We start from the raw sequence: 72,089 nt of genomic DNA, 5'->3' as shown, positions 1-72,089 counted from the left end.
TCATATAGCAATTTTACTCTCAATTTTTTAAGGAAACCTCATTCTGTTTTCCATAATGGCTGCACCAAATTATGTTCCTACCAACAGTGCGCAAGGGTTCCTTTTTTTCTACATCCTTGTCAATACTTGTTATCTCTTATCTTTTTGATAAAAGCTATTCTAGTAGGTGTGAGATGATGTCTCATTGTGTTTTTGATTTGCATTTTCCTGATGATTAGTGATGCCAGTGTATCAGCTATCTGTTGGACATTTGTATGTCTTCTTTGGGAAAATGACTATTCAGTTGCATTTTTTAATCTAAAGAAAGTTTGGCTATGAAATTGTATGAGTTCTTCATATATTTTGGATATTAAGCCCTTATCAAAATATGGTTTGCAAATACTTTCTCCCATTTAGTAGACTACAATTTGGTTTGTTGACTTTTTCATTTGTTGTGCAACTTTTTAGTTTGATGTAGCTCCTCTCATTAATTTTACCTTTTATTGCTTGTATTTTTCATGTCATGACCAAAAAATTGTTGCCAAAACAATAACAATGTCAAGGAAATTTTTCCCTTTGCTTTTTTCTAGAGCTTTTTTCTAGTTTTATGATTTCAGTTTTTATGTTTAAGTCTTTAATCCACTTCAAGTTAATTTTGATGTGTGGTATAAGACAGGGATCCCACTTCATTCATGTGACTAACCAGTTTTCCCAGAACTGTTTATGGAACACTTTTTTCCTCCACTGAGTATTCTTGGCTCCTTGTCAAATAGTAATTGACCGTGTATGTGAGGGTTTATTTCTGTCAATTTGTTTCCATTGGTCTTTGTGTCTGATTTTATTCACTATAGCTTTGTGTGATGCCTCCAGGTTTGTTCTTTCTCAGAATTACTTTGGCTATTCAGGGTCTTTTTTTTTTTTTTTTTTAAATTTTTTTTTAAAGTTTTTATTTATTTATGATAGTCACACAGAGAGAAAGAGAGGCAGAGACACAGGCAGAGGGAGAAGCAGGCTCCATGCACCAGGAGCCCGATGTGGGATTCGATCCCCGGTCTCCAGGATCGCGCCCTGGGCCAAAGGCAGGCGCCAAACCGCTGCGCCACCCAGGGATCCCAGGCTATTCAGGGTCTTTGGTGATTCTATACAAATTTTAAGGTTTTTTTTCTTTTCTGAGAAAAATATTGTTGGAATTTTGATAGAGATTGTGTTGATACCATAGATGGTTATAAGTAGTATTCAACTTTTTCCCTTTGTTTTTTTTCTAGGAGTTTTATGATTTCAGTTTTTATGTTTAAGTCTTTAATCTTAAACTTGGGATATTTTTCCATTTGTTTGTGTCTTCTTCAGTTGTTTTTCTGTTTTTCATCCAAGTCATAGTTTCCATTGTTGAGATCTTTGATATTTTTGGTTAAATTTATTCCTATTTGATGCTATTGTAAATGGGTTTATTTTCTTTATTTCATTTTCAACTGTAATGTTGTTGGTCTACAGAAATGCAACTGATTTCTGTATGTTGATCTTGTATCCTACAACTTTACTGAGTTCATTGATTAGTTTTTTGGTGTAGTATGTATATTTTGTATATATAAAACTACATCATTTGTAAACAAGACAATTTCACTTTTTCCTTTTTAGTTTGGATGGCTTTTATTTTTTCTTCTTGCCTGATTGCTCTGGCTAGGGCTTCCAGTGCTTTGTTGAATAAGTGAGAATGGGCACCTTTGTCTTGTTCCTGGGTTTAGAGGAAAAGCTTTCCATTTTTCTCCATTGAGTATAATTTTGGCTATGGGTTTGTCATATACCACCTTCATTATGTTGAAGTAATGTCCTTTAATACCCAGTATGTTGAGCATTTTTATCATGAAAGGCTTTTTTGTCAAATGCCATTTCTGCATCTATTGAAATGATCATGTGATTTTTATATTTCATTCAATTAATGTGGTGTGCCATATTAATCCCAGGGACAAATGCCACTTGATCATAGTATATGATCCTTTTAATGTGCTATTGAATTTGGTTTGCTAATATTTTGTTGAGAATTTGTATATCTATATTCATCAGGAATATTGGTCAGTAGTTTTTTCTTTTATAGCATCCTTATCTGACTTTGGTATTAGAGTATGCTGGCCTTGTGAAATGAGTTTGGGAATATTCCTTCCTCTTCTATTTTTTGGAAGAGTTTGAAAGACCTGACATTGATTTTTCTTTAAATGTTTGGTAGAACGAACCATTGAAATTGTCAAGTCTTATCCTCTCTGTGTTGGTTGGCTTTTGATTACTGATTCAATCTTTTATTCATTATTGGTCTGCTCAGATATTCCATTTCTTCATGATTCAGTTTGGTAGGTTTTATGTCCTAGGAATATATCCATTTCTTCTAAGTTATATAATTTGTTATCATATAATTTTTAAAGCAGTCTTTTATAAGTTTATATATTTTTGTAATATAAGTTGTCATGTCTTTTTTATTTCTAATTTTATTTATTTGAGTCTTCTATTTTTTTTCTTGGTCTAGCTAAAGGTTTGTATATTTTGTTTGTCTTTTTAAAAAACCAACTTTTAGGGGTGCCTGGATGGCTCAGCCAGTTAAGCATCTTGCCTTTGGCGCAGGTCATGATCCCAAGGTTTTAAGATTGGGCCCCATGTGTCTGGCTCCCTGCTCAATGGAAAGCCTGCTTCTCCCTCTTGCCTGCCTGCAGATCTCCCACTTGTGCTCTCTCTCAAATAAAAATAAAATATTTTTTTAAAAAGCCAACTTTTAGTTTCATTGACCCTTTGTATTGTTTTTCTGATTTTTATTTCATTTATTTCCACTCTGATCTTTATTATTTCCTTCCTCTGCTAACTGTAGGCTTAATTTGTTCTTCTTTTTCTAGTTCCCTGAACTATAAATATAGATTGTTTATTTGAGATCATTCTAATTTCTTAATATATACATTTATCACTATAAAATTTCCTCTCAATTGCTTTTGCTCCATCACATAATTTTTGATACATTACATTTCCATTTTCATTTGTTTTGAGATATTTGTAAAATGTCTCTTTTGATTTCTTCTTTGATCCATTGGTGGTTCAGAAGTGTAGTTTCCATGTATCTATAGATTTTCCAGCTTTCTTCTTCTTCATTCTAACTTCATTCCATTGTGGTCAGAAAAGATAGTTGATATGATTTCAATGTTCTTCAAACTTCTAAGATTTGCTTTGTGCCATATTGTGCAAGAATGTTCCCTATGATTCCCAAAGAATATTCTGCTGATGTTTGATAGAATGGTCTATACATATATTAAGTTCATTTGTTCTGGATTATGCTTCAATTCCAATGTTTTCTTTTGATTTTGTCTGGATGTCCTACCCATTGTTGTCAGTGGAGTAGTGAAGTCTCCTAATATTATTATATTTTTGTCTATTTCTCTCTTCATATCCATTAGTATTTAATATATTCCAGTACTGCAATGTTGGGTGTGTATATGTTTACTATTGTTATATCTTCTTGATGTGTTGACTTTTTAATCATTTATATAATGACCTTCTGTTATCTCTTGTTATCTTTTTTTTAGTGTAAAGTCTACTTTGTCTGATGTAAGTATGGATACCTTCACTTTTCTTTTGTTTTCTACTTCCATGAAATATCTTTTTCCATCTCTTTACTTTGAGACTAGCTGTGTCTTTAGAGCTAAAACAAGTTTCCGGTAAGCAGCATGTAATTGGATCCCACTTTTCTTTTAATCCATCCAGACATTCTTTGCCTTTTTATTGGTGAATTCATTTCATTTAGATTTAGAGTGACTATTGACATGTAAACACATACTACTGCCATCATATCATTTACCTTCAGGCTGTTTTGCATCGCCATTGTTTCTTTTTCCCTCTGTTTCTACCTTTGTAAAGTGGTTTTCCATGGTGATTTGTTCAGTCTCTCCTTTTATATTTTGTGGCTCTACTTTAGGTTTTTAGTTTGTGGTTACCATGTGACTTATATAAAACATCTCATATATAAAATACTTATTTTTATGCTGATAACATTTGCCTATAAAATTCCACTTTACTCCACTTTTATATTTTTCATGTCACACTTTACCTTTTTTATGCTATGAATTCACTGAGAAATTATAGTAGCTATAGTTATTTTTAATGCTCTTTTCCTTTAGCTTTATAATATAATTGATTAACAGCATTCTAATATAGAGTTCCAATTTCCTAATTCTGTTTATTTTTCACCTTTGCTAGAGTATTGTGTACTTACACTTGCTTTTATGTCACTGATTACCTTTTTTTTTTTTTTTTTTCATTTCAGCCTGAAGAACTCCTTTCAGCATTTCTTGCAAGGCAGATCTATTGGTGGTAAACTCTGTTTTTATTGTTTGAGAAAAGCTTTATTTCTCTTTCATATCTGAAAGATACCTTACTGGATAAAGTATTCTTGACTGGTAAATTTTATCTTTCAACACTTTGAACATGCCATTCTACTGTCTTCTGGCCTGTAGATTTTCTGCTGAGAAATCTGAAGATAGCCAAATGAGGGTTCCTTTGTAGACTACTTCCTTTAAAAAAAAATTTAATCTTGAACTCTTTTATTGTACATAAAATTTAAAACCAAATTGCATATCTAAATGTAAAAGATGAAAAATAAAACTAGAAAATAACATAGGAAAATATCTTTATCTAACTGGGATGAGGAAAATGTTAATTTAAGATGCAAAATAATTCAAATTCTGGAATAATGACAGGTAACAAATTCTCAGCATTTGCATTTCAGCATCTGGCACTGTTCTCAGAACTTTATGTATATTTAATCTTCACAAAAACCCTAATATTGCCATTTTACAGATAAGAAAACAAATACAGAGATGTTTTGTAACTTATTCTGAGACCACACAGCAAGTGTGTGAAGGAAATGTGATAAATTGCAGTCAGTCTAACTTCAGAGTTCATATGCTACAGGTCTGATTGTGTTTATAATCTGGGATGAAAAGGTCCTTCTAGCACATCAAATAAAAATATTGATGAAATTTTTACATAAATTTAAAATTTTTACATTTGGCCCAAAATAGAGTTTTAAGAGTGTTAAAGAATCAGGAGAAAAGATTTTGCAGCACACACATGAGACAAAGAATTCATGTCATGAAAATTTTAAAAAGTCCTGCAAACCAGTTTATAACACCCACTCAAATACGAAAAATGAACCATAGGAACAGGTAATTCTCAAAAGGATAAATGGAAAATGTTACAACCAAGGAAAATGTTATAGGTAAGGAGGTAAATGATGGTCTTGTGACCAGATACATTTCAGAAATACCAGATTAAATAAAATTAAACTATTTTCTTTACAGTGAGATTTCTCAAAACCTTTAATATGTGTATATTCACTGTGACTCTACAGAAAAAATATTAAATAGAGCACTTCTAAATCTTATGTAACCATGAAGCCTTTTTTTCTGTGCAGCTTCTAATAGGACAGGGATTTTACAGAACATACTTGAAAGCGCTGCATTAACTCATTTACTCCTATAATAGCCCTAAAACTTCTCCTACTTTATAAGACTATATAATTTAATACAGGTGATCTAAATTAATAAGGCCCTTATTCCACCACAACTCTGCTATTTGTCACAGAGTGTTGGGCCCAGAAAGATCCTTAATACATTTATAAAGAAGGGAATGAAAAAAAAAAAAAAAAAAAAGAAGGGAATGGAGACTGGAGAAGCAGAGGCAATTGCTAAATTGTTTCTCTAAGTTTCCTGCATTTCCAGAACTCTGGGTCCAGACCCTGGGAGATCATTTTAAATAGCATGTCCACTAAACCCAAAACATCTGCTTTGATTAATCAATTGTAATCTCATTTCCTGAGCCATTTGCTCTAACTCAGCACCCCCTCAGGACTCTAAATCAACTCTACAGGAACCAGGTGAGAGGTTGGAGGCCTCTCTCCATCCTCTGCTCTGGGTTAGCCTGGCACAGACCTGGCTCTTCCAGGACATGTCCCTTGAACATCATAAGCAGTGGAATTAGAAGCTGGAGCATCTTCTTTTCATTCCAGTCAGGAATTGCCCAACCTATGCCTTTAGCCAAAGCTGATAATATGCCACCTGCAGCTGCTTCAGTTGGGGCCATCACAAATGCATGGCAGAGCTGGTCTTGGGTGACATCACAGTAAACCCAGGGTTAGGGAGGGAACAGGGGATGTAGGGCAGCGTGGCTTAATGAGTCTGTGTGCCTAATCCTTCCCTGTATTCCCTCCAGAGTGGCAAATAAAGTAATACCATGTTAGACAAAATTCTATCATATGCTTTGGTATCAAAAACTATGAGTCTTTAAGTGAGTTTTCATATTTTTTATCTCAAAGCTTGCTATGACTTTCTAGAAGAACTCTATTGTGATGTTAATGGGGAGAATGGTGGAATGATGGTGGGTCATATAGTCACATATGCATGAAAAGATTACTCTGAGTATTACATAGATATTATTTTAGAGAATAAAATTAGAAAAGAGAATATAGCTTATTAGGAAGTGGCTCCAGAAATGCAGATGAAATGCAGATGACGGTGGCCTAAAGTAGTAAAGAGACTAGGCTTATTAGTTTGCCAAGGCTACCATAACAATGTACTTCCATACTGGGTGGCTTAAACAACAGAAATTTCTCAGCTCTGGAGGCTGGGAAGTCCAAGATCAAGGTGTCAACCAGGTTGGTTTCCTTCGGAGGGTCATAATGGAAGGATCTGTTCCAGGCTTCTCCCTTTGGTGTGCCGGTGGCCAGCACCTGCTGCCTCTTCACATGGACTTTTTTCAGTGCACGTGCACTCCTGGTGTGTCTTCCTCTGTGTTTTTTTTTTTATTTATTTAATTTGATTTTACTTCCAGTATAGGTAACATACAGTGTTATATTAGTTTCAGGTGTAAAACATAGTGATTCAACAATTCCATACATCATTCAGTGCTCATCAGAACAAGTGCACTCCTTAATCCCCATCACTTATTTCACGCATCCCCACACCCACCTCCACTCTGGTAACCATCTTCTTATTTTTATAAGAACATCAGTTATATTGGATTAGAGCCTCATTTTAACTTAGTCATCTCTTTAAAGACCTCACCTCCAAATATGACTATATGCTGAGGTACTGGAGGCTGGGACATCAACATAAGAATTTTTAAAGTACACAATTCAGCCCATAACAGTGAAGTTACCAAGAAACAGATATAAATGAAAGATAACCAAAGAACCAACAAGGTTGAATATAAAAGTAATGTGATTCATAGCAGGCAGATACAAGTACAGATCTGAAAGTCTGGGGTGGAAGTGTAAGTTGGAAAGTCATTAGGCTGTTGAAGTCATGGGAATGAATGAGATTATCCACCAAGAAGGTTTAGAGTGAGAAACAAAGAGGGCCTAAGGCTGAGCCTAGAAGAACTGCCAACATTTATAGCCCTATAGAGGAAGCAGAGTTGGAAAAGGAAGCTGGCAATTGCCTGAAGTAATGTAGCAAAATAAGAGGAAGGTGTTGATGTGCAAAATAGGACTAGAATGTTCCAAAAGAGGAGCAATGTTTCCTGATTAAAGATAATCCCCCCTCGCCCCCCCCCACCCCCCATCCTCTGAACCCCTCAGTCCTCCCACAGCCTCGGGAATCTGACACTATCAATTACATGCTCCCTCCTAGTCTCATGCTCTTTTTCTCTTCCACATCTTTCTCATCAGCATTTAAATGTGTTTAAATCATCTCCACCTTAAATTCTTCTAAATAAACAAGTCTCAAAAGGCTCTCCCTTTACTCTGACTTACTCTATAGCCACTACCCTATCTCCACCCATTTATAACAGTCTTTGTAAAGAATTTAAAGAATGATTGTACAGATGATTGATTGAAGGAAGTACCAACTGCCTAAAATAGCTGCTGTCTACAAGTAAAGCAATGACTCCTATTTTCTGCTGTTCTCACAACAGTTCTGACATCAGACGTGTGAGTTTTTCTACACCAAGCACTTCTCCAATTATTAGTGGACGTTGAATGGGAATCCTACAGTTTAACTCAATTCTGACACTAACTGCATGGAGTTAGTATAGACCCCACAGGTTAAGGGTTCAGTCCCACAAGACTGCACCCACTTCAGATGCCAATCACAAATCTAGGTTGTCACCTACATTTCTTACTGATCTGCTATAAATCAGGAGTTCCCACAACCCTTCCTCAGTTTTCCTAATTTGCTAGAACAGCTCATAGAACTCGGGAAAGTGCTTTACTCACTAATATAAAGAATACAACTGAGGAACAACCAAATGGAAAAGAGACATAGAAAAAGATATGGAGAAGGGACATGGAATTTTCATGCCCTCTCTAGATGTGCCACCCTCCCAGCAGCTCCATGTGTTCACCTACCCAGATGCTCTCTGAACCCCTTCAGTTAGGGTCTTTATGTTGGCTTCATAATGTAGGCATGGTTGACTAAACCACTGGCCACTGGTGATTAATTCAACTTCCAGTCCTTCCCTCCTTAGAAATCAAGGCTGGGAGGACGCCTGGGTGGGCTCAGCGCTTAAGCACCTGCCTTCAGCACAGGACGTGATCCTGGGGACAGGGAATCAAGTTCCACATCGGAAACCTGCTTCTCTCTCTGCCTGAGTCTCTGCTTCTCTCTCTCTCTCTGTGTCTCTGTCTCTCTCTCTCTCTCTGTCTCTCTCTGTCTCTCTCTGTGTCTCTCATAAATAAATCTTAAGAAAGAAAGAAATCAGGGCTGGGGCTGGAAATTCTAACCCTCTAGTCACGAGATTGGTCCCCCGGGCAACCAGCCCCCTAGGGCTCATTTAATTAACATAAACTCAAGTGTGGTTGGGAAAGGCTGGTTAAGGATAACAAGAGACACTCCTTTCATCTCTATCACCTCAGAGCTATTTTAGGGGCCAGGACAAGAACCACATATTAAAATAAAGATGTTCCTATTGTTCTTAGCACTTAAGAAATTTCAAAGATTTTAAGGGTTCTGGCAAGGAACCCAGATGAAGACCACAATATATATTTCTTATTATATCACAAGATTACAATAATATTCCCCAGTTAACCACAAGAATCCCCAGTTACCTACAAGTCTCACTAGCTACCTATAAGATTTCCCAATTACCAGCAAGGCTTGCTCCCTCCTCCCTTCAGGTTTCTTCTTGTCACCTTGTCAGTTAGATCTCCCCAAACACTCTTAAAAACAGTACCTGCTACTTTCCCTAACCTGCACTCCCTATACTCTTTCCCTGCTTTATTTTTCCATAGCACCAATGATCATCTGTTAGAATCCCTATCTTCAGGATTTATTTAATCTTTGTTCTCTTCTCCTATAATAAACTTGGTGAGGGAAAGGGCTTTTTAGTTTTTATTTACTCCTATATCCCTAGTTCTTAGAAGATCACCTGGTACATTTTAGGGCCATCTGCTTTATTCCATCTACAAATTCAAATGTTAATCTCATCTGGAAACACCCTCAAAAAACACACTCAGAGATAATGTTTAACTAAATATCTGGGTACTCCATGATCCAGTCAACTTGACTCATTAACCCCCACACTCAGTAACCTGTAATACTGGTCTGGTTCCTTAATTTGTCCGAGGCTTCTTTCTTCACTGTGAAAGGAGGAAAGGAGATAACTTGGTCTAGTTTATAGGGTTGTTCTGCAAATTAAATGTGATGCTAAATATAAAACTTTAGCATGCAGGAAGCCATCAGAACAAGCCAGTTCCCTGTCCTTCCAGCGCTCCAGACACCTCATTCCAAGAGGGTTAGATGTGAAGATGACCTCAAGATCCGGTGTATACCTGAGACAATGATCATGATCTGCCAGTGACTGAAAATGCAAACTTAGGCTTCAGAATATCACATCGTCACAGCAAGCATGTTTTGGATGCATTACTATGTAGTAGTCACTGTGTTGTGACATGCATGTTTGTATCCCTCTCAAAATTCATTTGTTGAAACCCAACTCCAGCATGATAGGATTTGGAGGTGAGCCTTTGAAAAGTAATTAGGTCATGAGGGCGGAGTCCTCACAAATAGGATTAGTGCCTTTATAAGAGATATGCAGAGATCTCTCATCCATATGAGGACCCACTAATAAGGCAGCTCCTTGAAAACCAGGAAGACAGCCTTGTCCAAGAATCAATCATCCTGGCATCCTGAGTTTGGATTTTCAGCTTCCAGAACTATGAGAAATAAATGTCTGTTTTTTAAGTCATCTAGTCTAGGCCACAGTTGGCCCTTGAACAACACAGGTTTTGACTGCACAAGTCCACTTACACACAGATTTTTTTTCAATAAATACATTGGAAAATTTTTTGGAGATTTCCCACAATTTGGAAAAATAGACAAATTGCATAGCCTAGAGATATTGAAAAAAATTAAGAAAAAAATTGGTAGGGCGCCTAGGTGGCTTAGTCGGTTGAGCATCCCACTCCTTGGTTTTGGCTCAGGTAGTGATCTCATCATCATGGGATTGAGCCCCGCATTGGGTTTGACTCTTGGTGTGGAGTCTTCTTGAAGATTCTCTCCCTCTACAGCTCTCTCTCTCTCCCCCCCTCTCTCTCTACACACACACATACATTCTCTTCTCTCTCTCAAGTAAATAAATCTTTAGAAGACAAAAGACTTGATGTGTCACAAACACATAAAATATATGTATATACTAGACCATTATATCATTTATTGCCATAAAATACACACAAATCTATTACCAAAGGTTAAAATTTCTCAAAACTTATGCACATACAAAATTTACAGACTGCACATAGAGCCATTCACAGTCAGGAGAAATACAAGTAAATGTAAAGATGCAATATTAAATCAAAACTGCAAAAATTAACTCTAGTGCATACAGTATTACCATAATAGTTTTACGGCCATCTTCTGCTACTATTTCAGTGAACTCTATTTCACTAGGAGTATCCATCTAAAATGCTATGATGCTGGGACGCCTGAGTGGCTCAGTGGTTGAGCATCTGCCTTTGGCTCAGGGAGTGATCCCAGGTTTCTGGCATTGAGTCCCACATTAAGCTCCCTGTGAGGAGCCTGCTTCTGCCTCTGCCTACTTCTCCCTCTGCCTGTATCTCTCTCTCTCTCTCTCTTTGTGTGTCTCATGAATAAATAAATAAAAAGTCTTTTTAAAAAAATGCTGTAATGCCAATCATTTCCATATAAGGAGCTGATCTTTCCAGTAAATTGTGTATTGCAGTTAAAAACTAATCTCTCATGGTTTTTGTGTATTTTTCATTGTGTTTAGTGCAATACTATAAACCTTGAAGAACACTATGGACCCATAGAAAGTGTTACTAGTGATGCTGAAAGTGCTCCCAAGAAGCAGAAAAAAAAGTCATGATATTACAAGAAAAAGTTTAATTCCTTCATCAGTACTATAGACTGAGGTCTGCAGCTGTGGTTGCTCACCATTTCAAGATAAATGAATCCAGCATAGAACCACTGTAAAAAAAAAAAAAAAAGAAAAAGAAAAAGAAAAAAGAAAAAAAGAAAGAATAGAAAAGAAAGAAAAGGAAAGGAAATCCGTGAAGCTCTCACTGCAGCTTTGCTAGCAGGTGCAAAAGACTTGCACTTTTTGCAAAATGCTTTTTTATCTCATATTGAAAATGCATCTTTTATATAGATCTTTTTTTAATTTGCTATAAGAAAAGCATACCTGTAGGCTCTCATATGATTTGAGAAAAAGCAAAGTCATTATATAACAACTGTAAGCAAACAGAAGGTGAAGGATCTAAAGCTAGAGAATTTAACGCCAACAAGGATGGTTTGATGATTTTAGAAAAAGGTTTGTCTTAAAAAATATCAAGATAACAGAATCAGCTTTTGCTGATCAAGAGGCAACAAACAAGTTCCCAGATGCCATTAAGAAAATCACTGATGAGAAAGGATACCTTGATCAGATTTTTTCATGCAAATGAAAGTGCTCTATTTTGGAAAAAAAGAAGAAAAAGCCACAGAGGACTTTAATTAATAAGGAAGAAGAACCAGCATCAGTATTTAAGGCAGGGAGGGATAGGCTAGCTCTACTGTTTTAAGCTAATGTTGGGTTTATAATGAGGACTACCCTTATCTATAAAGCTACTAACCCCTCAGTCTTGAAAGGAAAATATAAACACCAGCTGTCAGTCTTTTTGTTGTACAACAAGAAGGCCTAGACAACAAGAATCCTTTTTCTGGACTGGTTTCATTGATGGTCCCTGAAGTACCAATTGGTAAGAGGGTGATGGACTGCCTTTTAAAACTCTCTTGATATAGGAAATGTTCCTGGCCACATAGAGCTCCATGAGTTCAACACCAAAGGTATTAAAGTTGTCTACTTGCCCCCCAAACATAATGTCTCTAATTCAGCCTCTAGATCAGGGGATCAGAAGGACTTTTATTGTTCATTACACACAACAATCTGTGTAAAGCTTTGCCAAAGCAGTAGAAGAGAACCCCAATAGAGAGAACACCATGAAAGTCTGGCAGGATTACACCATTGAAGATGCCGTCATTGTTACAGGAGAAGTCATGAAAATCATTAAGCCTGAAACAATAAATAAACTCCTCATAATCGGAGAAACAGCATATCAACCTATTATTGCAGGTAAGTGGTTTTTTAAAAGCTGTAACAATTTTACTAATATTGTATTATTAATATGATTGTAATACTACATGCCATAAAAATTTTATAACAGTTTACTCATTTAGTGTATAAGCAAGGCTACCATGAAGCAATCATATCAATTACACTAGGCTACCACAAAGCAATCATACTGCTGCTTCAATGCATGGATCATTATACCTGTAAAAAAATATGAATTTCTTTTTCACCTTCTCTTTTCATTTTTTACTTTGAGTGTTAGTAATACATATAATATCTACAGTGTTTTGTATCACATAAGACTGTTGATGTTGGTACTAACAAATAATTCACCTTGTAAACAGATAATGTAAACTTATGGTATTAATAAATACAGTACTCTAAATATATTTTCTCTTCCTTATGATTTTCTTCATAGTATTTTCTTTTCTCTAGCTTACTTTATTATAAGAATACAATGTATAATATTTAAACATACAAAATATGCGTTAACTATGTTATTGATAAGGCTTTCCATGAATAATAGGTTATTGGTAGTTAAGTTTTTGGAGTGTTAAAATTATACGTGGATTTTGGCTGTAAGGCAAGGTCGGTGTCTTTAACCCCTACGTTGTTCAAGGGTCAACTCAATTTGTTACAGCAGCCAGGAGAGACTAAGACACATTCTGACCATAGCTTGATCCTCATGTCAACCCTAACAGGTAGGTCCTATTATACCCTGTGCAGAAATAAGCAAAACTCTCAGAGGTGGGTTAACATGCCCAAGACTCTTTATAGAAGCATTGGAAGCAGGATTTGAAGCTAAGTAAGTCTGACTTCAGAAATCATCTCTAGTACAACATGCAGGCTACCTACTAAATAACACAGTACAATATAAATAGATGCACAACTTTTAGGGGCAGCAAGTCTCTGCATGAAAGTCAGAGAGGAGACCAGATGCATCTTCCAAAGTGTCTGACTATGTCGTTACTGGATATTGGTGAGGCTCTTGCAACCCTGGTTGTATGTAGTCCAACGATAACAACGGTTTTTGTCTGATCCCCTAGTAACAGCTGCCTAAATGGCCACATTGTGGCCAATTCTTGGCTCAGCAGAAAGAAGTTATGATCAATTGGCTGCATCGGTCATGAGAGCTGGGGGCTGGGGGTGGGGTGAGGGGCTGTGGGTGGAGCATGGCAGTCCTACCAGTCATTTGCCTGCCTGAACTAGGTGACTTGCCTATGCTTGTACGGATAAGTACATTCCCCACAGTTCAGCAAACTGCTGTAAATGGAGAAATCATGAGGCTCCAGCCAGAATTTTCCCACCAACTGCAAAGGCACTGGAAAAATGCAACGGGTAGTATAACTGCTATGCTTGAACAAGTGCAATGCATGGATTTCGACCAACGCACAGCTTCATTTGTGTCTCCCACCATCTTTTTAAACTCCTTTCAGCGGGGATGATTTGTCCTACCCAGATAGAAAAGCTCCAGGTACACCTTCTAGTTGTTCAGAGATAACAGTTCTATAGGCACTTCAGTCCCAAACCCAGTTTCAATGTAGGCACTAGAATATCTAAACTCTTGTCACACTACAGAGGCTGAAATCTGACTCTGTTAAATCTCCCTCTTCCAGTCTGGGTCCAATTAGGAACAAGGGCCTTTTCTCACCTCTGGTTCTGCTCACCTTCCCCCACCTTGAGCAGCTCTTTCACTCCTGGCAGGAATCAAAGTTGAGGAGAGGGTACAGATAAAGGTGAGCTAGTCCAAACATCAGCTTCCTGACCTCTGGGCCTAGGAGGCATTTCCTGCTGACTTTTAGGGTAGTGTCTCTTGGGTTCTTCTGTGGTTTCCTGCTAGCCTCCTTTGTCCTGCAGCTCCCAGGCCTGGTTGCACAACCCCACCTCTTTGGGCTCCTCTTGCCCCCTCCAGGAAGCCTTATGTGTGGATCCTCAGACACCCCCGACTGGCTCTCTCCCCTGTGCGGCTCACACTGCACAAACTAGAGGGTCAGTCCATCCCTCCCCAGAACCTAAGTGGTTGGCCAGACACTCTCGCTCTCCAGAGTTCCTGGATGGAGTCAGACTCTAGTCCCACCTTCCCAGGGACCCCAGGAAGCTCTGTACCCTAGGCCTGACTGACAATTCTCAGCATGGTTCAGGATGATCTGCACTGGGATCATCTGGGAGCAGCTGTTAAAATGCTTAAATCTGTTGTCCTCCTTCCCCTCTCCTATTCACTGGATCAGCATCTGAAGGAAAAAACTTGGAAATCAACATTGGGGTTGCCAGGTAAAATATATAATTCCAGATTCACTAGAATTTCATATACAATGTGAATTTCTTTCTTTCTTTCTTTCTTTCTTTCTTTCTTTCTTTCTTTCTTTCTTTCTTTCTTTCTTTCTTTCTTTTTTCTGTGTGTATGTATCTCTCAGACATTGCATGGGGTCCACACAGATTAGAAACATATTTGTTCTTTACCTGAAATTCAAAATTAAGTGGGCAGCCTGTGTTTTTATTTGATAAATCTGTCAAACCTTAATCTGCACTGAACAAGCTCCCCGGGCTGCACACCAAAGTTAGAGATCTATTAGCCAGGACTGTGGTAAATAAAGTCACCAGGATTAGGTCACCCTGGGGGCATCTGAGGTACCAACCAGCCAGCAGTCCCTGGGTAACCTATGTCATCATGTGACATCATGTCATCATTCTTTCATTTTTGGATTTCTATAGATTCCTTATAGAGCACCGAAGTTTCCCTTCACACCTAAGCTCTCATGTCTGCCCAGTTCCAGGGGGGTGGTATTCCCATTGTAGCCTCTAGGAATGGTGCCCTCTGGAGATGTGGCTGTGCACAGGAGCTCTGTCCACACCCATCTTTCCCCTCCATCAGTTCAAGCATTTTGCAATCTGTTGTTATTGTAAAAGAGCTTTTTGCACACACACACACACACACACACACTAAATAATAATGCTGGGCAGTGAATGAGTATTTCACAAGAAATAGGGCTCAGTCATGTTAATAGGAGGGCTATAGACCCAGAAGGAAATGGATCTTCCTAGAGGTGAGCTGGGCTTTTGTCCAGATACTTTAGTAGAAAATGAGCAACAATTTAGTATGAGTTTGCCATTATCCCTGCCTTCCCACAAGTGAGATTAGCAGTCATCCTCCTTTCTCCCAATCAGACCTAGGGCCCAGGCTCCTCCTCCCCTCCACACCCCACTAAAACCTGAGCAAAGGGGAAAGCCACCAGCATTTAGCAGGGGTGGGTGTAGCATGTCCAGGAGAGGAGAGAGCTGAGTCTAAAGGAAGAGCAAAGGGAAAGCCTGGAATTTCTTGGTGGCAAGACTAGGGCCCAGTGACCCGGCATGCTTTGGTACTTTTACCCATGTGCCAATAGAGAAAAAAAGTTATCCCTTCACCAGGCCTCTTCTGTTTGAGACAGATTACATATTATTCAGAACAGATGAGAATTGTACCTTCCCATGGCCACACAACAGGCCCTGGGGCAACACTCAGAGTGGACACCTGGGTGCTGAGGAGCAGTTGCCTGCAGGGTCTGTTGGACAAGCAAAGGAGTAAGTCATCTGTCCTGGAACTTCCCCTCTCAGGAAGTAGATGGAGCCATACCCTTGGTATGGTAATGAGGGTCCATCACCCAAGTCACATGATCTTGTTTTGAGCTTCACAATGACTTTCTTCATGGACCCTATTATTCCTTTCCTGCAGGTGATGAAAACCAAGGGAGCTAGGCTGGGCAGAGTAGACAATGTGGTCTGGAAAATGAACTGTAGTCACTTTGGGAACTGAAATTAGTACAATTCATTTCCAAGCATTGGGCCTGGCCACTGGCCAGGAAAGCAGTACTGAAGATGCTTGAGTAGTGTCTACCCAAACCCATAGCCCTTTGTGACATCATCAGCCAGGGACTGACTATAAGAAGAAAGGCTCTGCCAACATCATTTCCCTCAATCCTGGCCTCCATCACCTCCTAGGCAAACATCAAAGCCAAGGGCCATGCTTCTGTTATCAATTCTGCTGCTCATGTCTCAAGCCAAGGGCGTACATGTTGGTATGTGGACTCCTCTTCCAGTGGCCAGAGCAGCTCTCCCAGGTAGGGCTGGGCATGATGGTGACCTTGCTCACGTCACTTCCATCCAGTCAGTGGTGAGCATTAAGGGCTAAGGGAAAGATTCAGTTGTTGAGCTCATCAATTAGCTAATTGGTCACTAAGAGGCTGGCTGAAAAGAGCACAAGAGCAGTAGCTTCAGGTTTTCCCATATACCCCCCCCCCCCAAAGATTTCCTTTATTTCCCTTTCTTCCCCTCTCTTCCTGAGCCCAAAAGTTCAACTCATCTGACCTGAAGTTTCAGTTCTGAAATACTAAACTTTATTCTTGAATGAGTGATGGAGTGCCTAGAAGCAAGGGCCCAGAATGAGCTGAGCATTAGAACTCCAAATCAGGGGAAGAAGAGCATGGGGCTCAGGAAAATGACAGAGGTCTGGTGAACTGCAGATACAGAGCAAAAGTCTAGCTGGGCACATTACATGTATGCACACAGGAAGAAGGCCAGGGCCTTCTGTTCTCAATAGGCAGCCCCTCATGGTTCTCTGAGGAACCTCAGGTTCTCTAAGGTTCTCTGAACCTGATGGGTTCTCTCTCCAAGGTGTGGCTGAGGTTGGAAGGAAACTGGGTTATTTCGCTGCTCTTATGAGTCAGGTAATTCCCCTATGTTTAACTTCCATACCATCACAGTGGGTTCTCCACACTCAGCCTCATGCATGTGAAAGTTGAAGATTTGTCCCAAGTCACACAGCAGGGAAGTAGAAGAGCGAGGATATTGTACCTGTTTGACTCTAGGGCTCACATTTCCCTCTCTGCACACTACCCCATGAAAAGAACACAGCCTATTCACCTGGCCTCCCTCATTCTGGCCTTGGGCATTGGCTGAAATGTGAGTGGGTGGTAGTGCATGTTGTCAGGAAAGAATCAACAGAATGTGCCTCTCTCTGATGTGGGCAATTGCAGTAGATTCTCACCCATTTTAGCATTGCCTCCATCACTGCTCAGGGGTTTTGTGCTCTACTATTAACAAGTTTACAGGAGTTTATACCCGTGATATCAGTTGTTCTTAAGACAAAGATGGAGAATGGGGCTCAGCTGCCAGCCCCATGGAGCCTTTGGTGCAAGATGATATGAGAAATTCTGACAGCTAATGTGGCTTGAGGATTTACTCTGTGCCAAGCACTGTGTTGGACACTTCAATACCCACACTCTCATTTAATCCGTAAAACATCAGTTCTATACAAGGGAGGATAAGTAGCTTTCCCCAATGCTTACTGAAATCATTTAGTCAGTAAACAACAGAGCCAGGATTGGACTCAGGCTGTGGGGCCCCAGAGCCTGCCCTCTTAGAAAAATGCCATACTCTGTGTCTCAGAGATGTCACACAATTGGTTCCCAAAGCTGTCATCCATCATTCAACCAAGCTTCAGGCTCATAATCACTCTTAGTATTGTGGCACATTGCCTCCCACATGCACAAGGCCAGCTTGTTAACATGTCTGAAACCATAAGTTCATATATGATTGTTTTATCCTGACTTTCCCCCTCAACACTGTATTTGGCTCACATCATTAAAGGCCCTCCATAAGCATAATTTTTATGGCTGAATAGATGTGCCCTACTTTAGTCATAACATTGAGGATGCCTTCAATTTATTGCTGTTGTAGAGATAACTATATTGAACATCTTTAAACTGCTGCATTCTAGATTCTTCCCTTGATAATTTCCCAGCAGTAGAACCACTGAGTCAGAGGATTGTTCATCACTATTGAGTGTCCCTTCCACGCCATCTATGATGCTGTCATTCTATTAACAACAAGACAGGCATGTATCTTTTCCCAGATGTGGCTTACATTCTGGTATCATAGGCAAAAAGGGATGAATACGGTCTGAATTAATACATTGTTAAAGTGATGAAGAAACATAATGCAGCGTAGGAGATAAAAAGGGGCCAGGACAGGAGGAGCTAGGAAGACCTTTCCAAAGAAGTGATTCTTGAACCAAGGCCTGAACAAAGTGAGTCATGCAACTACCAGAGAGAAGAATATTCCAGACAGAGAGGGGCACTGAGTAGTGCTAAGAGCACACACCCTGAAGTCAGATTGCCTAGGTTCAAACCTTGGTCTGGCCATAATTGTCTGTATGACCTTGGGCAAATTACTTAACCTCACTGTCCCTCAGCTGTCTCAACTGTAAAATGGGAGTGATAATAATAGTACCTATCTCAAAGCATTATTATGAAGGTTAAATAGATTGGTCTTTGTAGAGTGTAACATTGCATGATGCATAGTAAGCATCTGTGTCTAGTGAATAAAAGAGGAAGTGCAGATCCCAAAATTCTGAAAAGAGCTTTTATAGATTACTGACAGCTGAAGGCCTTTAACACAAATTGCTAAATTTTCACTGTAGGTTTTTTTTTTTTTTTTTTTAAGTAAAACATGACCACTACTGGGCCACTCCAATCCATATTATAAAATCCTCAAAACCTTTATTGAATGAAAAGTTGGGAAAGTGGCATCCAGAAAGAGACGAGAGGAGATCTTAGGCTCCTTAGAGGCAAACTCATTCCTTGTTCCAGAGCACAAGGTGACATTCATGTCAACCAATATTAATGGCATGTCTCCTCCTCCTGGGGGCAAGGCGCTGGTCCTGTACTCTGTTCAGAGTAAATTTCTCTTCTCTGCATGAGTAGCCACAGCCTTTGTTTTCAGCGTCCCAGGGCATGCATGGAACTGCTTTGCCTGGAACAGAATGTTCCATCTATAATGGCTCATCCTCAGAGCTTTCAGTAGGTCCAGCCCTTTCTGGGCCACTTTTCTGTTTTCCTGCATGTATATTTCCTATGGCTGCTATAACAAACTGCCACAAACGTAGTGGCTTAAACATCACCCATTTCTTATCTTATAGTCCTGTAGGCTAGAAATCCAGCACTGGTCTCACTGGGCAAAGATCAAGCTATCAGCAGGATATTATTTCTAATCTGAGGCTTTAGGAAAGAATATTTTGCCTTGCTTTTTCTAGCTTCTACAGGTCTTCTGTATTCCTTGGCAGGTAGCCCCTCTATCTTCAAAGCCAACAGTATGCACCTCTGCATGCCTTTCTACCATAGTCATATCTCTTTCCTGCTTTCTTCCACCATGTTAAGGACCCTTGTAACTACATTGAGCCCACTCACGTTATCCAGGATAATCTCCCCATTTTAAGGTTGGCAGATTAGCAACTTTAATTCCATCTCCCAAGTCCCCTTTTCCCTGAAAGGTAAGCCCCCTGATAAGCTCTAGAGAATGGCCCATTAGGACATTGACATCTACTGGGGTTGGGAGCATTATTTTGCCCAGCACTCCAAGGGTGGCTCTGGACAAGTGTTTTCCTGTGATTTATTTTAGACTATTGCAGAAACAAGCTCAGTGAAGTGATTTGCCTGAGATCATAATGCTGGAGAGGGGACAGAGCCAACACTTCTGACCCATGTCCCAGACTCTGTGCAAAAAAATAAAGCATCTGTTGGCTTACTTGTGTTCCTATGGGTGCTTCAAGGGAAAGCTTCAGCTCTAGAATGGATATAATGATAGCTACTTATAAGCCTCCATGGATATTGACTAAGTGTTGCTACTTTTCCCTTTTTTTTTCTCTTTCATTCTACCAGAGTGTGGTAAAAGACCCATTTTTGAGGGAGGATCTCAGTATTCCAGAATCATAGGGGGGATGGAGGCTGAGGTGGGTGAGTTTCCATGGCAGGTGAGTATTCAGGCAAGAAATGAACATTTCTGTGGTGGCGCAATCATCAACAAGTGGTGGATTGTCACTGCTGCTCACTGTTTAATTTCTGAAGAGCTACTGTAAGTATCAAGAGCCTATCCCTGTTGCCTCTGACAGCGTTCACTCCCAAGACATCCCCCACACTCAGCAAGACCTGATTGCTAAGGGAAACCCTAGCCCTAGTCAGTCCTGAGTCAGACAGAAATGATTACCACCCAACCCTTCAGCCCTTTGTCCAATGCTTTATTTCAGTTTTCCTCTTCACAATGTATAAATTTGTTCATTTGTTCTTTTTTTTTCTTAGTTGAGTTTCTCCATCAGCTCTGACTGTATGTTATAAAATATTTATATAGTTCCAAAAGCCTTTTGCCTCTCCTGCCAAATCTGACATTCTTCCCAGGGAAGAGGAGGCAGTGAGCCTGATGGTGGCATCTACTGTGCCCTACACATTGCCTCCAAGGACCAATAACTATGGTTTCCCCAAGGTCACATACTATCCTCTTCAGGAACATTTGTGGTTTGGTAGAGTCAAAGTCTTGGTCCATCCACACCTTCTAGGACATGTAAGTCCTTCTAGGAGGAAATCCTGTTAATTCTGGAAGTCTGGGATCCTAGGCTATCTGACACTCTATTTACTTGCTACTTGCAGAGTTGTCTCTGCACTCCAGGAGACTGGTTGTAAATCTAGCACTTACTGGTTACTAATCATGAGTCAGTTACCTGCTAAGAAATAACCTTCATTAACTTATTCATTTATATATCAACCCTGAAGAAGGTAGATGAATAACCCCCATTTTAATTCATTCAATCTTACAACAATCCTCTGAGGCAGGTAGAATGAACAATCCTATTTTATAGAGAAGGAAATAGGCCCAATGACTCACCCACAGTGCACACATAGTAAACAGAAATAGGATTTAAATCCAGGACCAAATGGAGACAATAAAGCTTTTTGCAGCAAAAAAAATAAAAAAATAAAAATAAAAAATAAAAAATAAAATAAATCCAGGCCCCAGTGCTTATGCTTTCTGTGATACCTGCTATACCACCTTAAGAAAGTTGGAAGATTTAAGGAAAAAAAAAAAAGAAAAGAAAGAAAGAAAATTGGAAGATACACAGAAAGTCTGGCCTTTAAAAGTTAATAATAATAATAATAAAAAGCAGTGGAAAATTTCACCATGACATAACCCAGGAGACTTGTTGCATATGCTTCCATGATATACTTAAGGATTGGCTATTAGGAAGTTTCTGGCCATTCTGCCTGGAGAGAATGCCTAAATTATTATTAAAAATTCTTTCTGCTTAATCAGTGGTAGGTCTAAATTAAATTCTGTGCCTGGGTCTCTAAGTTGCTGGTAGACAAATCAATGTAATAACACCTTACCTATCTGAAGCAAGTTTGATCTATGCCAAGTAGTCTCTTGTGTATTCTTTGGAGTCCCCAAAGCTGAGTACTTCCTCTGTAGCATTAGTCAGGAGTATCTCATTCACATCTCCAAGACTGCTGGAGCAGCAATGTGGCCGTGGTCTGCCCCTCCTGCAGTTTCACTTCCCTCGACTTCTTTAAAATTCTTACATCAATAAATAAATAAATAAATTAATTAATTAATTAATTAATCCTTACATCTTCTGAGCAACAGCTCCAGTAGGACAAGTTCTAAAGGCTCCTAGAACTATATGGGATATAGGTTTTTTGGGCAGAGTAAATTCTGTGTGCTTCATGACTCCTCTTCGCCTTCTACTTCCCTCTCTCTGGTTCTACGCCACAGTCCAACAGACTTGAGTGTTGTGTTGGGAAGCAATGACTTAAGCAGCCCATCCCTGGATATAAAGGAGGTTGCCAGCATAGTTCTTCACAAGGACTTTCAAAAAGTCAACATGGACAATGATATTGCCTTGCTGCTGTTGGCCTCGCCTATCACATTCAATGGACAGATGGAGCCTATCTGCATACCCAGGAAGCCCACCCCCTCCACATGGCACAAATGCTGGGTGGCAGGATGGGGTCAGACTAATAGCGGTACGTGACTGTTCAGCATCTCCTGAGAGCTTCTGAGGGAGGAGCCATATAATTGGCATCTGAGGTTGGGCCCGTAAATCTAAGGATGTGGTCAGGGACATGAAAGGAGAGAGGGCTAAGGGGAAAGGAGAAAAAGACTTGCATTGGAGCAAATCCCTGCATACCTGAGGCTCACAGAGGCCAAATCTCAGCCCCTTCCCAGTGCCAAGGAAGCATCTCCTCGAAGCCCCAGGCTGAGATGCCAGGTCCAAGCCATTCGCCAGGTGTGGTCATATTCAGCCAGCACAGAGCAGTCTTGTTTTGCTTGTTTAACTGAATTTAAACTCCTCATTTTGCCAGGGGCCCCCTTCCTTTTTATTCTCTCACATCTCCCTTGAGTCACACCTTGATGTTTCCCACCTGGTTCCTACAGGCATTCTAGATACCTGTCCTGGCCTAGACTTTTCTGATGGTCCTGGAGTGTTGCCCAGCCATTCTTAGAAATTAATGTGTTGTTACTTGTTGTTACATTGTTACTTGGCCAAAATAGGAGGAACTATGTGAGGGCAAAAAGGGATTATGAAAGCCCCATTGGACTTCCCCCAATGAAAATAGGTAGGGGAAGAGATGGGAACAGCATAGCACTGCCTCAGGACTGAACAAGACTCTAGGTACATAGGGAACTTTGCAACCAGCTGTGGTCTGGAAGATGGTAGGAATTTCAGGGGTTTAGTAACCAGAGAAAAACTAAAGTAACACTGTTTCTAGGCTACTACTGGAGAATTAGAAGTAAAGAGGAGGCAGATGGGTATCTGTAAGATTAAAAGTACTTAAGAAGAAGAAGAATTTGAAAATCTGTGTGGTCTGAGTTAACAAGACAGAGAAAAGTTCAGACAAATTCCTGGAAGCTGGGAGTCCAGAAAGGGCTGTGGCAAATCTCCTATAAAGACTCTTAGTCAACCTGTCCTTGCCTGGAGGACCTGAAAGCCTTTTTCCTGGGAGCACAAACCTACTTTCAGCAGCCCTGTGCTAAGGAAGTATCATACTCACTAAAAAGTAGCAATAGGTATATAGGCTGAAGAGGCAGGATTATAGTGAAAAATGATCAATAGCCAGCTCCAAGAAGTCAAGTCTGTAGGGTCGGTTGGAGTCAAGCAGGAAGCCTGCTTGGAAGCAGGAATATAATTTTGAATAAGAAGAATAATTCAAGTAGGTGAGGAATTATTTAGAAAAGTCTGAGATGACAGAATGAGTGAATAACATAGAATTATTGGAAGGAAGTGGAGAGTGGAGGATGTAGAGAAAGATAGGCAAGTGGCTGGTGGGATGCAGGGATGCACAGGGTGATCTAGTTGCACTGGGACTGCTATCTAGTGACTTTTATAATGTGCTTTCTTTGTGGGCTAGATGACAAATACTCTATGAAAATTGAGCTGATGAAAGTGCCAATGATCATCACGGATTGGGAAAAATGTTTAAAGGCGTTTCCAAAACTTACCAAGAATATGCTGTGTGCTGGATATGAGAATGAGAGCTTTGATGCTTGCCAGGTAACTAAGGAGTATTCCCACCCTCACCTACAGGCTCCTATCATCTCAGGGCTGCCAATGCAAGGGTATCTTCTTTTCACTGAGAATAGACAACAAGAGTCTACTGTTGAGAGCCCTGCGAATCAGAGCTCCACCGTGGGAATGGGGACATGAATTGAGGAGTACTCATTGTCAGATCCTTGGAATGTTAATGCATAGCCATGAGTCATTATATAGCAACCCTGTGTAAATATTTCTATTCTTCTCTTGATATACTACATAAATAGGGCTCCAAGACTTTTCCATTTCTTGAAGTTCTTTTTTTTAAAGATTTTATTTATTTATTAATGAGAGACACAGAGAGAGAGAGAGAGAGAGAGAGAGAGAGGCAGAGACACAGGCAGAGGGAGAAGCAGGCTCCATGCAGGGAGCCTGACATGGGACTCGATCCCGGGTCTCCAGGATCACGCCCTGGGCTGAAGGTGGCACTAAACTGCTGAGCCACCCAGGCTGCTCTCTTGGAGTTCTTAAAAAAACAAAAGCCAAGCAGAATTTGAGATTCATACAAGGAATCATTTTATTTCATTAACTGTGGAGCACATTAAGCCCTGGGGAATCCAACCATGAATGAGATAGTTTCTCACCAAAAAGAGTCCACAATCTCCTGGGCAGGCAGTTGAGTAAAGATCTGTAATATTTTGGAAAATACATGTGGATTTCACTCAACTAAAGACTGGTATCTTTAGTTTTAATATAATGAACACAACCATTTAAAAAGAAAAACAGTTTTGATTGATGCTAGAAAAAATATGAAAAAATCCTCAGAAATTAACTTTCTATGGCTCTAAGGATGAACTATGCATTTTGTCTTTACTTTCTTCTTCTTGGGAGATGCACTGTTCATCATCACTTTGATGAGTTCCACTTAATCCTACTCATTTGCTGAGTAATGAATCTCATCACTGGTGTAAAACTATGAATGCAGATGTTAAACATTGTGTAGAGTGAAAATGGGTAGAGTATTTATCTACAGACTTATCTATTATTGTTTAATGTTAGGAAATGGTAAAAAAAAAAAAAAAAAAAAGGAAATGGTAGTTTTCCCTGCTAGACTGTGAGATAAGGTCTAGGGAGAGAGTTGCTGAGAATAGGGGTTGAGGGAATCAAAGGAGAAGAAAATGAAGAAGAGGCCTGAGGTAAGAAAGAATGGACTCCTGCAGCAATGACACTGTTTAGGAGTCTCTCATGTGGTGAATACTGTGAGGACCAAAAAGAGAAATGATATCAATATCATGTTAACCTTGTGTTTTCTTCACATTCTGGACAATTTAAAACATTACAAGACAAAAAAGAGAATCAGGAGTTCTGGTTCTGGACAAGATGAAGTAAACATATTATGCTAATCCCTCCCACTAAGTACAGCTAAAAGTACTGGACTTTATATTATAAAAACAAAAATAAGGGCTCTGAAAGGTAGAGATGCATATTGCATATCCTAATGCTTAAGGAATGACCCAACAGTGAGTTCCTTGGGTTTTCTTTTTGCCTCTTATATATTCTAGACTGGATGTTAGACAAGACTGCAACCCAGAATGCCAATATGCACAGAGGAAAACTAACAAAATAAGAAAGACTTCCCTCTCTCTGGACTAGGAAAGGAGCAGCCTAGCAAGGCAGAAACTTTTTGACAATAAATATTAAATATTGTATTCCAATAAATACCAAGAAAAAATTGATGGCCCCCCCTACCCCATCAACCAAGGTCAAGTGGACAACCTTGACTTCCTTCTACTGTCCACCATGGTAGTTACGGAAGAAGCTAAGTGGAGAACCAGAAGTTTAGCTACCATCTAGTAGTAACCAGCCATCCTCTGCCCCCCTTGATGTCAGTGGAGGCCACCTGAGGAACTTGGGCTTCCATCTCACTCAGGTATCCCACTCAGGCATAACTGGGCACTCCTGCTTCTCACCTAGGTGTCATCACTGGCCTGAGTGGGGAATCCAGGCTTCCACCTCAGTCCAATGGTAGAGTTGCTATCCCCCACTCCAGTTTCAAAGAAACCTGTTAAAGGTGAAGATTTAAATGAGAATCCAATCTTATAACCTAATACTCAAGGCAAAACTCTAGGCAAGATCTGTCATAGCTAGAATAGAGAGTTGGATTTAATTTATTGATAAACATAGGATAAGGAAAATCAGGAAAACTAAAGCCAAAAGTCAGAGTAAAGAATTTTTTTTAAAAGAAAATTGAGAACCATTAATTCCTAGAATAAATCTAATTAAAACTTGACTCAAGGAGTACCTGGGTGGTTCAGTCAGTTAAGCTCAGGTCATGATCTCAAGGTCCTGGGATGGAGGCCTGCAACGAGCTCCCCCCTCAATAGGGAGCCTGCTTCCCCCTCTCCCTCTGCCCCTTCCCCTGCTCATGCTCTCTCTCAAATAAATAAAATAAAACAAAAACTCAAAATGTACGATGAACTTAAATATAAAAGCATAAAAACTTTCAGAAAAAAAAAAAACACAGGAAATCCGTGAGACATAGAGTGACATCAAAGATACAACTCATAAAAGTAAATATTGATAAACTGAACTTCTTCAAAGTTGAAAACTTTTGCCCTCTGAAAGACCCTATTAAGAGTGTTACCAAATCCAAGTTCAGCTGCCCAGTCACTTGAAAGGCCATTACTCAAGAGATGAGTTGTTTGGTTTTTTTTAAGATTTTATTTATTTATTCATGAGAGACAGAGAGAGAGAGAGGCAGAGACATGGGCAGAGGGAGACGTAGGCTCCCTGCAAGGATCTTGATGCAGCACTCTATCCCAGGACCTCAGGATCACACCCCTGAGCCAAAGGCTGACGCTCAATCACTGAGCCACCAAGGTGCCAAAGAGATGAGTTTTTGATTGGAAAGAAATTTGTGCTTTATTCAGAAGGCCAGCAACCCAAGATGATGTCTTGACCAAAAGCCAACTCTGGAGTTTCTGTGTGGCCCAAGGGTTTTAAAGGGGTTTAGGATGGTTAATCAGCAAAGGAAGTTCAGTGGCCGACAATGTTTCTTGATCACATGGGAGCTATAAACATTATCCAAATGCAAGGGGATCTGGTACTGGAAATATTCTGTTCTTTCTGCAAAGGAGGGCCAGGTCGACAGATGCGCAGAGGGAGGTCAGTAAAATCACCTGTGTGACCTAAAAACAAACAAATAAACAAACTAAAAAACTAAAAACAAAAACAAAAACCATTGTGCTAAAAAAAAAAAAAAAAAAAAAAAAAGGGTTAGCTACTCAGAAAGCCAAGGAAGCTTCCCACAGACTTCCTAACTTCAGTGGCCTAGAAAAGTTCTGGTCCTTCAATCCTTAAGGCCCATGATCTGCAAACCTAAGGAAAGTAAATTCATTGTGTTACAGATCAAGGGACTTAGGTTAACAAGCAAGGAGTGTGCTAACTTGAAGCAAGTCAACCTTTAAGACTGATTGGAATGTTGCTGCAAGAGGATGAAAACAAAGCCACAGATTAGGAGATGATATCCAACAAAGAAATTACCTAGAATATATAGAGAACTCTCAGACTCAACAGTAGAAAAAAACTTTCTAATTAGAAAATGGGCAAGAGACATGGACAGACATTTCACTAAACAAGATATACAGATGGCAAATAAGAACATAAAAAGAGGTACAGCCACTTGGGAAAACTGTGTGGTTCCTTGAATAGTTAAAAATAGAGCTACCTGATGACCCAGCAATTGCACTACTTGGGATTTACCCCAAAGATACAGTTGCAGTGAAAAGCCAAGACACCTGAATCCCAATGTTTATAGCAGCAATGTCCACAATAGCAAAACTGGAAGGAGCCTCGGTGTCCATCGAAAGATGAATGGATAAAGATGTGGTGTATATATATATATATAATGGAATATTATTCAACCATTAGAAATGACGAATACCCACCATTTGCTTCTACGTGGATGGAACTGGAGGGTATTATGCTGAGTGAAGTAAGTCAATCAGAGAAAGACAATTCTATAGTTTCACTCATATGGAGAATATAAAGAATAGTGAAAGGGATAGGGGAAAGGAGAGAAAATGAGTGGGAAAAATTAGAGAGGGTGACAAAACATGAGGGACTCTTAACTCTGGGAAACGAACAAGAGGTAGTAGAAGGGGAGGTGGGCGGGGGGATGGGGTGACTGGGTGACTGGGTGACGGACACTGAGGGGGGCACTTGACAGGATGAGCACTGGGTGTTATATTATAATATATGTTGGTAAATAGAACTCCAATAAAATATACATTTATATTTATATATTATATATATTTTAGGGGAAAAAAAGAAATGAAAAGAAGTTCAATGTCATTAGCCATTAAGAAAATGCAAACTAAAGCTACAAATGAGGTATCACTCCATATCTCTCAGGATGGCTAAAAAAAAATAGTGATGTCACCAAATGATGACAAAAATGCAGAGGAACTGGAGCACTCATACATTGATAATGAGAATTTAAAATAGTCCAACCAATTTGGAAAACAGTTTGGCAGTTTCTTAAAAAACTGAACACTCTCCTGCCATACAACCCAGCAAATGCCACTCCTAGGCACTTATTCCAAATAAATGAAGGTTTATGTTTACATTAAAACTTGTGCAGGAATGTTATAGCACTCATAATAGCCAAGAATTTAAAACAAATATCTTTAAAGATGTAGATGTTTAACCATCTATGGTACATCAATGCCATGCAATACCACTCAGCTGTGACAAAAACAAACTATTCATACGTGCAACAATGTGGATGGATCTCCTAAGACTCACACTGTGTGAAACAAGCCAATCCCCAGAGGTCCTACACTGAATGATCCCATTTACATAACGTTCTAGAAATGACAAAATTATAGACATGGAGAACGGATTACTGGCTGCCAGGGATTGAGGAAGTGTTGCAGGTAGGAGGGGATAGGGTAGTAGCACTAAAAGCACAAGGGATCCCTGGATCAATGCCAACATCCTGGTTGTGCTATTGTACTATAGTTTTGCAAGATGCTATTATTATAGGAAACATGGGATCTCTTTATATTCTTTCTTATAATTGTGTATAAATCTACAGTGATATCAAAATTAAATAATGAAGAGAAGACAAAACTTCCCAATAATAGTAGTTCCAGAAAGATCTCAGATCATAGCCATGCCACAGACTCAGAGAGCAACCATTTCATACTGAAACAAGAGGCAAAGGGCTCCAATATCAATAAAAAAGGGAAGGGACGCCTGAATGTTGAGCATCTGCTTTAGGCTCAGGGCGTGATCCCGGGGTCCTGGAATGGAGTCTTACATCAGGCTCCCTGTGAGGAGCCTGCTTCTCCCTCTGCTTGTGTCTCTGCCTCTTTCTGTGTCTCTCATAAATAAATAAATAAAATCTTTAAAAAAATAGAAATGGGGAAAAAACATTTGATAGATAAGATTGGAAAGAGAGGTTGGTCATAGAGAATGTGGGAAAAAATCGCAAAGGCCTGAAACAGCATCATGTGCTCAGGGAATTTCCAATATTTCAGAAGCCAGAAGTAATAAAAGAGGAGTCTGGAGAGGTGGACAGAGCAAAAATCACCTAAGGAGGTGTGTACCAGGCATAGAAGATTTGCTGTTCTCCTAGGTTGTCACTCCAACTACTCACCCAAGAATATAAGAATCAGGGTCCATGGGCATTCCAACCTGACCATTTCAATCTTTTTGATTTAACACCATCCCACGTTCAAATGGGCAAAGTCAATTATGACAAAATTTGAAATAATCAAGTGTCATCCTTGATGACATTTTCTGTACCTTTGCTTCTGTGGCTGGATCCACCATCTGGAGTCTAGGAGTTTTGCTTCAATACCTCTCCAATCAAAATGTACTTTAGTCAAAGCTTCTAAAATTAATTATCTATTATTTAAGAGTATTATAAATGAATGTGTTGTTATCATTTTAGGCCTTGTTTTTAAAACTATGGAGTGAAAAGCTTTGCTCTCTGTTTAGACAGCTTTCTCTTGTTATCAATAAGCTGACAGTGATGCAATCGAGGAAATTTTTCCGAAATTATACGATATTATCATCACTTAAAAACAGATAAACCAGGCAGACTGTCCCCTAGAATTTAAAAATAATTGCCTTTAAAAATAAAATCATACTTTTAAATTTAGCAAATTTTTAAAAATCATGTCATCACATAATTCAGGGAAGTGATAATTTTATAATGAAAACATTAAAATATGTTCAAAATAATAGCAATAAGATGATTCTATACTTAAAATGCAAATCAAAATTAAATGTTAAAATGGAAAACAAAAATAAATAAAATAAAATGGAAAACAACCAGGTTTTTTTTTTTTTTTAGATTTTATTTATTCATAGAGACAGAGGGAGAGAGGGGCAGAGACACAGGCAGAGGGAGAAGCAGGCTCCATACAGGAAGCCTGATGTGGGACTCGATACTGGGTCTCCAGGATCACACCTGGCTGCAGGAGGCGCTAAACCGCTGTGCCACCAGGGCTGCCCACAACCAGGTTTTTTATGTACTTTTCCCAACACTTTTCCTCTTTGTAATACCTTTACTAAGGTTATACTATGAAACAAAAAAAGCTCAATTAAAAGATAATTTTTAAATGGCATAGTAAAATCAAACATATCCCCAGCTAGTAATGCAATACTTTTGGGAAGGACTAGCAATTTTCTGGAGCAAGTCATCACAATGAACTATTTTCTTAGCTGTCTTCTCCGCTCCAGCAGAAATGTTGTCTGATTTGTGTGTAAATTCCCAGTGCTTAGTGCAATGCTGGGCACATGAAAAATGCTCAACAGATCTTTGTCAAGTAGATGAACATTCCAAGGAAGCCAGCAACTATCTGCCCATAAAGTAGCCCTAATGGAGAGGACACCTGAATGAGGTCCTCAAGGAGGTAAGAGTCTGCAGGTGGAGAGGAGGTTAAGAGTGGGCAATTGGTTGGGCTGCCAGGAAGTCTGGTTATGGGACTGCGAAGATGACTTGATTTAGACTTGAGCTGCTTTTTTTTTTTTTCTAAAGACTTTATTTTTTAGAGTTTTAGGTTCACAGCAAAATTGAAAGTAAGATATTGGGATTTCCCATGCACCCCGTTTCCACATACCTAACCTCTTCCTCTATCAACATCCCCCACCAGAGGGGTACATTTGTTACAACTGATGAACCTACACTATCAGTCACTATCACTCAAAGATTACAGTTTACTTTAGGATTCATTTATGGTGTTATATATCCTATAAGTTAAGATAAAAGTATAATTATGCATAGCCATCGTTATAGTATCATACAGAATAGTTTCACTGCCCTGGGTTATCTTGAGCTCATCATCCCTGCTGCTTTCACAGAAGTCTTATTTCACTCCACAGAAACTTTGACTTTTAGGATCACAGACTTTTTATTTTTTTTTTTTTTTTAGATTTTTTTTCAAAGATTTTATTTATTTGTTCATGAGACACAGAGAGAGAGAGAAAGAGAGAGAGGCAGAGACACAGGCAGAGAGAGAAGCAGGCTCCACTCAGGGAGCCCAATGTGGGACTGGATCCCGGGACTCCAGGATCACACCTTGGAGTTTAGCAGGCGCTAAACCACTATCTAAGGCAAGACCCTATTTTGAGGCAATGCTTGCTTTTTCTTTCCAAAAGGAAGAAAAAAATTAAGTTTATGCATAAAAGGACACGTATTTACAGATGTCCTTCTTGGTCCTAGCAGTCTGTGAGGAGAATCCTATTTCCTAAATATATAAGCAATATTTGTAATACATAAAGGCAAAACAACAATATTAATACATTTCTAGGGCATTTACTACATAGCATTTACCCTGTGCCTGGTGATTTATAGATTCTTAAAATTTCATCCTCCAACTCTCTTGGGAGGTACTACCAAAGTATTATTTCCATTTGAACTATATGGAAACTGAAGCTTAGTAGAGTTATTTGCCGAGGGACAGTTCTCTCCTTGTTGTGTAAGAAAATAACAAATAATCAAGGCAACAGATTAATAAGATTTTTAATAACATCCATTCCTTCATAAAGTGAAGAAAGTTGTAAAAACAAAATTTATGGAAGGAGTTATTGGTGTGGAAATCCTGTTGATATAGTTCTTCCCCAATAACGGAAACAAAACTTAGCACAAAGAAAAACACACACAAAAACCAGACAAGTGTTAGAGGCAACATTTTAATACTGAAAATGGCGATTTTTGTTTTGGCCCATATTTACTGGGTGTCCCTGAGCCACAATCTCTTTGCTCTGTATATCCCTCTGCTTGGCGATGTGTCCCTCAGCCAACCCAAACTCCATTTGAACACATTTATTCATTGTTTCTCGCTACACTTTATCCCTGTTATCCACACCCTATGACCTTGGAACTAATCCCCATCATTTATATCCAAAGTCATCCCTGGTTCAGATTTTTATCATTTTCATGTCCTCATCTTAGTCCCTCTATTTCCTGTCTGATTCCCCTCCATCAGCCCCCACACTCTTCCTGTCAAATTCCTATTCATCCTTCAAACTAAATGCTTTGAAGTCTATCCTGACATATCTTCCCTCAACAGAATCAATTTACTCCCTGCTTTGTACTCCACCCATATTGTGTGCATACTCTGTCCCATCAAACACAACTGATCCTTTTTGTTTAACATTTTTATCTCTTCCAGTAGAACATAAGGTCTTGTATCCCAAAGGCCGGATAATTTTTCCCTCAGATTTGTTAAATGGGAATGATCAAACCTCTTCTGACCTTCAGTTTTAGAATTATAAAATGGGAATCAAAATAACTACCTCACAGAGATGTGACGGAGCACAATTGATGAGAAACAGAAGTCCAGGGGCTAGCACTATGCCTCACGTATCATGTCCAGGAAATATTAATCCTCCTCCTCCTATTAGAGCTCAGTATAATATTCCATTAATTCTAGCCACCCGTTTATGATCTTGGAAAAGGAGGCTATCTTTCTGCTGCAGAAAAGCCTCCTAAAGCCACTCAGCAACTTCCATGAAAAGCAAGTAGCAAGGTGAAAAGAACGTGTGCCTTAGTTTAGCATCAGGAAGTCCTGATTCCAACTCAGTCTGGCCTACTGTGTAGCCCTGATCAAGCGATTAAGCCTTCTTATGCCTCGGTTTGCATGTATAGAAATGGGTAAAAGGAAGCCATATATGCATAGTACATGGTAGGGACTTGGTATATATTTTCTATATATGTAATCATGTGAGTCATAGGCACATGTGAGTCCACCCCATAGGAATCATGCATTCAGAAAAGCTTTAGCTCACTTATGCCTTGCAGACACCCACACCAAAGAATAAAAAAGGGACATCATTCTCCTTCATGCCTCTGGAAGAACACCAAAGAAGACTCAATGCATATCTACAACTCTAACAATATTTCTCATATTCTGCTTTCATTCCTTTCTTTTACAGCCCTTTACAGAGCTTCTAATTTGATAAGGTCCACAAAACTAGTTCTCACTCCTCTTGGTCTGTGCAGCATTTACTCTCTCCTCCAGCTCACCTTTCACTGTGCTGCATGCAGTGATTTTCTTACCAATTCTCTCTCTCTCTCCTCTCTCTTCAGTTTTGCCCTCTCCACTGTCTATAACTCCTGGAACAAGCCTGACAGCATCATGCTGCTCCTGTGGACAAAGGAGAGGGGTGGGCATTGGTCAGCAATGACAACATCTCCTTTGGCAGCCTGGAGCAGGGGAGATCAGTGCATTCCCTAATTCATGAGCTATTCTTTGCCTCAAATGAACAGTCTAGAATGGGACTCACTATTGAAATGTGTTCTCTGCCCACAGGGTGACAGCGGGGGGCCTCTGGCCTGCACCACAGAGTCTGACAAGACCTGGTACCTGGTAGGCATTATCAGCTGGGGCAAGAGCTGTGGACGGAAGAACACACCAGGGATATACACTTTGTTAGAAAATTACACCCTTTGGATCAAGAAGGTGACTGAGATGGAGGGAAGACCTTTTAATGCTGAGGAAATGAGAGGTTCTCCCAATAGGAAACAAATGAGGTCCCATGCAGCAGAATTTCCAGAGCCAGGAAGCCGCAGATTCTGGCTTCTGATTTCACTTCTGCCCTACATGTTACTCTGGGCCATTTTCTACTGATAATAAAGCAGATGCTATTCCTTAACCAATGAAAGTGTGTGAAAATGTGCTACCAGCAGACAGACTGGCTACAGATTAGATCTAAGGACCAGGAACTGAGGGTGATAATAGAAAGTGGGACCAGAAATGCAGGCTGGAGCCCTGGCTGGGGGACTAGGCTTTGGGTCCCTGCATTAGTCAGGACTCTTTCCACTGCAAGTCAGTTCTCTATCTCAAACCATCTAAAACCAAAAACAGTTATTTGTAGATGTAGACCTACAAAACACAAAAACACCAGGAGTGGTATTTGGTTTCAGGCATGGCTGAATTTAGAGGCTCAACAGATATTGACAGAAACTATTTTTTATTTATAGCTATCACCCTTAAAAAGGGCTTCCAAGTGGTGGCCATAATGACTAGCCATACCTCCAGTTTGCATCCTACCACCTTAGTAGCCCCAATAAAAAGAGAGAGCCTTGTTACTAATAATTCCAGCAAATGTCTGTGGTCTAATTCTTGTGACTCATAAGCCCACAGCCCATTGCTGCTCCAATCACTGTGGCTAACAGTGGCATTCTTCTAGGTGAGGCTCAAATCACAAGTCCACTCCAGGAGCCAGCAAAGGGCCAGCTATTCAGAACTATGTACACTGATAATGGGTGCAGGTGGTGCCCCACACAGAAATAAGAGTGCTGTGAACAGGAAAACGGGACTATGTACTGAAGATGTCCTTTGATGGTAGACATTCTGGCTGGTTGACCTCCAAGGTAGCCAAATCCCAGGTTCCCAGGAGCTTCTGAAGAAATTATGTCCAGAAATTGCTGCTTCAGGACCACTGGGGGAAGCAAGGCTATAGTGGGGAAAAAGAGAAGTAGGAAGTGTTTTGTCTCACAATCTCTTTCTGAAGAAGTATCAGCCATGCTGTAGGTCATGGGAAAAGTCCAAGTTTCCATTTAAAACTTTGCATTTCCTAAATTGTCATTGCATCTTTAGTGTGGCCCAGGAAATCCAACAGAGACTGTGGCCAGAGGAAAGAGGAACATGGAAACACCCAGTAATTTGGTCTTATATTGACAGCTCACAGTGTCAGATGCTGGAGGATTTAGCAGAAGGCAGGATCCCATCCTCAAGCAGTTTCTTGGCAAGCAGTGATATGTCCCACATCCAACCCTTCCAATTGAGTGCTAGAAGGTGTGAGACCCAGGATTCCCGCAGAGAACAGAAGGGGCCATCTTCATGGGCTGGCAGGAGCCAGAAGTCTCCTCAGAGAGACTGAACATGGAGGAGAATCTGCTGAAGGGAGAAGTGAGGTTTGTTCAAGTGTGGCAAATAGAGCAAATGAAGGACAGGTTGGAGATGAGCACTGTCAATTTGACTCAAGAATAAACTTAAATGAAAATTGATAATAAGCTGAAAACAAGGAGGAAAGACAGCAGACCCTTCTGTCCCCAAAAAGAAGAGTTCCAAGGTAGAGAATGAAAATATGATTTTTAAGAAGGGGGTCCTGAGAAAAAATTACAGTTGCTCAAGAAAAGGGTAAAAATGAATTTTCCTCAAAGTAAGGATAAGTATGGGCACATTATTAGTTCTAACATATGGGAGAAACAAAATACCATGGAAAAGATACCTGGGAGAGTATGATGGTTAATTTTATATGTCAACTCAGAGAGTGTTTTTGAATGAGATTAGCATTTAAATAAGTGAACTTTGAGTAAGCAGATTGCTCTCCATAAGGTGGGTGGGCCTCATCCAATTGGTTGAAGGTCTAAATAGAACAAAAAGACCAGCCTCCACAAGAAAGAGGGAATTTGTCCAGCACACAGCCTTTGGATTTCACCTGCACTGCCACCTTCCCTGAGTGGCCTTCAGAGTTTATCACCAATCAGCTTTCTTGGATCTTGAGCCTGATAGACAACACTGCAGATTAGGATTTACCAGTCTCCATGATCATGTGAGGTAATTTCTTATAGCACAAACTCACATGTGCACACACACACACACACACACACACACACATTTTTCTCTGGAGAATTCTGATTAGTACAGATTTTGGTACTGAGAGTTCTTCTAGAAGTACAAAATCTTAAGGATGAATTTCCTGAATTCATTCTGGGGTTTCTGGAACTGGCTCTCTGATCTGATTAGATTTAAAGATACTAATAACTCTATTACCAGCTAGTAAAGAAAGCAATAATAGTCCATGGTGTGGTGAGCAATAGATATAAGCAAACTATCAACATTGTTTATTCCTGTCCAACACTTGAAAGAAACTAGGATCTAGGTGACCAATATATTTGATATGTTGAAACATTTCATCAAACTAATAAGTATAATGAGATTGGCTGGTTGCTCCTAATGTTGCTAGACAAAGCAGGGAAAGAAAAAATGAATTCACGATTAAAATTCCCAGCTCTAGTGCCCCAGAAATGACTTGAAATCTTCATTTTGTGGTAGGAACAAACAGGGCTAGGCAGGGCTAGGTAGGGGGCCACACAATCAGGCTCACAGAAATCCCAAAAGTGCTGAGGTGTAAGGAAACCAGATATAAGGGAACAAGCCAGACCACCCTGTCCTAAATGTGAGGGGGTGTCTTTTTTATGACAGTCATCTGTGACCAACTAAGAATAACCAGACCCCAAAGAAGTAAGCCATTAAAGATGTTATCACAAGTCCTAATTCAAACTAAGATAGCACAAGAATCTCAAGGCCACAAGTTTCCCAGTCAATTCTCAATAAAAGACCACTACTACAAGCCCTCAGTGGCAACCCTGTCGGGACCCTCTCACTTCTCAGAATTTTCTCTGTATCTTTGTTTAATAAACTTCTATTGCTTTGCTCACTCTCTATTGCCCATGAGATTCATTCTTCGAAGCCGTGAAAAAAGAACCTTAGCCCTCCCGTATCAATTTGTCCTGAAAGAGACCCTTTGTCCTACAGCCACAAGGCAGAGATTGCTAATAATCAAATTCACAGTCTCATCCTGTGACTGGCTAAAATATGATGTGAGTTGAACTCCTAGCCTCACAGGGTATCTACTGTTAAACACATTGACTGAGAAGGAATGGGATCCTGAAAGTTGGAATGAGGATATATGGGAAGACCTTGATGGAGCTGGGGACACTGGATAAGTCATCTTTGACAGTGGAAGCAGTTTCTCCATCTCCAGTAAAAGTGACCTCTCAACCTCTATCTGAAGCCTTCACTGACTGAGGAGAGGGCAGTGGCCTTCCCAAGGCACTGCCAAGCAAGACAATGCTGATTTCCCCTGAGGACCCAGCCCCACCATCCTCTTTGCTTCTAGACATATAACTAGACTCAGTTCTCAGCAGGACCCTAAAGGTGAGGTACAAAGTATGACTCACGAGGAGGCGTGCTATGCTTCAAAAGAACTACCTGAGTTTTCTGATTCATACAGACAGCAATCTGGGGAGTATTCGTGGTAATGGATACAAAAGGTGTGGGATAATGGTGGAAGAAACATTAAAATTGCATTAGAGAATTTATTTCTATGGGCTAACTAAGCAGATTTTTCTATTTAATGTTACATCTTGGGAGAGTTAGAAAAGTCTAACAGTTTGTTTGGTGGATTGACTAAAACATAGTTTTAACTGTTAACTGGCCCAAGTTTGACCTACAGGGAATGAATATGAAATTCTGGCTCTCCTTGATTTCATGTAAAGAACGGGATTCAAAAACAGGGAAGGTGGGATGTTGTAGTGGGTTTGTCATCTGAGACCCACTCACCCACCTTGGGAAGGTCCAGAAGACATGCCTCTCACCATGACTATGAGAAATAAATTTGTGAATAGAGTCTTAGAATCCTTGAAGAGTTCTGTGATCATTCTTTGTAGGCCAGACCTCACAGGGGGAACCACAGTCACTGAACTGAGAAACCCAACCACAGTGAGAGTAATTGGATCCTGGGGTGGTGGATACCCAAAGGTGGCATTCAACTGCCTAAGGCAAGGACAGCATGGATACCATAATGGACAGCAGGGTCAATGCAGTGATCAGAATAGGCTGACATGCACAGACCCATGGTGTTAGCTATGTGGTCGTGATGTGCCTGGAAGTGAAATAGGTAGGAAGTCTAACACATTCTTACTTGTTCTGTATAAGCAGAGAAGTTCTAGGCCAAGTGAACAAAGGTCTAATCTGAATTACAAAAACGGTCATGGCTCCTCCTCAGACTTGGCCCGGTTAACAAACCCAGAACCACTTAAATGAAAGGGAAGCTGGGTACCCTTGAGGAAGGGCCCGACCATAGAACAAATATTTATGCTGTTAATTTTCTCAGCCTTCCTCAAAACGACCTGCGGCTTTTTACCAGGATAACTATGCACTGGGAAAAAGGAAATAATCAGCCCTTTGGGGGACTACTAGACACTGGCTTTGAATGGACACTGATTCTGGAGACCCAAATATCACTGTGGTCCCTCCAGTCAGAGTAGGGGCTTATGGAGGTCAGGTGATCAATGGGGTTTTAAGGTCCATCTCACAGGAGGCCCAGGGGGTCCCTGAATCCACCCTGTGGTTATTTCCCCAGTTCTGGAATGTGTAATTGGAATAGACCTACTGAGAATCTGGCAAAACCTCACATTGGTTCCCTGATCTATGGAGTAAGGGACATAATAGTGGAGAAGGCCAAGAGACAACTGCCTCTACCCAGGAAAATAGGAAACCAAAAGTAATCCCACATTCCTGGAGGGACTGCAGAGATTACTGGCCCATCAAAGACTTAAAGGATGCAGGGATGGTGATTCCCATCACATCCCCCTTCAACTCTTCTATCCGGCCTAGATAGAACACTGATAGATCTTTGAGAATGGCAGAGGATTATTGTAAACTTAACAAGATGGTGAATCCAATTGCAATGACTCTACCAGATGTGCTTTAATTGCTTGAGTTAATTAACACATGGCCTGGTATCTGCTATACAGCTATTGATCTGGAAAATGTCTTTTTCTCCATTCCTATTCATAAGGTTCTCCAGAAGCAGTTTGCTCTCTAGTGGCAAGGCCAGCATTACACTTTACTGCCCTACCTCAGGGGTATAGCAACCCTCCAGGCCTATGTCATAATTCAGTTCATAAGGATCTTGATCATAAGAGCCCTTTCCTTTCCACAAAATGTCACACTAGTCCATTACATTGATGACATTGTGCTGATCTGACCTAGTGAGCAAGAAGTAGCAATTACTCTAGACTTATTGGTAAGATATTTATATGCCAGGGGGTAAGAAAAAAATCTAGCCGATTTCAAGGGCCTCCTACCTTGGTGAAATTTCTAGGGATTCAGTGAGTTGGACATGTTGAGATATCCCTTCTAAGGTAAAGTATACATTGTTGTATCTCTCCCCTCCTACAACCAAAAAAACGTAATCTAGTAGGCCTCATTGGATTTTGAAGGGGGTATATTCTTCATTTGAATGTGCTACTTGGTCCCATTTACTAAGTGACCCAAAAAGCTGCTAAACAAAGCCCAGAACAGAAGGCTCTGCAGTAGGTCCAGCCTTCCCTACAAGCTGCTCTGCCACTTGGGCCATATGATCCAGCAGGCCCAATGGTACTTGAAGTATTAGTGGCAGATAGGGATACTGTTGGAAGACAGTGTCAGGCCCTTAAAGGTAAATTATGGCATAGGCACTGAGGATTTTGGAACAAAGTGCTGCCATCCTTTGCAGGTAACTACTTTCCTTTTGAGAAGCAGCCTTTGGCCTGATACTGGAACTTGTAGATACTTAACACTTAACCATGGGCCATGAAGTTACCATATGACCTGAGCTGCCCATCAAGAACTGAGTGTTATCTGAGACATCATGCAATAAAATTGGGCATGTACATACAGCAGAACCCCATCATCTAATGTACAATAGTAAATATGAGATTGGGCTCAAGTGGGCCCTGAAGAAACAAGTTACATAAAGAAGTGTCCTAACGCCCATGGTTCACCCCAACACACCCACACTACATTCTTTCTCCAGTTTGCATGTATGGCCTCATGAAGAGTTCTTTACCATCAGTTTACCAAGAAGAAGGAATCTTGGCACTGATTTATAGGTGGTTCTGCATGATATGTAGGCACTATCTGAAAGTTGACAGCAGTAGCTCTATAGCTCTTTCTTGGGATATCCTTGAAGGAGAGAAATTCTCCAAGAACTTTGAGCAGTGCACCTGTTTGCTCAATTTGCTTAGAAGGAGAAAAGCCACATGTGCAATTATATACTGATTCATGGCTGTGGGCAATGATTTGGCTGGAGGGTCAGGACTTGAACATGATTGGTGACACGGAAGTATGGAGAAGAGATATGTGGCTAGATTTCTCTGAATGAGTGAAAAAATGAAGATTCTTGTGTTCCATGTCAATGTCCACCAAAAGGAGATCTCAGCAGAGAGGATTTTAATAATCCAGTAGATAGGATGACTTATTCTGTGAATACCAGTCAGCTTCTTTCCCCAGTTACCCCTGTCATCCCCCAATCATTTCATGAACAAAGCAGCCATAGTGGCTGAGATAGAGATTATGCATGGGGTCAGCAACATGGCCAACATGGCCATGGCCACTGCTGAGTGCCAAACTGCCAACAGCAGAGACCGACAATAAATTCCTGATATGGCATCATTCCCCAGGGCGATAAGCCAGCTACTTGTGTCAGGTTGATTACATTGGACTACTTCCATCATGGAAAGGACTGAATTTTGTTCTTACTGGAATAGATACTTACTCTGGGTACAGATTTGCTTATGCTGTATGCAGTGCTTCAGCCAAAAATATTACTCATGTACCTACAGAATTTAGTATCCACAGTAATCCACAAAACATTGTTTCTGATCAAGGAACCAACAACAAATGAAGTGTATCAATGGGTCCATGCTTATGGAATTTCTGGTCTTACCTTGTTTCCTACCATCCTGAAGCATCTGGGTTTATAAACTATTGGCATAACCTTTTTAAGATTTAATTTCAATGACAGGCAGGTGGAAATGCTTTGTAGAGCTAAGAAAAGGCTTTGTAGGAGTTGTATCTGCTCTGAACACCAATATATGACGCTGTTTCTTCCAAAGCCAGGATTCACAGGTCTAGGAATCTAGGACTAGAAGTTGGAGTGGCACTACTCTCCTGCTAGTAAAATTTTTGCTTCCTGTCCTCACAACTTATACTTAGAGGTTTTGGTTCTAACTGGAGGAATGTTTCCACCAGGAGACATAACAATGATTTCTTTGCACTGGAAGATAAGACTGCTACCTGGCCATTTTGGACTCCTCATGCCTCTGAATCGACAACAAGCAAATAAGGGAGTTACTGTGCTGGCTGAGGCAATGAGTCCTGATTCCCAAGGGGAAATTGAATTACTACTCCATAATGGAGGGTCAAGAGGAGTTAAGTCTGGAACCCCAGCAATCCTTGAAATTAAGGTTAATAGAAAACTACAACAACCCAATCCAAACAAGGCTGCTAATGGCCCAGAACTTTTAGGAGTGAAAATTTAGGTCACCCTGACATGTAAAGAACTATGACCAACTGAAATGCTTGTTAAGGGCAAAGGAAGTACAAAATGGGTAGTGGAAGAAGGTAGTTATAAATACCAGATATGACCATGTAACCAGTCACAGAAAGAAAAACTGTAACTGTTGTATTTTTCCTTTATTTTGTTATGAATGTCTGTGTATGTGTAAATCAAGCAAATATTTTTGTTTTCTTCCTTCTTGTCTCCTATTATGTAACATAAAATGTGTTGATTTGATATCAGAGAATTTAAGTATTGTTAACTTTATATGGTACTTTACATGAAATAGTATTTAAGTTATGAAATATCAAGAGAAAACTAAACAGTAAAGACATTGCATCCTCTTTTAGAGAAAGGGTGAACTTTCAATTGCATGTAGAATAGTTGTAGCCTTGAAGTATGACTTTGTTGTTACCTTTATTTGGAGATTAAGTATGATTTAAAGAGTGTGTGGGTGACAAAGGGTAGACTTGGGATGATTAATTTTATGTGCCCATTTAGACGGTATTTTGGGAAAAAAATAACATTTAAATCAATGAACCTTGAGGAAGTATACTTTCTTCCATAACCCGTGTGATTCTCATCTAATCAGTTGAAGGACTGAATAGAACAAGAAGACTGGCCTCCTTGATCAAACAAAGATTCACCATCAGCTGTCTTGGGTCTTAAGCCCGCCAACTCCCACTGCAGATTGGACTTCACAGTCTCCATGGTCAGAGGAGCCATTTCCTTATAACAAACCTTTCTTTCTTTCTCTCTTTCTTTCTTTCTCTCTTTCTTTCTTTCTTTCTTTCTTTCTTTCTTTCTTTCTTTCTTTCTTTCTCTTTCTTTCTTTCTTTTCTTTCTTTCTTCTTTTTCTTTCTTTCTTTCTCTCTATATGCACTTCCTTTTGTTTCTGTTTTTCCAGAGGACCTTAAGTAACACAATTCTCAGTATAGTGAAAGGGGCAACATGGCTTCCATGCTGCCACTTAAAATTTAGCTAACAATGTCATAATTATCATGATATGGAAACTATAAGTTTAAATGTTATCCAATCAATTAACTTATTATTAGTTGTGCCACATGATTGTCATGTGTGTCCCATCAGAATTTTAATACCTAGAACTATAATTCCTAAACTGCACTGAGGTGCACCAGGTTACTACTACAAACTTGTAGGGATTCAATGGATGTACAGAGACATCTGTCTGACGTAAATAGAAGTAGCAACATCTGTCGGACATTGAGTGGGCTACTGCTATTAAGTTATTTGGACCTAACTACTTAATAAATGCAGTCATTTGGTAGTTCTTTTGGCCTAGTATGCTGTGAAAAAAATTACTAAGACACCAAAGGCCCATGAACTAAGGAACTTTGGGGACCTCTGAGGTAGTGCTATGTTAATACTTTGTATTAAAGTGTGAGCTGTTTTAGTAATATTGTGGATCTTGGCTATGACAAGGTTCTCAGACTCTCCTTGTTTTTTATGAACTTAATTGTTTTCAGAAGTACTAATTAAGTATATTGTTGAATGACATTCTATTAGAATTTGTCTTTTTCTTATAAAAAGACTAGAGCTATGGGTTTAGGGGAGGAAAATCACAGAGGTTAAGTGTGTTTTTATCACATCATACTAAGAGTACATACTATCCATGTGGTTTTTGACTGTTAATCTTGACTTTGATCACCAGGCTGAGGCAATATGTGTCAAGTCTGTCTACTATAAAGTTACTCTTTTCCCCTCGTTTCCATACTGTACCCTTTGTAAGGAAGTTACAATGAATAGTGCACTCTGAAGGAGTGGGGAGTTATATTCCATCTCCTTTAATGCAGAGTATATTTATTTATAATTCTTCTGCAAAGAAAATTTGTCTTTTGTACCCCATTTATTACTTTATTTAGTCACTTACATGTACCAATATAGATTCACTTTTTACTTTAGGTTTAATCCAAAACTATTTTTTTGTATTTTATTGCTCAAATTTTCCAGCTGTGGTCATTGGGAACTCTGTTGGTTTCTGTGCACCTTTGACATACCTTTATCAATGTGTGTGTGTGTGTGTGTGTGTGTGTGTGTGTGTGTGTGTTTTAAGCACTTCCTTACTTTCTGGTACTGCAAGATGCTAAAAGGAAGCACAGATTTTTAAATTATGAATCCATGAAATTCTTTTTGTTCAAGTTTGATTTCTGTGTCTTGCAACTAGAAGTGTTCTAACTGATACAAACGGGACCAGCCTCACTCTTGCACACTTTATTTTTAAAATATTTTTTTAAAATTTATTTTTGACAAATAAAAATTCTATATATTTAAGATGTACAATGTGATATTTTGATGTATGTACACATTGTGAAATTATTACCAAAATCAAACTAATTAATAGTCATCATTTCCCATAGTTACATGTGTTTGTGTGTGTGTGTGTGTGTGTGTGTGTGTTTGTGTGTGTTGAGAATAATTAAGATCTACTCTTGGAAAAATTCAAGAGTACCATTGTATTGGTACAACATATAATTTTTAGCCATAGTTATGATGCTGTATATTAGATCTCACAATTTATTCATCTTATAACTGAAAATTTGTGTTCTTTGATCAATATCTCTCCTTTCCCCACCCCAGCGCCCAGCCTCTGGTAACCACCATTCTACTCTGTTTCCAAGAGTTTTACTTAAATTTGTTTTTTTTTTAGATCTCACTTATGAGATCATGTGATATTTGTCTGTCTGGCTTATGTCACTTACCATAATGCTCTCCAACTTCACCCATGTTGTTGCAAATAGCAAGTTATCCTTCCTTTTAAAGGTTGAATGATATTCTACTGCATAAATATACCACATTTTCTTAATTCATTTATCTGTCAATAGACAGGTTGTTTCCATATTTTAGCTATTATGAAAAATATTGAAAAGAACATGGAGATGAAAATATCTCTTTGAAATAGTTATTTTATTTCCTTTGGATACATACCCAGAATTGGATTGCTAGGTAATTTTTAATTTTTTAAGGAGCCTCCATACTATTTTCTGCAGTGATTGTACCAATTTACATTACTGCCACAGTGCACAAAGGTTCCCTTTTCTCAATGTTCTTGCCAACACCTCCTATCTTTAGACTTTTTGATAATAGCACTCCTAACAAGTGTGAGGTGATATCTCGTTGTGGTTTTGATTTGCATTTCCCTGATGATTCAATAACTAGTTAAGCATCTTTTCATATATCTATGGGCCATTTGTAGGTTTTCCTTAGAAAGATGTCTATTCTGTCTATTCCACCTATTTTTTTTTTTTTGGTTTCTTGCTATTGAGTTATATTTATTTATTTTGGATATTAGCCTCTTATTGCATATATGCTTTGGAAATATATTCTTCAATTCTGTAGGTTGCTTTTTCATTTTGTCAATTGTTTGCTTTGCAGAAGTTTTTAGTTTGATATAGTCTTACTTGCTTATTTTTGCTTTAGCCTTAAATGTTCTAGAAGTTTTATAATGTCAGCCTTATGATTAAGTCTTTAATACATTTTGAGTTGATTTTTGTATATCGTATAAGGGTCTAATTTTATTTTTACATGTGGATATCTAGTATTCTCGATGCCATTTACTGAAAAGACTATCCTTTCCCCATTGTATATTTTTATCATCTTTGTCAAAATTTTGTTGACCATGTATGCATGGATTTGTTTCTGGACTCTCTATTCTGTTTCATTGGTCTCTGTGTCTGTTTTTATGTCAACACCATACTATTTTGTTTGTTATAGCTTTGTAATATAGCTTGAAGTCAGGAATTGTGATGCATTCAACTATGTTCTTGTTCGGGATTGCTTTAGTTATTTTTTTTCCTGGTTCCATGTGAATTTTATGGTTGGTTTTCCTATTTCTGTTAAAAAGGCCTATGAACTCTTGATACAGATTGCATCAAACCTGTAGATCACATTGAGTAGGATAGACATTTTAACAATATTAATTCTTCCAATGTGTACACTTTAAACTCAAAATTTTCCCATGACACTGAACTTCAGGGGCAGATAAGATAGGAAAGTCCCAGGAGTCATTCAAGTCTGGAAATAGTCACAAACCAGCCTGGCAAGATGTAGGAACCTTTAGCACTTTAAATCTGAGCAGTGGCATCTTCAGCCCCAGGCTCTGCTGGCTTTGAGCCAAGCTATTGTTTGAGTATCTGGGGGAATTGAAGTTCCTTTCCCACTGATTGAAGGTGAGTGGGAAGGCAGGAAAGGGAAAGGGAGGGGAAGAGATGAAATGTCCAGTTTGTATTTTGATATGTTGAATTTAAGCTCTCAGTGGTACCTCCAGTAGAGATGTTTAATAGGTATTTGGATACATGGTTTGGAGTTCAGGTGAGAGGACTGAATAGGAGAAAGTAATTTAACAGTCACTCACATAAAAAGTTAATTGAAACCATAACAAAGGGTAGACTGTCAAATCAGATTCATGAATCAGATCTTTTACCCAGTAACAAGTTACAAGTTTCACTAATAATTTCAAAGATACAAGTAATTGAAGGGTACAGGCAAAGCATGGCAATCTGAGGCTACTTTTTGGCTGCCATGAGATAAGTTTTGGCCTGGATTTAACATATGAAGTCTCTAAATACTGGCTGTAGGAATATGACTTTACACAGCAAAAAACTTTTTCATTAAGCTATTTCTCCATTTTCTATTCAGCTAGGTATATGATTTACATTATATTTTCCAGAGCATCGTGCCTATAGATTCTAGGTATATTTACTATAAGTAATACTAGATAGACCAGTTACATCCTACCAAATGCATTCAGAATATCCCACTAGAAAATATAATTAGTATATTTTCCAAGAGGTCTGGCATTACTGTTTTACAAGGGGCTTTGACAGAAGATTCTTCTTTCCCAGGGTATCCCCACAGTAAAGGGAAGATTGGATTGCAGATTCTGTCTAACAGAGTGAAAGATATTGCCAAGGGAGCATATAAATGAAAAGAAATAAGGGTGAAGACAGAGTTCTAAAGAAAAATGTGGCTGAGAGGTCACAGAAGATAAGGACGAGGAAATATCCCTTGGACTTAATAAGAAGGTCACTCATGATCTTGGGAAGGTCAATTTCCATGGCATGGTGAGGATAGAGCTAGATTGTGGTAGATTGAGGAGTGACTAGAAGGTAAACAACTGGAGATGGTATTGGTGGGCGACCCAAGAACCTTGATTGGAAAGGGTAGGAGAGAAACAGGATAATAATAGAGGGAGATTTTAGAATGAAGAGTATTTTCCCCTTTGGAGAGTATGTTTAAATGCTCATATGAATGTGTCAGTAGAAAAGAGGCTGAAGGTATTAGAATGGTGATAATGGATGAAACAATAGTGCAGGTGGCATTCTAATAAATGATCCCTCTAAACAAAAGAAAAAGCACAATTTATTGCATATGCTTATTTCTGTTATGTAAAGACTACCATGTTGGCTGATTTTCAAGTCACTGTTGGTGAAACAATCAGCTCTCAAAATTCCTGAGTATTTTACAAATGACTTTCACAGGCCAGTAAGAGCTGGCCCCAGCACACCTCTGGGTGTTGAGGTAGGATTCAAGAGCTCCTGGGGAGAGACATTAGTAGCCACTGTGTCCAGAAGTTGAAGGAACTCCCAATACTGATTTCTAATCTTTGGTGAAATAAGAGTCAAAAATCAGCTTTAAGAGTGAAGGGAAAGAGATTGGGGTAGGAAGTTTTAGAAGAATGGGAAGTTTTGAAAAAGCTAACTGCAGAGATTAGAATAGAACACTTACTGGAAAATGAGGGCAGAAATTCTAGGCACCATTGACTACTCAGTAGAAGCGGGTGCTTCCATTCCAATGAGTCTATGTGAGATTGTTCAGAGGGCTCAGGAAGGCCAGGTGCATAAACTTAAGTGCCTAACTAGTATCTCAAATTCCACACTAAAAAGGAACGCTTGATTACTCTCCCACCAAATGTGTTTCTTCTTCCAGTCTCCTCAAGATAAGTAAATGTCATCACCATCATTCACCCAGTTGCTCAAAGCCGAAGCCTGGAAAACATTCTTGAATGTCTCATCCCCCATGTGAAATCCATCTTCGTATTTTTTAGGTATTTCTTCCAAAATACATTCTTGAATGTCTCATCCCCCATGTGAAACCCATCTTCGTATTTTTTAGGTATTTCTTCCAAAATAAATTTTTCCATTTCTCCACCACCAATCTAAGCTAAGCCACTATTTCTTGCCTGGATCACTCTGGGTTTGGGGTGGTTTATGATTTTTAGTTTTTCTCCCCTCTCTTACCTCTCATTTGCTACATACTAGAGAGATTTTTAAGTGCCTTTATTAAGATATATTTACATACCATACAGTTCACATTTTTAAAGTGTACAAATGAATGTCTTTTAGTATATTCACACAGTTGTGCAACCATCACCACAATCCAATTTTAGAACACTTTTGTCATCTTAAAAAGAGTCCACATGCCCATTCGCAGTCATGCCCCCATTTCTCCCAGCTGCCTTCCCTTTTCAGCCCTAGGCAATGACTAAATGGGATCTTTTTGCCTCTATAGTTTTTCCTATTCTGGCATTTCATATAAATGGAATCATACAAAATGTGCTGTTTTGGGACTGGCTTCTATCACTTATCATAATATTTTCAAGGTTTAATGATGTTATATCATGTATCAGAGCTTTATTCCTTTTTATTGTGGAATAATATTCCATTGCATAATATACGACATTTTGTTTATCCATTCATCAGTTGATTAATATTTTATGTTGTTTCTACATTTTGGCTATTGCAAATAATACTAATAATGAACATCCATAGGCATATTTGTGTAAGGATATGTTTTCATTTCTTTTGGGTATATCCTTAAGAGAGTAATTGCTGAGTCATATAGTAAACCTATGTTTAATTTTTGAGGAACTTCCAAGCTGTTTTTCAGAGTAACTGAGCCATTTTACATTGTTACCAGCAATATATTAGATTTCCATTTCTCCCACATCCTCATCAACACAGCTATTGCTTATCTTCTTGATCTTACATCCTAGTGTGTACAAGTGTTATCTCACTGTGTTTTTGATTTTCATTTCCCTGGTGACTGAATAATGTTGACTATTTTTTCCATGTGCTCATTACCCAATTAGATATCTTCTTTGGAAAAATACCTTTTCAGATCCTTGGGCTATGTATTTTTCTATTATTGAGATGAAAGTGTTCCTTATACATTCTACAAGTCTCTTATAAGATGCATTCTTTGAAAATATTTTCTACCATTCTGTAAGTTGTCTTTTCATTTTCTTGATGGCACCACTTTTCACAAAACGTTTTCATTTTAATGAAGCTCAATTTATCTGTTTTTCTTTCTTAGTCACTTTTGTGTCTAAGAAGCCATTGTGTTATATCTCAGAAATCATTGCCTCACCCCAATTCACAAAGATTTACTCTTATTTTCTTTTTAGGAATTTAGTAAATTTAGCTCTTACATGTAGATCTGCAACCTGGTTTGAGTTAATTTTTATGTATAGTATAAGGAAAGAATAATTCCATTCCTTTCTGTTGTCCCAGCACCATCTGTTGAAACACTGTCCTTTTCCTATTGAATTGTCTTGGCACCCTTGTCAAAAATCAATTGAATATAAACATAAGGGTTTATTTCTAGGCTCTCAGCTTTAAAGATTTATTTATTTATTTGAGAGAGAGCTTGTGTGTGTGCTTGAGTGCAAGTTGGGGGAGGGGCAGACGGAGAGGGAGACGATCCTCAAGCTGATTCCCCAGTGAGCACAGAGCCCAATGCAGGGCTCTGTCTCAGGACCCTGAGATCATGACCTGAGCCAAAATCAAGAGTCTGACACTTAATAACTGAGCCACTCAGGCACTACTCTAGGATCTCAGTTTTATTCCATTAATCTATATATCTATCCTTATGCCAGTATGATACTGTCCTGATTACTATAGCTGTGTAGTACTTTTTTGAAATCAGGAAGTATGAGTTTTCAACTTTGTTCTACCTTTTCAAGATGATTTTGGCTATCTGAGCACCTTATATTCCCATATGACTTTAGGATCAGTCTGCTAATTTCTGCAGAAAAGGTCTCTGGGATTTTGGGGGGGATTTATCAAATCTGTGGTAGAGTAATGCCAGATTAACAATATTAAATATTCTGCTCTATGAACATGGTATGTCTCTCTATTCAGATTGTCTTTAATTTCTTTTAATAGTATTTCATAGTTTTCAGTGGACAAGTCTTGCACTTTGTTAAGTTTATACTTTGGTATTTTATTTTTTGGTGTTATTTTAAACAGAATTGTTTTCTAATTTTATTTTCAGATCATTCATTATAGGATATAGAAATACAAATGATTTTTGTATACCAATCACATATCTTGTAAGCTTGCTAAGCTTTAATTTTAACAATGTTTAAATGGACTTGTTAGATTTTCCTATATACAAGATCATGTCATCTACAAATATGCATAGTCATACTTTTTCCTTTCCAATCTGGGTGATTTTTATTTCCTTTTCTCCTTTAATTTCCCCAGCTAGAACCAGGGCATGTAATGGTAAGAATGAGCATCATGTTCTGTTTTTGATCTTAGGGGAAAAGCATCCAGTATTTTACCATCATGTGTGATGTTAGCTGTGGGGTTTTATAAAGGTCTTTTATCAGATTAAGAAAGTTCCCTTCTATTTCTTCTTTTTTGAGTGTTTTCATCATGAAAGGGTGTTGGATTTTGTAAAATACTTTTCCTATATATATGAAATATCTATGAAATAATTTCCTATATCTATGAAAGAATTTTTTCAGAGATATTTGTTTTTGTCTTTTATTCTATTAATATAATGCATTACATTGATTGATGTTAAAGCAGTCATGCATTCCTGGGATAAAACCCACTTGTTATGGTGTATAATTTTCTTTATTCTATGAAAAATGCTATGGGTTATTTTGATAGAGTTGCATTCTATCTGTAGATTGCTTTGGGTAGTATGGACATTTTAACAATATTTGTCCTTCCAATCCATGAGCATGGAAAATCTTTCCATTTCCTTTTTTATTTCTTTCATCAGTGTTCTATAGTTTTTAGAGGACAAGTCTTTCACTTTCTTGGTTAAGTTTATTCCTAGGTATTTTATTATTTTAGTGAAATTGTAAATGGGATTGTTTTCTTAATTTTTTCCCTCTTGCTTCATTAGTAGCATATAGAAATGCCAAGGATTTCTGTACATTTATTTTGTATCCTGTGACTTTACTGAACTCATTTATCAGTTCTAATAGTTTTTTGGTGGCATCTTTAGGGTTTTCTGTATATAATATCATGTCATCTGCAAATAGTGAAAGTTTCACTTCTTCCTTACTAGTGTGTATGTCTTTTTTTTTTTCTTGTCTGATTATTATAGCTAGGACTTCCAGCACTATTTTGAATAAAAGTGGTGAAAGTGGACATCCTTATGTTGTTCCTGACCTTAGGGGAAAGTCTCTCAGTTTTTCCTCATTGAGTATGATGTTAGCTGTGGATTTTTCAAATTTGATCTATGTTATGTTGAATGTTCCCTCCAAACCCACTCTGTTGAGGATTTTTATCATGAATGGATATTGTATTTTGTCAAATGCTTTTTCTGCTTCTGTTGAATTATTATATAGTTTTTATCCATTCTCTTATTGATGTGATGTATCACATTGACTGATTCATAAATATTGAACTACTCTTGCTTCCTGGGATACATCCCACTGATCATGGTGAATGATTGTTTTAAATGAACTGTTGGATTCAGTTTTCTAATATTTTGTTGAGTATTTTTGCATCTATGTTCATCAGAGATATTGGCCTATAGTTTTCCTGTTTTGTTGTGTCTTTATTGGGTTTTGGTATCAGGGTAGTATTGCCTTCATAGAATGAATTTGAAAGCTTTCCTTCCTCTTCTATTTTTTGGAATAGTTTGAGAATAATAGGTATTAAGTCTTCTTTAAATGTTTGGTAGAATTTCCCTGTGAAGCCATCTGGTCCTAGGATTTTGTTTATTAGGAGTTTTTAAATTACAGATTCAATTCCATTGCTGATAATCAGTCTGTTCAAATTTTCCAATTCTTCCTGCTTCAATTTAAGGGGGGGTTATATATTTTCAGGAATTTACCCATTTCTCCTAAGTTGTCCAATTTGTTGGCATATAGTTTTTCATAATATTCTTTTATAATCCTTTGTATTACTGTAGTATTGTCATTATTTCTCTTCTTTCATTTCTTTTTTTTTTTCTCCTCTTCTTTCATTTCTGATTTTGTTTGAGTCTTCTCTCTTTTTGATGAGTCTAACTAAAGATTTATCAATAAAATTTGTTGTATTAACTTTGTTATATTAACCAACAACTTCTGGCTATTTTTTTTTTTATCTCATCCTATGTGTTCAAGTTACCATCAAGTATCATAGCTTTACTCCAATACGGTTTTGTTCTCATCCTCTTATTTGTGCTGTTAAGGCCAAATATGTTACATTTCTAATGATAAAGCTCCAACAATACAATTATGTACATTGTTTTACGTAATTACTTTTTAAATCAGTTATCAGAAGGAGACTATTTTTTACAGTTACACACTTACCTTTACTGACACTTTTTGTTTATTCTTTTGGATTTGAATTATATCTGCTGTTATTTGCTATCAGTCTAAAGGACTTCCTTCAGTATTTCTTGTGAAACAGGTTTGCTAGCAATTAATTCTCTGTTTTATTTATTTGGGAATATTTTTATTTTGTCTTCATTTTTTAAACATTGTTTTGCTGGATAGAAAACCCTTGACTGACAGTTTTTTCTGCTAACATGTCATCTAATGATCTTCTTTTTTTTTTTTTTTTTTCATCCCATGGTCTTCTTACCTGTGTTGTTTTTGATGAAAGTCTGTTATAGATCTTAGTGAGTTTTTCTTGTATGTAATGAGTTATTTCTTCTTGCTGCTTTCAAGTTTTTCTCTTCTTTGACTTTCAGGGTTTTGACTGATTTGTCTGGGTATGGATGTCTCATTCCCTCTTTCTATTTTTCAGATTGCATAATTTCTATCAATCTATCTTCAAGTTATCTAATTATTCCTTCTGCCAAATCTGCTGTTGAGCCCTTCTAGAATTTCCATTTGATTCTTTTATTTTTTAAAAGATTTTATTTATTTATTTATTTATTTATTTATTTATTTATTTATTTGCGATTGAGAGAGAGCACAAGCAGGGGGAGGGACAAAGGGAGTGAAAAGCAGATTCTCCACTGAGCAGGGAGCCCAACATGGGGTTTGATCTCAGGACCCTGGGATCATAACCTGAGCCAAAGGCAGATGCTTGACTGACTGAGCCACCCAGGCACCCCTCCATTTGATTCTTTTAAAACATATTTCTATTTTATTGATATTCTCTATTTGATGTGATATTGTCTTTATGCCTTCCTTAATTATTTAGTTATGATTTCTTTTAGCTTTTTGAATATATTTGTGATAGCTACTTTGAAGTCTTTGTCAGCTAAGCCTGACATGTGGGCCCCCTTCCAGGCAGTTTCTTGTATATGTGTAACACTTGCCTGTTTCTTTGCATGTCTGACAATTTTTTGTTGAAAGTTGGTAATTTTAGATAAAGATTATAATAATTTTGAGTACTAATCCCAGGGCTTACTATTGTTCACTTTTCTGCTTATTTTTTTATTGACTTGATTGGACTATTTCAGTGAAGTTTATTTTTCTCACAGTGTGTAGCCTCTGATGTCTCTTCTCAAATGGTGTAGACTTGAGCATGAGCATAGTCTTCCTGGATGTGTCTTTCGCTATTGGTATCACATTCAGCTGTTAGCCTCTATGAATTGCTAACTGGTTGCTCTATTGCTTTTTGATGACACTCTGGGACATAAAATGTTCCACAATCTCATTCAATTAAAGTAGATCCCCTTTATAGGGGTAGAATGTTGCTTGTGTTTGAGCTGCTCTGACTCCAGGAAGGCTCCTCTTAGCTGTTTCTTTCCCTGATTCTGTTAAACTTCTTATCTGTATACTGGTTCACTTGTTGCTATGAGTACCACATAACTAGAGCCTTCTCTAATTGTTTACAACCAAGATCTCCATTGTTTTCACTAATGTCCTTAGTAAGAACTTCCCTGATGTCTGTCCCAAATAAGTCAGTCCTATCAAGCAGAACTGTTCTTAATATCCACCCCTCTCTCTGGACAAAACCTCTGTGCCACACTGTAAGGGAGTGAGGGGTGGTTACAGTGACCAGCTTCTCCCAGAATGACCCCTTTGCTCTATGAGGAGGATTCTGGGTGGGGATAGTAGCCCCTGGTTCCTTGGCTTCTCCCTCCCTGCATGGAACCTTTGCCTTACAAGTCAGCCAGAGTGGGTTCCAGTGTTCTCAGCCCCTGGAGTAGAGATTCCACTCTGAGTGAAGAGTGGGTGAGGGAAGAGAGACTATTCCTCTCAGCCACATCTACTCAGAATAGTTTCTGCAGTGTGAGGCCAGGAGAATGGGAGATGCCAATGGCCTGCCTTCCCAAGGTAAAACCATAGCCCTAGACTGGGAACTAGATGGAACAGGAGCCTCAACTTCTTGGTTACATATTCTGAAAGTAGAACTCCTGTCACACTAGCTGGTGAAGGGAATATAAGTAGATCATGGTTGGAAGGCCACAGACTCTCATGGTCCTTACTGAGATTTAGTAGATTTCCTTGAGTAACTTTCTCCATTTATGGTATTCTTTGGGGACAATTTCTGCAAATTTTAAATGGTTGGATTTTTAAAAATCATTTTTAGTAATTATATTGTTGCTTTACTCAGGGAGAAAGTTTGCCATACTTTCCATGCTACTATTCTGGAAGTCTCAGAATGATTTTTTTAAAAATGTAAATCAGATCATGTCAGTCCCCAACTCAAAACTTTTTGATGACTTCCAAGTAGACTCAGCATATGGTCCAAACTTCTTTACATCACTGTCTATCCCTGCTCTGCCTGGTCTGCATCAGCTCACACCTCCATCTCCCTCACTCCAACCACACTGCTTTCTTTCCACTCCTTGAACACACTCAGCTTGTCCCCATCTCTTTGTTTTTGATGACATTTTGCCCTTAGAATGTCCTCCAGCCACCTTCCCCCTGCCTTGCATCACTAGATCTTCTCACCCTTCAGTTCTGATATGTCACCTACTATAAGGATGTGTCTCTAACTCTCCTATATAATTTGGTCCTCTTGTTACTCTTCATTTAAATATCCTGCTGTAGTTATCATAGTACTAAGCTTACTTATTGACTCTCATCCTCACTAGACTGTAAACTTTAGTGAGTGCCTAGGAGAGCAAAGACCATGTTTTTTGTTTTTTGTTTTTTTAAATAATCTGAATTTTATTTTTTTTATTTTTTATTTTTTATGATAGTCACACAGAGAGAGAGAGAGGCAGAGACACAGGCAGAGGGAGAAGCAGGCTCCATGCACCGGGAGACTGACGTGGGATTCGATCCCTGGTCTCCAGGATCGCGCCCTGGGCCAAAGGCAGGCGCCAAACCGCTGTGCCACCCAGGGATCCCCCATGGTTTTTTTCACCATTGAACACTCAGAGCCATCCTGGCACTTAATAGAACAGGCATTCACTAGATATTTGTTGACTAAATGACTAAATAAAAGAAAAAGAAAGAGAGATATAAGGAGGGTGGGGAGAGGGAGTGACAGAAAAAGGCAGGCAGGTAGGCAAGAAGGAAGGAAGGAAAAGGAAAGGGGGAAAAGGAGACAGCTGGACTGGTCCAGAGGTGGAGTTGTTGTGTTTTTTTTTGTTGTTGTTGTTGTTGTTGTTTTTGTTTTTTTGGTTTTTTTCAGAGGTGGAGTTTTGCTGGCAGGTAAGATGGAAAGACAGTGGGACAATTGAGTGGTGGATATGAATAATGGTGCAATGGGAAAGATGTGCTGGGTGTGGGAGGGAAACTGACCAAAGGCTCTGAGAAGTAAGAGGACAGAGTGACTTGGGTTTCAAGGATCAAGGAATTCTTTGAACTGAGGAGACAACATTTGAGCAGGATCTTGAACCAGCATCAAAGACTGAGCTGAACTTCTGTGATTGGATTAATTAACAGAATTGTCCAAGAGATATATTAATTTAAAAAGCAGTGGGTAGACACACAGGGTTTATTATTCGATGTAAAGAAAGTCTGGAGATTGGTAGTTTATGGTGGTTATGCCCCAGAAACCCAGATTCCTTCTCTCTTCCTGATCCATTTTCTTGATTTTTGGAAACTAGGTATCTGAATTTGCTTGGCTTGTGTGACACAGGGCTCTAAGAGCTTCTCCTATGCATTCCTCCCTCCCTCAGCACATAATTGAGATCTGCAGCAGAAACCCAAGGCTAGTTCTAACTAGAATTACTTAAGGATTTTCCTTTTCTGTGCCTCAGTTTACCTGAATTAATATCCAGTCTTTATAGTGGAGTTTCTCAATTAGTTCCAAAATATCTGTCAGTGTAAAACAAAACAAAACAAAATAAAGCCTATGCAGCCTAATCCATATGGATTTAACCATATGACATGGTCCCCAGTGGACACTCAGCTGGCCAATCTTCTTTTATAGGTCAGTTGTGTTGCCCAGTGCCAAATCTCTCCATTTTGCTTGTTACCTCCAGAATTAAGGTCAACAAAAATCTCATAATTGTTATTCATAGAATCAGGATTTGAATATCTGTTGATAAAATGCTAAAGGCCTATTGTCCCGGTGGAGGTAACTTCTAAACAGAAGTTGTTTTTTCTGTGATTCTCAACCCAGTGGGGACTTTGCACACATCTCTCCCAACACCACCCCCACTGCTGCCCCTGCCTTCAGGAGACACTTGGCAATGCCTGAAGACCATATTAGTTGTCACAGATGGGAACTGGGGTGTGGTTACTTCTGGCATCTATCTAGGAATGCTGTAATGCACAGGACAACCCCACAACAAAGGCTTATGTCACCCCCAATATCCATAGTGCAAAGGTTGAGAAAACCTAGTGTAGACTCTCATTCTCTTAACTGGATAATAGATTGGCAGTGTGACTCTTCAAAGTCAGGTAGGTGCTATCAGTGCTGGAATTCAGAGTTACAACTCCTGACATCCAGGCTAGCCCTTGTTCTGGGGACCCCTTCTCCCAACACCCACCTTTTCTCTTTCTACCCTCTCTCTTATCTGTTGGACTGTCACCATTAACAGCCTTCACTTTCACATTTCCTTCCTCCAGCCATGTGTCTCCCTACAAAAAGGTAGAGGTGAACCCAGTACTGCCCTTGTCCAGCCTCTGAGGATGCTCACCACGCAGCTATGACCATTTTTCCCCCTGGGAAAACCAGCCTGGCTGCCTGGTCTCACAAATGACCCAGTCTGGGATCTGAACCTGTCTTGTTGCCGATTTCATAACATGCAGGGGAAATAACTCCTCTGAGACACGTGGTATAATTTTGAACCCAGGCAGCATTTGTGGTCAGAGAGTGAGGAAAGAGAGAGCAAGAAGCAGAGTGTGAGTGTGATAGCCTGGGGAGGTAGTGAAGGAGAATGAAGGGAGACAACAAGCAGACAGCCTTCAAGGAAGAGATGGAGATGGGATGGATGGGTAGGTAGGGGAGAGGAAGTGGCCGTGTTTTCCACCATCTCCTGCCATCCATCATCCTTTCTTGGAGGGGAAATCAGTATTCCTCACTCTTGTTCTCTCCGTAAATGTTCTGAATTTAGCAAAGAAAGAGCAAAATCCTGACAAATGCATCCGCTTCCGCCCCCGCACAGATGTCACTGCCTCTTCCTGGCTGCCCAGTGTTGGTGTTGCTGGCCTGGGCACTCTGCCACTTCTGCTGGCAGTGCCCACCCTAGGCACAGATGTAACCAATGAAATGAACTGTTAACTTGCCACTCGAGGTCACCTCATTTCCTAAGAAGCATATTCTCAGCAATTTCTTTCAGGAGGAGCATTTCCGACTCAAAACTCTGTCCCACTGACAACTTACTTGTTTGGAAAATAATTGTGAAAACTTTCATTTTCCCTGTTTAAAAGCACCTTCTCACCCATCTCTGTTGATCTTGTGGGTAGCAGGACAGAGATGACCACTTCCTCCCTTCAAATAAGGAAACAGGCTCAGAGGCTGAATGAATGCATTCATTCAGAATGAAGTGCCAAGAATCAGGATCAGTGAGAGACAGCCATACTGAAGCCCTGAAAGCACCCCAGGAGCCTCAGTGTCCTGAGTTCTAATTCAGCCCCTCACTTGCTGCAGAAATCAGGAATGTCTCAGATTCCATCCTTTCCAATCACTGGATTGAATGGCTCTGAGCAGGCTAAGAAATACCATGAAACCGTTTTTTGTTAATAACAGCTAACATTTTCATAATGCCTCCTGTATGCCAAGCATCAGTCATCAAAGTAACCCAAAGAAGTAGGTAATACTATTATGCCTTGTTCACAGATTGGGGAAACCAGGTTCAAAGAGCTGAAGTGACTTGCTCAATGTCATTCAGTTAAGAGGCGATAGAGCTAATATTCACAACCAGACAGTCTGATCTAATGGAAGTAGACTTAATGACTGGGCCACGCCACTTCTGCACATTGTTAAAGATGAGGATCTGGCCTGAGGATCTGATACCTTGGTTCAGGTATCACTCACTCTCTAAGAGATTTGGTTAAACATGTTTAAACCTTGGGTCCTCCTAGGTAAAAGGAATCTCTAGAGAAACTTTAAGAGAGTAAAAATTCATGACTTTACATTTGAAAAGAATGTTGATGCAGGACCTCAGTTCTTTATTGGGTGGGAAGCCACTTTCTGGATCCCTGGAAGAGCAATGGGAAATGGAGAGGCTCTTCATTCCTCTCTAGCCTGTGGCTCTTCTGCCAGGAATATAGAAAGTATTAGTCAATAAGCTATTCAGTTAACACACATTTATTAAGCATCTACAGTGTGTCTAGGTATAAGCTTATCACCATGATCAAAGTAAGCACTGGTGAATGCCTTCCTGGAGCTTGCATTGTGGTATGGAAAGCCAGCATTGGACAAGCGATGACAGAATGACAAAAGGAAATCTAGTGTTCAATGGCAAATGTAACCAGTTCTAGGGTTAAGGGAGAAAAATGTGGAAGATGAAGAAGTAAGACAAGTCTCCAAAGTAAGAACCTTTCCTCCTCACCTGGCCATAATTCACACATGGTGTTCTTCAGAGCAATGAACTTATTGTATGCTAACATACTTTAATTCCTATAGCATTCCAAGTCTTTGTGTTTTAAGGTGTTTGTTTGCAGTCTGCAGTCCTGTCCCTGAGCATGGTCAACAATGGGAACTGTTTACTGGGTTTATTGGGGTTAGCAAGATAATGGGTATATAAGCAAATGTGTGAAGAATGAGAGGACAAAATGATCTACATAAGGAAAGGCGCGTGATCACATGGGGAAGAAAAGATGAAGATGGGGAGCAGGTGTCTAACCTGGAGACCAACTGTTTAATGCTTTCTTTAGAAATACCTTGTTCCCCTATACTTATCTCCCAAGCAATATACAATATGACTACAGGTTTTCTACAATAGCATTCAACCATAATTTGATGAGAACATAGAAAGTGCCAACACTTCCTAAACAAAGAACAAGACAGACAATATCCCAGCCCTGAGCCAAGAGCTACTCACCATCCACCATTGAAGCTTTTTGTAACCTGAATAAAATGGAACTGCCTTGGTGCCAGTCTCAGCATACTGTTGCATTCAGAATAAATACAAATCTGATTCCAAAAACTTTGAGGTGCATCAGGGGTCTTCACTGGAAATTTTCTTAAAAGGCAGATGTAGAAGATAGAACACTGTATGCACACATTAAAATCTACAATAAATCCTCTAGTTTCAGCCATCTCTTCCACAAATGCACATTTCACAACAGCTGCTCAAATTCATCCCTCTTCCTCTTCAAGTCGTTGCCCTGCTTGGTCTTCCTCCCCATTTCTGCCTCACCCTCTTCTTCTCCTTCCTTAGTATCTACAAGCCCTTTGTTATGCATATGACTTTAAATCTTTCATTTTGTCCAAATCTGTTTATACACACACCTTACTGGCCAACATCACAAAAGCCAAATACAACAATTCAAGCTCCTGTCAGTTCTTCACGTATCCCCTTCTTCCTCTCTTGAGCTGGGGGTATTCACTCCCTCATTCTTTTTTTTTTTTTTTTTCACTCCCTCATTCTTTAGTCCTTGACCTCTTATTATTTTCATGTCCTCTACAGACTCTAGATGAGAGGACTCCTTCAGTGTCCTGCCCTCAACCAGTAATGCCTCCCAGCTCCAGCAACTTGATCTGCATTTCTTGCAACAGAGTCCATCAGGTCTTCTTTGATGATTTCATCAAACCCGTTCCCTTAGCTGTAGTTTACCTGGGCAGTTGGTAGGGACAGTGTGAATCTCATTTGTCCATATTCTGCTGAACTTTTCCATCTACCTTTATTGTCATTCCCTAAAATTCAATTGACCTGAAACTAGGCACACTTCTCCTACCGACAAAAAATATTCTACCTTCATTGGGACTATTTCTGCCACTGGCACCAGCTTCATCATCCTTTGGCCAGGCCTGGAACCTTAATGCCTGTGTTCTTCACTTGGGCCCATGGCTAGGACTCAGGCACATGGTTGACTTTATATAGAATTGTAAAGCTCCTTGAAATATATGCAATCAAAAAACTGAAGACCAAGTGTTGGGACTGGAAGAAAATCTTTACAACATGTACATCAAACAAAGGACTTTTATCCAGAATAGATAAAGAATTTTTGCAATAAAATTAGCTCAGTTTAAAAATGGGGAAAAGATTTAACACACACTTGACAAAAGATGATTTACAAATGACCTATAGGCACATGAAAAGATGTTCAACTTAATTAGTTATCAGGGAAATACAAAATAACTCTGAGATACTACTATGCATTCACTAGAACAGTTAAAATTTAAGACTGGCAGTACTGAGTGTTGACAAGGGTATAGGATAACTAGAATTCTCATACAAATCTGATGAATTGTAAAATGGTACAATCTACCGAGAAAACGGTGTGATAATTTATAAAACAGTTCAACGTATACCTACCTTATATGATCCAGCCATTCAAATCCTACATATTTATCCAAGAGAAATGAAAGTACATGTTCACACAAAAACTTTCCATATGAATATTGATAGTAATATTCATAATACCAAACACTGGAAACAACCCAAATTTTATCAACTACATTTTATCAACTACTGAACAGATAAAAATGTTGCGGTATATCCAATTAATGCAATAAAAAGGATTGATGCATGCAGCAACATGGATAAATCTCAAAGCTGTTATGCTATGTGAAAAAAAATCAGACAGAAAAAGTACATACTGTGTGATACTATTCGAATAAAATTCTAGAAGATGCAATCATCTGTAGTGACAGAAAGCAGATCATTGGTTGCATGTGTGCCAGAGGCTAAGGGGAAAGGAGATTATGAAGGGGAACAAGACCACTTTTGGAAGTGATGGAATTGATCAGTGTGGTTGGCCAAAGAAAAACACAGGTTTGAACTACACAGGCCCACTTATATGAGGACATTGTACAGGGTAGAACTGTCAATATATTTTTTCTTCCTTATGATTTTTTTAATAACATTTTCCTTTCTTTAGCCTACTTTAAGGTAAGAATACAGTACATAATACATATAACACATATTAATCAACTGTTTGTGTTATCAGTAAGGCTTCCAAAAGTAAGCTACTAATAGTTAAGTTTTGGGGGAGCCAAAGTCATACACAGAGTTTCAACTGCTTGGGCGTTGGTGCATCTAACTCCTGTACTGTTCAGGGGTCAACTATATTTTGGTGGAGATAATAGCTTCACAGGTGAATGCATATGTCAAAACTGAACACAATATACTCTTCAGGTACATGCAGCTTATTGCATTAAACTAAACCTTAATAGATGTGTAAGAAAATGTGAGTATTGGATGTCAGTGATTCTTCTGAGTCTAGATTAAGAAATTGTTTTCAGGGATGCCTGGGTGGCTCAGTGGTTTAGTGCCTCCCTTTGGCCCAGGCCATAATCCTGGAGTCCCAGGATCAGGTCCCACATCAGGCTTCCTGCATGGAGCCTGCTTCTCCCTCTGCCTGTGTCTCTGCCTCTCTCTCTCTCTCTCTCTCTCTCTCTATCTATCTCTTATGAATAAATAGAATCTTAAAAAAAAAAAAGAAAGAAATTGTTTTCAGAGTGCTGTAAGAACTTGTTTAGAGATATGGCCTTGATTTTCTTGTTTTAAAGTGGGCATCTTATCACTTAGTTACCTCATACCCCTACACACCTCCCCTCCAGAAACCTTCAGTTTGTTTCCTACAGTTAAGAGTCTTTCATGGTTTTTCTCCCTCTCTAATGACTTTGCATTCAGTCTTCCCCCCCTTCCCCTATGATCTTCTCCACTGTTTCTTATACTCTACATATGGGTGAAACTTTATGATAATTGTCTTTCTCTTATTTTTGCTCAGGCTAATACCCATCAGTTCCATCCACATTGATGCAAATGGTAAGTATTCATCCTTTCTGAAGGCTGAGTAAATACTCGGTTGTATAGATATGCCACATCTTTATCTATTCATCTGTCAATGGACATCTTGGCTCTTTCCATGGCTTTGCTATTGTGGACATTGCTAGTATGATCATTGGGGTTCAGGTGCCCCTTCATTTCACTACATTTGTGTCTTTGGGGGTAAATACCTAGTACTGCAATTGCTGGGTCATATGGTAGTTCTTGTTTTTAACATTTTGAGGAACCTCCATACTATTTTCCAGAGTGGCTGTACCAGCTTGTATTCCCATCAACAGTGTAAGAGGGTTCCTCTTTCTCCACATCCTTGCCAACATTTGTTATTTCCTGTCTTATAAATTTTAAGCCATTCTGACTGGTGTGAGGTGGTATGTCATTGTGGTTTTGATTTATATTTCTCTGATGTCAAGTGATGTGGAACATTTTTTCACATGTCTGTTGGCTGTTTGTGTCTTCTTTGGAGAAATGTCTGTTCATGTCTTCTGCCTGTTTCTTGATTGGATTATTTTGGAGGGGCATTGAAAACTCAATGTAAGTAAGTTCATTAATAGGTTCTTAAGTTCTTAATAGATTTTGGATACTAGCCCTTTTTCTGACATATTTGCAAATATCTTCTCCCATTCCATAGGTTGCCTTTTAGCTTTGACTCTTTCCTTTGCTGTGCATCAACTTTTTATCTTGATGAAGCTCTAATAGTTCATTTTTGCTCTTGTTTCTCTTGCCTTTGGAGATGTGTCTAGCAAGAAGTTGCTGCAGTTGAGGTAAAAAATGTTGTTCCCTATATTCTCCTCTAGGATTTTGATGGATTCCTGTCTTACATTTAGGTCTTTCAACCATTTTGAGTTTATCTTTGGTGTCTGGCGTAAGAAAATGGTCCAGTTTCATTCTTCTACATGTAGCTGTCCAATTATAATTAGGTGATGGGCATTAAGGAGGGCACATGATGTGATGAGCACTGGGTGTTATATGCAACTGATAAATTATTGAACACTACATCTGAAACTAATGATGTTCTATATGATGGTTAATTGAATTTAAATAATAAAAAAATAATAATAAAATGGGTATCTTAGTGGTTCCCAAGAGATGTTGGAGTCATAGAATAAAAGAACTGGAAGAGCCATTGAAATGAAATTTTTTTTCATTTTACTGACAAGAAACCTAAAATCCAAAGAGAGAAGTGACTTGGCCAAGGTCACCGAGCTACTTCCTGGCAGTCAGGGTTTGAACTTCTTTAATGTCTCGAGTCAGTCACTGGTCTCCAGTCAGTCACAAGCCCCAAGAGGGCACTGTGGCTCCAGGAAGATCAGCTGTGGTCTTGAGCTAAGGGGCCACACAGCTGGAGAGAGTCCTGCAGCAAATGCAGGGCATGCTCTTCTTCTCCAAGTACTTGAACCTGGTGCTCTGTAACTGGGCCTAGGTGTCATAAGGCTGACTATGTGCTCTGTAGACTCTGTGATGAGCAAAAAGGCCCATGGCCTGGCCCCTGCATTTTTCAGACCATCTGTGGGAGAAGAACGAGGACTTTTGTTTTTTATTTTAAATTGCTAACTTATTACAAACCAATATTTTCATAAAACATAATAAAATTTAATTACTAGAAAAATGAACTAAAAAATGAACATATAAAATGCAAGCCCACGCTTTTATTATTAGATTCTACCCATACAAAGTCACTCTGTTAAATTGTTATAAAGGCTTCTTAGCATTTACTCTCCATTTCTGTGCTTATCTCTTCATGGACCAGGAACAAGCAGTTTGCAGACCAGCAATAGTTCATGTTTCACCTTTGAAAAGTATTTCCCTAAAAGAGCCCAACTTTAATCACCAAAACCGGGGAGGGGGAGGGGGGCGGCTGCCAAGCCTAGGCCTTCTGAAGTGTAGGAAGATCACATCAGAATATGGATAGGATTGGAACGAAGCCTTCAGTGTGACTGATGAGTCATCATTTGAATTGAGACTGTACAGACTTATGTATTATTCATTGTCTTGAGCAATAAAAACACAAAATTCCTAAGTGCCCCCAGGCCCCAGAATAGCTTAATTAGGCAGTATTGCTCTGCAATGCAAAATGCCTGTTTAATTCTGAGTTCTGCATTTTTACATCAGAACAGGCCCAATAAGAGGCACTTTCTATCTTTGGTTCCTGGCTCATCTCTCTCTGCTTGCGTGTGTGAATGGGCTGCCCCTCCTTTTGGAGCATCCTTCCAAAGTGTTGTCCCCAGATCACCCAGGGGCTCAGATGCTGTGTGAGCAGCTGCTGGCACAGATGTGGAGAGCAGAGCCAGCCTCAGTGTGACCCAACCCAGGGGAGCAGGCAGGCCTGGGCTCCTTTGTCCTGAGTTGGCCTTGAGAATATTGGAGGGCAGTGGACCTGAGGTACAGGGCCATGTCCAGAATCACACTGGTCAAGGCTCAAGTCTTAGCCCCAAGAACATGAGCCTCTAAGCCCCACATTCCTGGCCTGTAAAATGGGGAGAATTGTCACATGAACTATATAAGGCCAAATGTCAGAGTATAATGATGCAAATGAAGTGAAAAGCAAAGGTTGGCACACAGTTAACTCTCAGTAGAACCAATCGCCTGTCATAGGGTAAGCTAAATGACAAGACTTCAGATTGGGATGGGCCCTTTTTGAGTTTTCTTGCCTCCCCATGCCCTTTCCCTGTCCTTGAGTTCCCCTGAAACTCTCTATATCAACCCCACAAGTAGTTATTCAAGATAAATGCCACAAATGACAGGGAACTCACCATCTGTAGACAGCCCTTCTCAGCTTTGCACAGCTTTGAACAAAGAAAGTCCTATGCTGAACTTCATCAGCCTCTCTGTAACTCTTTTGCATGTGTACTTAGTGCAGCTCCTTGGGGGAGCATGTGGATATGCTTGATATACCATGCTTCTGACTCCACAGAATATTGACTTCTCCAAGCTGCACATCCCTTGCTCCCTATCACATCTCCTGTTTATAGGTTTACAATTTGCACCATTCTGGCACTTGCCTGGGAACAAACACCCATGTGAGATAGCCTTCTGAAGTGAGATCCGTTCCCACCCTGCTCTTGGGGAGTTCTCTTTGTGGACCCCAAAAGTATACCTCACATCCAATCTTTCTGAGCTCTGGAATGTGCAAGACCTGTCTCAGTGCCCTCAGGTTCCTTGTTTTTCTGTTCTTAACCCCACTACCGCCTCTTCCTAAATCCTGGGGCCTCCTGGTCCTTCTCTTCCTTCTTATTGACTCCCACATAGCAGGCATCATCCACACTCATAGGACACACTCAGGACTAAAGTCTTTAGCTGCCACCTTTCCTTCCCTTCCCTTTCACACCATGATGTATGGTGGAGTACCAATTGTGTCATTTTAGTCATAATACCATGATGTATGGTGGAGTACCAATTGTGTCCTTAGCTTAGGAACAGGAGAGCTGTAGTCTCAGAACAGTGTGAGAACAGTGAGGAAGGACTCCCAAAAGGAAAGGTGGCTTCATGAGGGGTGGTGGAGCCCAAGCCAGCTGAGGAGGACATCCTCAAGGAAGGGTGGCCCAGAGGGAGAACCAGAGCCTGGATGGGACAACAGGCTATCCATGCAGCAGGATGAATGATGTGGGAAGTAAGAGTCCAAGTGAGGTGTCCCTGTGAAGGGGGCCTGACATTGAAGAACATTTTATAAAATAACTGGACCATAACCTTCCAAAGTAGCAAAGTCATGAAAATCAAGGAAAAATGAAAGAACTGTCCCAGGCTGAAATAGAAGTGACCAGCTAAGGCAGTACATCATTCTGAATAGATCCCTTTGCTTTGAAAGATTTCATTGGACCAACTGGAGAAACACCAGTGGGGTCCAAAGAGTATGATGATAGCAATATGTTAGTGTCAGTCCCCTGATGCTGATGGTTGTATTGTAGGTATAGAGGCAGATGATTATAGAGGCAACAAACAGTTTCTTGTTTGTAGAAACACACAATGATGGGGAATCAGGTCAGCAACTTACTCTCAAATGATCAAGAAGGAAAAGGTTTTGTTATATAACTATAATTCCTTCTTTTCTGTAAGACTATAACTCCTTGAAATTTTTTTTAAAACAGAAAATTTCAGAGATGGCATTGAATTATGGATTACCTGATCCTACTCTTTATTTATAAGATGTGGATACTAAGTTGCAGAGAGGTTAAGAGATTGACCAAGATCACACAGCTAGCTGGTATTGGAGCTGGAACTCAAACCCTCCTATTAAATCTTACTGTTGGATCTAGTACAAGTCCCTTATTTTATAGGTTAAGAAACTGAGTTCCAGGGACACCTGGGTGGCTCAGCGGTTGAGCATCTGCCTTTGGGTCAGGGCATGAACCCAGAGTCCCAGGATCGAGTCCTGCAACGGGCTTCCTGCATGGAGCCTACTTTTCCCTCTGCCTATGTTTCTGCCTCTCTCTCTCTGTTTCTCATGAATAAATAAATAAAATATTTTTTAAAAACTGAGTTCCAGGGTCACAAAAAGGTTTTCTCCAAAATGAACTGAACAAATTTCAGCTGTCAGTTAATTGGAACAAATTGGGAGAACTTCTTAGGTCCCTAGGAAATTAAACTCTGAGTGCTTGCCTCCTCTGTCCATGTACACAGAAAGTTCTCCTAGATGTTGGTCCTAAGGCACTCCTCTTAGAAGGAATCCCCCGTTATTTGGGTTGTTAATTTGTTGCCAGACAAAGTGGTCATAGTTTACAACAGTTGCTTTTCCTGCAGGGGTCTTCTAGGGTTTTCCATCCTTTCACTCACTGATATCTAGGACCTTGTCCTTCCACATGCCAGTAACCAGCCAACCAGCTGGTAATTCTGAATATGCAGGAAGGTATCCCGAGGCTCTCCAAAAAGCTCACAGGCCTGTGGAGAAAGAAGGTGGCATTTGTCTCATGGAGGCAAGTGCAGGAGGCAGAGTGTTAAGGGCTGAATTGTGTCCCCTCAACTTCCTATGTTGAAATTCTAACCCCCAGGGCCTCAGAATGTGACTCTCTTTGGAGACAGGGCCTTTAAAGAAGAAACTAAGGTAAAATGAAGTCTTTAGGGTGGGCCCCAATCTGATATAACTGGTGTCCTTATAAAAAAAGAGGAAATTAGGACATGAACACACACAGAGGAAAGACCAGGTAAGGACACAGGGAGAAGTTGTTCATCTACAAGCTAAGGAGAGAGGCCTCAGAAGAAATCAACTCTGCTGACACTTTGATCTCAGACTTGGAACCTCCAAGACTATGAGAAAATAAATGTCTGTTGTTTAAGCCACCCAGTCTCAGGTACTTTGTTATAGCAGCAGATGAATACAGCAGGAGCAAGGAATGCTAGAGAATCAGCTTTACTACAAATCACAGGCTCTTTGTACAAATCCCCCCTGACAACACTGTGATGTCATATTTTCCCAACAGCCTCATCCAAGGGACCATCTCCCCATTTGGATACTCATCAAGAAAAGCAGAGAACAGAATGTCAGTCTGGAGCCAGAAGTTCTAGCACATGCACTCAGGAATTCTGTGATCTTGGGCAAGACATTTAACCTTACTGGGCCCTAGGTTCTTCATATAAAAACAAGATTCATAATTCCTATTTTTATTTATTTATTTTAAAGATTTTACTTATTTATTCATGAGAGACACGCAGAGACAGAGGCAGAGACACAGGCAGAGGGAGAAGCCGAGTCCATGCAGGGAGCCCAATGTGGGACTAGGTCCTGGGTCTCCAGGATCATGCCGTGGGCCAAAGGCAGGTGCTAAACTGCTGAGCCACCCAGGCATCCCAATAATTCCTATTTTTAATATTTTATAGAATTGTCAAGAAGATCAAGTGTAGAAATCATAAGATAGGTAATAATATGAGGAACTGTTATTACTGATAGTAAGACTGTATTTATAATAAAAAATATTTACTTATTGAGTCTTGGTTTCAGTTAAAAAATGCAAGCATAATCCTCTCTAGAATTTGCAATCCAGGAGGGAACATGAGATTACATGTACTTAATGCTATGTACAAGATGGGACATGATGAAATACAGTTCACAAAACGGAAATCAAATGTTTAAAGAAAGCAAAATCATGGGCTGATATGTATTTGGTACTGTGTACTTATTCATCAAACATTTACTGGGAGCCTCTGTGTGCCAATGCTGTTCTAGCCACAGGATAGAAACTGGAACTAGATAGCAGGCCCTCAGAAAGCCTACATTCTAGTGTGAGGACAGACACAATAAACGAACAGATATTACTGAAAATGACAGGAAGTGAAAACACAGTGAAGGAAAGTAAAGAAGTAGGGGAGGGTGGGAAGCTTTTGAGTGGAGAGGAATTTGGGATTCCTTCATAGCAGGTAATAGGGAGGACCTCACTGAAAGCTCAGACCTAGAGGAGGTGAGGGGTAGAGCCACGCTGCTACATGGGAAAAGAGCATCATTGATGCTACTGGGCGTCTTTACAAAATAAAGCTCCACAGATTTTGCAGAATGAATGGAGTCCTATGAGGTTGCTGGGAAGGGCTTTGGAGGTGGAGCAACGGAGCCAAAAAGGCTTATCTGGGATTGGCCAGGAATGGGGATGCAATTTCCAGATATTGCCACCAGGTGGTAGAATGACTTCAGCCAAAAGGTCTACCAGGTGTCAAGGAAGGAAATTCTTTCTTCCTCCAAATGAGGAGTGCTTGGCCAGGCCCCCGAGGAATCCCAGAAGCAGCAGAGCCACAGATACAGCTCTGAAGGGTGAGAGGGAAAAAGAGGTTATTTGCCTCATGACAAGGTGGAGCTTTCTGGGAGCCATTGGATTCTCCCACCCTCCTAATGGCTACCATGAGGCTTTGGGTCCAGAGCAGTTACACCTGACAGATATATTTTAAAAAATATTTTATTTATTTATATGCAAGAGAGAGGGGGAGAGAAAGAAAGAGAGAGAGAAAAAGAGAGAGCACATGAGCAGAGGGAGTGGCAGGCAGAGGGAGAGGGAGAAGCAGGCTCCCCATGGAGCAGAGAGCCTGATATATGACTGGATCCCAAGACCCTGGGATCATGACTTGAGCTGAAGACCAGTGCCCAGCTGACAGATATTTTTGAAGGAGCATGGCCCCATGGCGTTTGCTCAGTACTGGGAGCTAGCAAGTGGTTTCTGTTCCTCTATGGCTGGGTCATTTGGAGGCCTTCCTGTCCCTGTGCCCAGTGAGCCTCACTCTATAGCTTCCCCAACACTAATCCATGAAGCCTGCAGTTTCTCCTCCCAAGATCCAATGCAGGAAGCAGAAGCCCTGGTTTGGCAGCACAGAGTCCAATCCCACAGCCTGAGGCTGTTCACGGTGCTGTCGTGTTAGACTTGGATCTGTAGGAAAATGTGTTGTGCCCTATTGTCCCCTCCACATAGCCTTCCTGGTCATATATTCATTCAAACACATTTTATAAAACATCAACATGTGCCAGGCCGTGTGATGGGGACTTAGGGGTGAATGAAATATGTCATTAACCAGATCATTCATGGTCATAGAATGGGGACCACAAACTAAAATGTGGCGGCTGAATCCAGCCCACTACCTGCTTTTATAAATAAAGTTTTATTGGACCACAGCCTTATCCATTAGTTTATTGTCCATGGCTGCTTTGTGCTATAAAGGCAGAGTTGAGTAGCCATAACAGAGAGCACATGACCAACAAATCTGTAAGTATTTACTGTCTGGCCCTTAAGAGAAAATGTTTGCTGTCTTCTGGTCTGGAGGAAAAGACAGGGAAGTAAACAGATGATTGCATCACTATAATGAGTGCTATGATGGAGATGGGCAGGTTAGAGATGAAGCTTGGCTGGAGTGTGGGAGAGGGCAGGGGAATGCTATTCTTTAGGACCCCAAAAGGTCCCCGAAGCAGTCATGGGCAGCCACTGAAGGTCTTGAGCAGGGGTGGCATGATCTCTTCCTGGAACTATTGCATGGGAAGTGGAGGAAGATAGCAGCAGAGCCAGAGGGCCCAGTGAGAGACTGTTATGATGATCCAGGAGGGAGAAGAGAAGGGCCTGCATGGGTCAGGAGCTGTGGGGATGGGGGAGCCAATGCTGACAGGACCTCAAAGGCTGGGTAACAGCATCTGAGTGAAGGGAGGGTAAAGGAGGGTCAGGCCTGAGTTGGTGTCCAGCCTGCATCCCACCACTCTGGGGTCACAATGAAGCTCACCAAGCCCTGCCAAATGCAGCAGTAGATGTAACCATGTGGATCATTGAGAGAAGCTCCCCATTCAAAGATGGGGAAATGAGGTCTACAGTCAGCCCTCCAGCTATCTAGCGGCTGTGTTAGAAATGCCAGGCAGGAGCATCCTGAAGTCAGTTTCAGCTCTGTGCTCCCTTTCTGGCTGTCTTTCTCTTCCTGACTGAGTACTTGGTATGTTCCAGGAGTCTCCTAACCTCTGACAGTGGCATGGTCACATTACAATGCTCTGTGGGTGGGACCAGAGTTTGTGTGAACTTAGGGAGCCTTGAAAACCCAGCACATTCCAGCCCAAGGCCATGTGCTGAAAGGCAGGGAAGGGCAGAGAAGCTGTAGCCCTGTTTCCCCCAGGGTGCCTACCGTGGCTCAGGGGAGCTAACAGATGGGCCTTGGGGTCTGCAGGCAAAGAGCTCCACAAGTATGGTGATCTCTGAAGCCTCCGATTTTCTTTAAAACTCAGTTGATTTTTGCATTCTGTTCCGTAGTATATCTATTGCATTTTGATCTAGAAGGAATTTTTAAATTACTTATTGAGTAAAGTGATGCTTTAAGATGTTTCAGAAGAATGTTTCAGGTATATTCTTTATTTCTTGGTATCCCTGGTTTAACTAGTTAAGAGAATGTCTTTTTGAAAAGCCTGGATCTGGGGTGTAAGAATGAGAATGTGGCTGCAGCCTGCAGAGGGACAAGGTCCCAGAAAGGATCCAGCTTTTTGTGCTGAAACAACAGCAAAGATGGTGGAAGGACAAAGAGGTCATCAGGCTCAAAGCTCCATGACTGCAGGGGCACACTCTTTCACCCCTGGGTCTCTTGAAACCCCTGACACAGAGCTTTGCAAATACGCCAGATCAATAAAGGGGAGAAGGATAGAATGCTCAGGGCCATGAAGCAGCTGAAGCACAGCGGGCCACTCCCTTCTCTCTGTGATTTCTCCAAACCACAATTTTCTTGCCTACAAGATGCAAGTAATGATCTCTTTATGTCTAGCTGTCAGTCTTCTTGCAATGAGGTAGAACAAAGGCAAGCACTTGATAAACTACTAGGATTTTAAATATGCAAAGGATCATCATTATTCCATAAAGAATCATTCTAGTGAAACCCTGACAGGTAGCCGTAAGTGGAGACTGAGAAATCCAAGTTCCTAAAATGCAAGATTTAGACGTTCCAAAGTCAATGAATGAGTGCTGTGCAGTCTGTCCCAGCCCAGGCTCTGGTTTGGCACCATTGATTGCAGCTGTCTGCTCTGTCTTAAATATCAATGATGACTTGGGGTTCTGGGACTTTTGTGAGACCTTTGAGAAAGAGGTAGATTCCAGGATTCTCCTAATCTGTGCCATTTTGTTGGCCTTTTTGGAGAAAGTTGAGATACAGGGACATATCCTCTGCCTCCTCACTTTCTAAATCAGGATTACCTGCAGTCTGTCCACCCAGCTTTTCCTTTTCCTCCCAGCCTGCCCGTCCATGACAATATTTGATGTCGTCTTTGTTATATCCAAATTCCTGTCACCATAGGCTATGATCTTGGCTTTTAATAGCCTCTTCTGAAGAAGCAGCTTTCCATTCAATACCTGTGTCTACCACATGATCTTCTTCCCCAAGGACATGATATGTTTATATTTATGTGTGGAGTGTGTGTGTGTGTGCTCATGTGCACCCACAGCTACACATAAGTATGCACAGGTGTGAGCATTTGTACAGGGGTGTAGGGAGAGCTTGAGGGAAAGGTATTTGCTCAGTTTTCCTGTCTTCTTCCACATTCAGTTGACTTTCAATAAATCAGCTTTTTCCTACCCCCATCAGCCCAAATGGACCCAGCTTCGGTCCCAAACTACTTTGAAATTCC

At 39.8% G+C, this 72,089-nt stretch overlaps 2 protein-coding genes across 7 annotated transcripts in view; one reads left to right on the top strand and one right to left on the bottom strand.

Moving 5' to 3' along the window:
• Positions 1 to 6,077, bottom strand: part of LOC102151341 (serine protease-like protein 51) — an 11,450-nt gene extending 5,373 nt beyond the window's left edge. For both annotated transcript variants that reach the window (XM_038573672.1, XM_038573671.1), the window contains exon 1: positions 5,940 to 6,077. In XM_038573672.1, the coding sequence (XP_038429600.1) occupies positions 5,940 to 6,000 (61 nt within the window). In that variant the 5' untranslated portion in view covers positions 6,001 to 6,077. The remainder of the gene's footprint in view (positions 1 to 5,939) is intronic.
• A 10,392-nt stretch (positions 6,078 to 16,469) lies between these two features.
• Positions 16,470 to 34,076, top strand: PRSS55 (serine protease 55). Of its 5 annotated transcripts, none has more exons than XM_038573670.1 (6): positions 16,491 to 16,622; positions 18,323 to 18,439; positions 20,262 to 20,454; positions 22,144 to 22,394; positions 23,781 to 23,923; positions 33,730 to 34,076. In XM_038573670.1, exons 3-6 carry the CDS (start codon positions 20,321 to 20,323, stop codon positions 34,045 to 34,047), a joined length of 846 nt encoding a protein of 281 aa, XP_038429598.1. In that variant the 5' UTR covers positions 16,491 to 16,622; positions 18,323 to 18,439; positions 20,262 to 20,320; the 3' UTR covers positions 34,048 to 34,076. The 5 variants fall into 5 exon arrangements, with proteins under 5 accessions (XP_038429595.1, XP_038429594.1, XP_038429598.1 ...); XM_038573668.1 differs by having other exon boundaries at positions 16,513 to 16,664; XM_038573667.1 differs by lacking the exon at positions 18,323 to 18,439 and having other exon boundaries at positions 16,470 to 16,622.
• The last annotated feature ends 38,013 nt before the right edge of the window (positions 34,077 to 72,089 follow it).

Source organism: Canis lupus, chromosome 25, assembly GCF_011100685.1.
Source record: "Canis lupus familiaris isolate Mischka breed German Shepherd chromosome 25, alternate assembly UU_Cfam_GSD_1.0, whole genome shotgun sequence".
In the NCBI taxonomy this organism is placed as follows: Eukaryota; Metazoa; Chordata; class Mammalia; order Carnivora; family Canidae; genus Canis; species Canis lupus.
This window is presented reverse-complemented; position numbering and strand designations above follow the sequence as displayed.

Excerpts from the sequence above, each read along its gene's own strand:
- PRSS55 (XM_038573666.1), top strand. The coding sequence starts at position 16,568 with ATGCTTCTGTTATCAATTCTGCTGCTCATGTCTCAAGCCAAGGGCGTA. Across the intron at positions 16,665-20,261 it reads GGCCAGAGCAGCTCTCCCAG|AGTGTGGTAAAAGACCCATT; the intron begins GTAGGGCTGGGC and ends TCATTCTACCAG. Across the intron at positions 22,395-23,780 it reads ATGGGGTCAGACTAATAGCG|ATGACAAATACTCTATGAAA; the intron begins GTACGTGACTGT and ends TTTGTGGGCTAG.